This window comes from Pinus tabuliformis, chromosome 3_2 (assembly GCF_031772625.1).
Source record: "Pinus tabuliformis cultivar Carrire ecotype Pingquan chromosome 3_2, CPIR1, whole genome shotgun sequence".
In the NCBI taxonomy this organism is placed as follows: domain Eukaryota; kingdom Viridiplantae; phylum Streptophyta; class Pinopsida; order Pinales; family Pinaceae; genus Pinus; species Pinus tabuliformis.
This window is the reverse complement of record NC_142302.1, coordinates 788,683,277-788,755,365: the sequence shown is the minus strand read 5'-3', so window position 1 is coordinate 788,755,365 and position 72,089 is coordinate 788,683,277. Positions and strand designations below refer to the sequence as shown.

Sequence of the window (72,089 nt, the reverse complement as noted above, 5' to 3'; positions counted from 1 at the left end):
CATTTACACTGCACAACACCACTCTATCATTTCCTTATCCTTCTGAGCCGTGCCTAAGCCATCCACTTATCTACCAGTTAGATCATTTGCCTCCCAACTCTTCTATCATCCACGTTGTTTTATCTTTTCGGCCTTCCATTGCCTCTACCCCCCTCTAGACCAACTAGCTTTACACACTCCCTCTCCATCTCATCTCTCTGACCATAAGCCATCACAAGCTCCCCTCCTACCTCTCTATCTACCCATACAGCTCATTCACCCATCCATCACCCAAAAATCCTATTGCAGAACATCTTGTAGAAGTTAGCAGACTTCCTGTAGAAAGTCTGAACTTCCTGTAGAATCCCCTGCGGACATCCTGTAGAAGCTTGCAAATACGGTTGCCAGGCATCTGAACTTTGTGAACTTCTGTGGGATGATGTAAGGGATACCTTAGACCCTCTCAGAGTCCTTCTGACCTTTTCCAAGCCTTCCTCCCCTTGACCTACCTCTACATAGTCAAGACCCAGTAAGAAGCACAGTCATAATAACTCCAACAACTTGAGCAAAAATACAAAAACATGTTCTCTTCAGATGAAAGTAGTTTAGACACATGCATCTCATCTCAATAGAAGTAATGGCATCACTTTTAGAAGTTGCATCCCCACCATTGCATCATAAGGATTAAGCTGGTAGAATTAGGGTTTACTAGGGTTTCCATGTTTTGTTGGCTTTCAGTTCATTCTTGCAAAGTAGGTTAATTTCCTTTGACATAGCTTTCGTTCATCACTTAAAAAGCTTCTTCTGAGAACATATAGAAGTTGGCTTGAGCCCTGGCGGACTTGTGCCAGCTGACCAAGTGACAGCTGCGACAAGAGCTAGTACTTGTGCATACAGCACCGTCGCTTCCAAGTTTGTTACGAACTACCGGGTTGATAAAATTAGAGAAGGAAGCTCCAGGAGTTGTAGCATTATTGCTACAATACTGGAGCCCACCATCTTTTTGGCGCCGTTGCCGGGGAAGCGTCAGAGTATTAGTAATTGTTGCTTTTCTTCTATTTTCCTACTCTTGCCTTCTGCCAAGTAGTTTATTTCATTTCCATTCTGCAAAAGTAGCATAGACATTTCCTGCTTTGATAGATTAACATTTCAATTCCGCAATTTCATTTTTGCAAGCATAGATTAGCATTTCAATTCTGCAAGCGTAGACTAGCATTTCCATTTGTGCAATTTCATTTGAGCAAAGTAGATTAGTTCTTCCCTGCTTTCATTTCAATTCTGCATTTTCATTTCAGCAAGATAGTCAGTTGTAGATCAATCTGTTTCAGTTTTTGCAGGTACCAGAGAAAAAAAACAAAAGCAATCAAAAGTATTTCCATTTCATGCCTCGTAGGAATCAAGATAAAACAAGCAAATTCTTACCCAACCCCCCCACCACATCACTGAGTCACCCTTCTCTCTTCTTTGGTGACAGTGATCCAGAAGAACCTATAGGTGAACCTCCTGAGGTATACGAAGATCCTATAGTAGAAGAAGAATTAGAGACCATTCCATCTGAAGCTATGGCTGACAATAGAGGAGAAGATGAGAGAATAGAAGGTGCCTTCCCCATCCGAGAGACCAATGGAGACATGAAAATGAAGAACATTAGCCCCTCCGCTTTACCTCACTTCCATGGACTGACTACTGAAGATCCTGATACCTTCCTATTTGAGTTTGCTGTCCTCTGTCGAACCTATGACTATACTGAAGATGAGGAGAAGCTGAAACTCTTCCCTTCAACTCTTAAGGATGCAACATTACACTGGTTCATGGGCTTACCTGGGAACAGTATCACCACTTGGGCTCAGATGCAGCAAGCTTTCAATACCAAGTACCGGGACTACTGTAGATCCAAGGAAACCAAGGGAGAAATCTTTCGGATGACCATGGGAAATGATGGGTCCTTAGAGGATTATGAGGAAAGGTTCCAACTTAGCTATAAACGGGCTAGGTGCACACTTGACCCTAAATCCCTCAAGTTGGTCCTGCTCCGAGGAGTCCCTGAAGACCTCTTAGATACCCTTCACATGTTGGCTGGAGGAGATATTTACCAACTGCCTTATGAGGACATAAAGACTGTGTTTAGAAACCACTCTAGGGCAGCCCGGAAACGAGGTAGAGGAAACCTCCTCTCAGCTGGTATTCCTTTCTCCAAACATGAGTTTGCAAATCAATTAGAGGATCTCAAAAGTGAGGTGAGACAGACCATTGCCATGCAACTGGATACATTCAGGATCCAGCAGAAGAAGGAAGAAGCTGAGAGGGCCTTGGCTATCTTCTTCCCTAGGTGTACAAGGAGACACCCTAAGAACGAATGCCCATTGCATTCGGTTGAAGTATGTTTCGTTTGTGAGGAGGACCATCCCACAAATCAATGTCCAACCTTACTTGGGCTTAAAGCCATGTATCAAGGGACAGAAGCCCCCACCGAACCTCTCTATTTCCTCAACCAAAGGAGGCCACAAGGACCTAGACCTTACCAGCAGGGGATGCAAGGGGCACCCCAAGCTTATTACAGCCCCAACCAATCTACTCCTATGCCTTCCTGGGCCCCCCCTGCTCATCCTTCCTGGTCTGTGCCTCCTCCATGGTCTTATCCACCTCAGTACCATACTCAACCCACTACTCATTCATATCACTCACATGCCCAGCCACAACCTCAGTGGAATGCACCTCAATTGGGGTGGAGGCCCCAGTACAACACTCCTCCCGCCATTTTGCCTCCACCACCAGTTCAACCTCAACCATTACCTCCTGCTCCTCCAAGGCAACCTCAAATGCCTGCTCAACTGAACCCGAACCCCAACAATAGACAGGCCCAACAGGTATACACTGGGGAAACATCATGCCCTACCTATGCTGTGGAGATCCAGGAGATCAATCTGTGATCTGGAAAGACTCTTCCGGATCGCCAACCTCCTCCCCCAGAGGACGAGGAAGACAAACAGGAAAGTGAACCAAAGGCTATCCCACCCTTTCCTGAGAGACTCACAGCCACCACACAACCCAACCCAGAGGAGGATGAGCTTCCGGGAGAGCTCAAGCAGTTGTGTGTGAAAATACCACTTCTCCAAGCCATCAAGGATGTGACAATATACAACAAACTGGTTAAGGAAAAGTGTTTCAAACACCCAGGCAGGCGAAAGAGGGATGCTTCAACCATCAATGTCTTAGGACAGCTGTCTGACCTTATGTTAGGACAAGTCATCTGCCCAAAGTACCTAGATCCTGGGAGTCCTGTAGTAGATGTCCACATCAATGGCACCATCATACCTCACACCTTGATTGATCTGGGGGTTGCCATTAATGTAATGACCAGGGATACCATGCTCAAACTCAACCTTCAGGGTTCCTTGAGGAAGACCTCGACAGTCCTACAACTAGCAGATCCCTCCACCGTGACTCCCGAAGGGATTGTGGAGGATGTCTTGGTCTCCGTTGACTCTTGGGAATATCCTGCAGATTTCTTGGTGCTGCAACCAAAGGCAAAGCTCATTGGATATCCTCTTATCTTGGGAAGGCCTTGGTTAGCCACTGCAGATGCTTACATAAGTTGCCGTGCAGGAAACATGACCATCAAAAATGGTCCTATGTCCAAGCAGCTAGTCCTATACCCTCCTGCCCAACCCTCATTAGAGCATGACTTACCACTTTGGTTAGAAGAAGGAGAAGAAGATGAGGTGTACTCAACACCTTTGTGTACCCTAGACACCACTAGGGGAGACCCCCCAACCGAGGATGATTTGATTGAGACCTTGATCCAGAATCCACCTCCCAGTGCACTGACCTTAGAGGAATTGGTGGAGGATGCCCAAGCCAGCACCTTAGTGGACCTTTGTGCAACCAACCCTGTCACTCCCAGAGTCAAGAATGTGGAGTTCGGCCCTGAGAGAACGTTAAATATCAGCTCCTCCCTATCTCCTTCCCAGGAAAAGGAGCCATGTAGTCTGTTGGCCAGTCATCTAGATGCTTTTGCTTGGAGCTATAAGGAGATGAAAGGAGTCCATCCTTCAGTCTGTACCCATCACATTTACATCAAGGAGGATTGTAAACTGGTTAGGCAACCCCAGAGGATAATGAATCCAACCCTCAAGGACATTGTCAAGGAAGAATTGCAAAAACTGTTGGATGCCAGATTCATTTACCCCATCTCGGATAGCGAATGGGTGTCCCCTCTGGTGTTGGTTCCCAAGAAAAATGGGAAGTGGAGAATCTGTGTGGACTACCGAGAACTGAAAAAAGCTACCAAGAAAGACCACTTCCCTCTACCTTTCATAGATCAAGTGTTGGATGGATTGGCAGGAAAGAAGTTTTTCTCTTTCCTAGATGGGTTTAGCAGGTACAACCAAATCCAAATAAGCCTGGAAGACCAAGATAAGACCACCTTCACTTGTCCTTGGGGTACCTTTGCCTACCGAGTTCTTCCCTTTGGGCTATGCAATGCTCTTGCTACCTTCCAGAGAGCCGTCTTGAGCATCTTTTCTGAGCTGGTCCATGATGCGGTGGAAATCTATATGGATGACTTCACTCCTTATGGGTCCAACTTCAAGGAAGCATTGTCCAATCTGGGAAAATTCCTAACCAAATGCATTGAGATGAACCTGTCCCTTAGTCCTGAAAAATGTGAATTCTTGATGACTGAAGGGACCGTGCTAGGCCATACCATTTCTTGCCAAGGGTTACAGGTGGATCCGAACAAAATTTCTCTCATCAAGAAGGTTCCACCTCCCCAAAAGGTAAGGGATGTTCGGAGTTTCTTAGGATTAGCAGGGTATTACAGGAGATTCATTAAAGACTTCAGCAAGCTAGCCTCACCATTGTTTGGTTTGTTGGCAAAAGATGTGGAGTTTAAATGGACTGACGATTGTCAGAGGGCTTTGAATGAATTAAAGGACAAGTTGGTGTCTGCCCCAATCTTGAGAGGTCCCAACTGGGCCCTACCTTTCCACATCCACACTGATGCCTCGAACAAAGCCATAGGGGCAGCCTTAGGACAAGTGGAACAAAAACTTCTGTATGCCATTTACTTTGTCAGCAAAAACTTGTCCAAAGCAGAACTGAATTACACTGTAACCGAGAAAGAATTCTTGGCTGTGGTCCATGCACTGAACAAGTTCCGACATTATATCACTGGCTATCAAACATTTGTACATACTGATCATGCTGCAATTAGATATTTAATGAATAAACCAGATGTGAATGCTCGTATTATTAGATGGTTACTTTTGTTGCAGCAGTTTGATTTGACCATTGTTGACAAACTAAGTAAAGAAAATGTTGTTGCTGACTTTTTATCTAGATTGGATCTATCTGCAGATGAGGATGGAACAGTGGATGACCAGATGCCCGATGAACATCTGTTTGCTATCTCAGTACTCTCTCCATGGTTTGCTGATATAGCAAACTACCTTGTTTCAGCACAGTTCCCTCCGCACCTATCTTCAAGAGAGAAGAGCAGAATCATCAGAAAAAGTGCCTCCTTCACTTGGATCGGGGGCAACCTGTTCAAGCTTGGCCCTGATCAGATCTTAAGGCATTGTGTAAGGGAGGAGGAAGTCTTTGATATCCTCCTCACCTGTCATGATGGGCCTTGTGGAGGACATTTTGCAGCAAAGAGGACTGCCTTCAAAATCCTGCAGGCAGGCTACTATTGGCCCACTCTTCATCAAAATGTCAGAAGGTATATCAGCCAATGTGACCGATGCCAAAGAATGGGGAAACCGACTCAAAGGGATGAGATGCCTCTCCAACCTCAAGTGACTCTTGAGCCATTTGAGAAGTGGGGTATGGACTTTGTGGGTCCAATCAACCCTCCTTCGAGGCAAAGGTCTTACATCATTGTGTGCACTGACTACCTGACAAAGTGGGCAGAAACTAAGGCAATCAAAGCAGCAACAGAAGAAAAGGTGGCCGAGTTCTTAAGAGAAAACATCTTCTACAAGTTTGGCTACCCCAGAGAGCTAGTCACCGATCAAGGAAGCCAGTTCACATCCAACTTAATTGAAGACCTACTAGCTCATCACAAAATCAAGCATAGGACTTCCACCCCCTATCATCCACAGGAAAATGGGCAAGTGGAAGTCACCAACAGAGCATTGGAAGGGATTTTGACTAGGGTGGTGAGCAGCAGTAGGAAAGATTGGGCAGATCGCCTAGTTGAGGCCACATGGGCTTACAACACCACCTGGAAGACCACAACCGGCTTCACACCTTATGAGCTGGTCTATGGGAAGAAAGCTTTGCTGTCCATTGAATTTGAATACAACACTTTGAGGATGGCAGCTCAGCTGGACCTAGATCTCAACCATGCACAACAAGAAAGGTTATTGCAGCTGAATGGACTGGACGAGCACCGAATGCAAGCCCTCCTTCACTCAGAAGTGGTTCAACTTCAGAGAAAGGTGTGGCATGACCAACACCTCAATGACAAGCAATTCCAGCCAGGAGATTGGGCACTGTTGTATGACTCCAGGCACAAATATTTCAAGGGGATGCTGAGAACCAGATGGCTGGGACCATATGCAGTGGAAAAATGTCATGACAATGGATCTGTTCTTATTCGGACCATTGATGAGGAGTCCATCCCCATGCTTGTCAATGGGCATCGACTGAAGATCTATAGGAAACCTCTCTCAAGACAGGAGTTCATCAAAACTGTGGAGAAATCAGTGTTGGTCATAGAGAAGGGTTCTACCTTTGCTTTAGGCATACCCTGAAAGATCTAAAAAAAAATAAAAAAATAAAGATCCTTGGGTGAAAACCTTTCTGAGGCTCCCAAGGCAGGTGGTAGGGGTGAAAACCTCATTGAGGCGCCCCTATTATCTTTCAAAAAAAAAAGAAGGGAATTTGGAAAAGATCCTTGAGTGAAAACCTCTCTGAGGCGCTTAAGGCAGATAGCAAGGGTGAAAACCTCATTGAGGCGCCCTTGCTATCTTTCAAAAAAAAAAAAAAAAAAAAAAAAGAAAAAAAGAAAAAACAATAAGCAAAAAAGACAGGGACAACAAGTTTGTAATGTGGAAATGCATGCAGGTTGCAGGTGTTCTATGAAGGAGAGGAGGTCTCTCAACTCAAAGTCAAAGGTCCTTATCATGCTGCCAGGAGACCTCACCAACACCTCCTCCAAGAATACTCATCTTCTCCAAGGTATGGGCACGATTTCATCACAGCTTAAGTCTTCTACAGGAAGGTGCAGACTTTCTACAGGAAGATGCAGACTTTCTACAGGAAGTTTTGTATTTCTATAGGAAACTTCCTGTAGAAGTTTTGGACGGCCCATAACTGATTGTATGAGGAGATCTAACAACCAAGGTCTGTTATGGATGCATGCAAGCTACCATCTTCTCCCTCACACACTGCTGTCACCTCCTTCTACCACCCCTGTCGACATGCAATGAAGATACCTGCACAATCAAAGCAGATCATTGAGTTATCAAGAGAAAGCAATTTTTGAAATGAAAAAATTGCTGAGATGCCATGCCATACCCATCCCAGCTATCTAAGAGCCCTGTGAGCGTGATCGTGCGGCCACTGTCTTCATCGTGCAACATGCACCCGAGGAGGAAAAACTGCTACAGGACATCCTGCAGGAGTCCCGTAGCAGTTAAGCCAACTAGAGTGTACACCATTCCATCGCCTGCAACATGCAAGGATAACGCGGGCACATGCAGCCGAATCATAAGATTCATCGTCAGCGGCCTGTGAAGAGGAACCTCCGGACCTGTGCAATCAAGCAGCAACAAACAAATCTACTCATCGTCGTCCAAAAGCCTGAAGAATCGTGTCGCGGCCGCACAGGTAAGTGCCTCGCCCTTTCTTCCGTCGAATTGCATGAATTTTACTTTGAAATGTTTGCGAAGTGTGAAGTGAATGGGTTGAGTGGTCGTATGGCCATTCGACTGGCCACGTCGACTAGTCAGTGGTCTAGTTGGATGTTTAAACGGTGGTCGTGGCAAAAGGAACGGGCAGTGCACACGTGAGAGCCATCCAGTCGGGGAGAAACGAGTTTTAACAGAAATGATAGCGGTGGATCTACGGGGAATGATGCGGCAGTAAGGGAACTTGTAGAAGAATGATGGAGTGACATCGTCCAACGGTCTGGCAGGGACAGCTCACCCCCGCGCCACGGATTCCGTCGGATTCAAATCTGATTGGCTAGATTGCCACCCCACGCATTTATCATTCGCCGTTTGAAAGTCGAGTGAGCATCCGGATTCCTCTGAAGCTCGACACTCCAAGTCTTCGGCCGTTCAAATGCCTGTTAAGTAGCACAGAGAGTGCAGACCCACTGCAGTATCCTCCAGAATTCGTGTGCTGATTCTACAGGAAAGCTGCTTCTACAGGAAATTGGGTTCCTCACGTCAAAAGGTGGCGGATTAAAAAGGTAAGCCTGAACCTTCCATGCAATTGGTTTCGAGGGTGGCAGAGTCGACGTTCTACAGTCTGGTCGTAAAAATTGCAAGTATTGTCTGCCGTTGCATGAATTGTCGTCCTACAGGATGTGAGTTATAATTAAGCCATGTTAAGGTCGTCGGGATATAAGTTTTCGTGAATTGTATGCGTGGCAGAGGCGTAATTCTACGCTCTGTCCCAGTAGGCCAATTTTCTTCCGCACCCGCCACCTCCAGCTAACGCAACAGTTTTTCACCATGCCGGGTGGGTTCATCAGAAGGGAACCAACTGACTCAACAAAGCTAAGAGAAAATCCTGAGGTGGTGGAGCTGTTCACGCAAGCGCAATGGATGTCATTCTGTGACAAATTGCAGGGCTATGACGATGAGGTGGCCAAGGAGTTTTTGCAAGCTCTGAAGCCGAAATCCAAAACATTGGCCACCGTCAACTTCAGGGGTTTGAGTCTCAGACTCACCCCACAATTCATCAGCCGAGTTACTGAGCTCCCAATGGGATTACCATGGGATAAAGAAGAAAGGAAATTGGGCCAACAGGCTAAGAAAGAATTCTTTCCACCAGAGGAGGAATTCTTAGAAGATAAAAACGGGGTTCGTAGAACCAGCTTACTGCCACTGTGGAGTGAAGTTAGCCTGTAGATTATGAAGTACATCACCTGTGAAGGTCGGTTTAGCATTGTATATGGGTACCATTTTCGGTTACTCACGGAATTAAGGCATCAGATGGACCTACTTGTAAAAAACAAACTAAGTATCCCATACTTTTTACTACAGTCTATGATTGAATGTGCCACCAAGTTGAAAGAAGGCACACCAGACCAGGTAGCCCACCATGGACTCATTAAACTCCTCGTGGAGGATGCGCTCCACACATACAAGGTTCCTCTCTCATGGGAAGCCTTCAGAAATTTGACCAAGGATGGTGATATAAAGATGTTGACCGAAGAGCTCGGTTCATCTAGCAGTGAGGAGAAGGAGTCAGTGCCCGCAGGGAAGAAAGAAAAAGGCCAGAAGACCACGACCACGGAGCAGAAGAAAGAGCAAAAGAAGAAACAAGAGAAAAAGGGTGCCAAAGAGAAGGATGACACACCCATGTTGACAGCCAGAGAGAAAAGATTACAAAGCAGAGTGGACAAGGCTGAGAAGGTCCACATCAGCAAAGGTGCCTCGACAGCAGCCGCAACCAAGTCAAAAAGTAAAACACATTCAGCAAAACAAACTAAAGCGGTGCCACCTGTTTCTACAGGAAAACCGAAACCGGCTTCTACAGGAAGCCAGAAATCAACTGAAAAAGGGTCTTCTACAGGAAGCCCTGAGAAAGCGAAACCCAAGGTGAAGAAAGCTGACATTCTTGAAAGGGAGGCAACAGCTGTGCTAGCCACCCTTAGTACACCTCCTAAGCCAAAGGAGAAGAGAAAGAGGGAGACCCCTCTATATTTTAAAGCTAGAAGAAGTGTGAGAATAAAGATGGGCAAGCCACAACCTCCGTCCAGCAGCCCAATCATTATCGAAGATGCCCCTACTTCGCCCAAGGAGAGGTCCCCCTCAAAGACATCAGTCACCTATGAGAGGGGGAGCTCGAAGAAAACTACCTGGAAGGATAGGTTGGACCAATTGGCCTCGAAAGCCCGGCTACAGGATGCTGAAGATGCTCTACAGGAAACTTTAGCCCGGCTTAAGGAAATAGAGAGAATGGAAGGGGAAGCACCCTCATCACCACCGAGGGAGGGCGAAGTAGAGCCACCAAAAGAAGTAGAGAAAGAGCATATTCCAGAGCCTAGCCCTCAGCCAAGTCTGAGTTCATATTACAAATTTTTAGAGGCTGGCAAAATTATACCTCAGAAATTCACTGTGCCACTGTTCTTTGCATTGGAGGAAGAGAGAGTACGTACACACACGTGGATGAAAATAGCCAAGTCAAAGGGTGTGGCGGACATAGGTCCCTTGCAGGAGCAGCTCAAGGAGGCCAGAAGTGAATTGGCCATGGCTAAACACGTGGCAAATTGCCAACGAGTGTTCCTACAGGAAGAAAACGAAAAGCTGAGATTGCAGCTACAGGAGCTGAGGACAGGAACAGGTACATCCTCCGGGGACACCACAGTAGAACAGCAAGGCAAAAAGGAACTGCACACCAGTCTTGGGGAGCCCACCTTGCATCTACAGGAAGCAGAACAGCAAGCACAAATTGAGGTGCAAGCTCTCAGACAACAGCTGCAGCAGAAAGAGGCACAATTGGCCTGCATGGCCAGTTGGGCCATGGATGCTATCCAATGCAGACAGCCGGCCAAATCCTATGGCCTGTACCTGAAAGACCAATGGTTGCAATTTCAAATCAATACCTTGGCGCAAAGGGGTATCTCTCAGCTCCAAGACCCACAACAATTCACTGAATTATGCAGTACCAGCTCATCAGAGGATAAGGCCAAATTAGCGGAGTTCTACCTCCATAATTTGGCCCTGCCTAATGTAATTTCATTTGATCCCAATACGGCCTTGGGAGATATGCAATTAATGGCATTTGCCTCATGGTTGAACCATGAGAACAAAAGAGCAGTAGAAGCCAAAGCGGTCATGAACTGAGAGCTGAATGAGCCATTGCTAATTAGACCAGAACCAGGGGATCCAGTTGCACTAATCTCGGCACACCAACACTTGTCCACTGACCCTCAAGCTTCACTGAGATATATGGACCAGCAGGCCCAAGCCATAGCTCATTTTGAGGACATGGAGAGACTGTTAGGAGACAACGCTGTCCAAGCTTGCACCCGCAGATGGAATACATTGGCCCACAGTCTGAAAATCCGAGAGTATCATACCCCAACTCGGATGAGGGAAGCTCTAGTACGGGTGGCCCTCTATAAGAAATCCATGCAAAACCTCCAGGCCAGCTGGATTGGCCTTAAGCTAAGCCCACCACTGCTGCTAGGATTGATGGAAGGTAGCACAGAGAAAGAGGATAATGAACAGTGGGAAGAGGTGAACAGAAGGGATGGGTTCCATATCAGCAAGGAGGACACTACTACAGAGGCTTGGGATGTAAGGGTGGCAGTAAAGGTAATGAAGGATGAGGAGCTGGACTAGTTGCTCAAGGATGAGCAAATATTTTAGCTGGGGGGTGATGATGAGCCCCAAATTTGGTAACATTTTGGGCTCATTTGGCCTACTTACCCTTGCTCAACCCTTCATTTTTTATCACTTATGCATCATTTCTTAAGTATATTCATGTTATTTGTAGGAAGGAGGGCAGTCACTATTCCTAGGTGGCTAATACATGTTTATTTCAGGTTTTTTTGACATTAAATGGAGCAAAACCACGTAGATGAAGGAAAGGAGACATCCAAGGTGGCATTGCGGTTTTGTAGGAAGGTTGTCCACAGCCTTGAATGGCCTTCCTCGTGATCTCCACCCCAACTCCGAGCTCCAACAGCTATCACCACCGAGCTAGAAGGCAGCCAATGGATTCTAAGGGAACAGCAGTTTACTTTTAGTTGGACAGCCAAGCCCCACTAATTTAGGAGGCCAGCTTGGCCCTCATAATGTATAAATATTGAGGCTGTAGCCTTCGATGGGAACTTTTGAAACTTTGTTGTTTATCCTAGACTACGAGCTGATAGCTCTGTTTTGCTTTTTGTAAGCCATTTTTGGCATGTTATCAGACTTTTGACTATTATCTCTTAATGAATAAGCAGGCAGATTTGAGGCAGCTCTGAGTTCTTAAAGGAGCTTAAGCTCTCAGGGTTGGGCCCAACCTGAGAGCCTAAGGCTTCCTTCCTTTGTATTGTTACTTGTCTTTCCTTTCAGCATTTCATTTCTTTGCCTTTACATGCACTTGGAAACACAGTTTGCTGATTCGAATTTCTTGATGTGATTAAGTAGGTTAGTTTTATGGATAAAGTGCTTTCAGTAGTTTAAATTAGAGTAAGGGGATTAGAATTCATCAGAGTTCCAAGAAAAGGTTGATTGCACACTCACTTCCACCTCTGTTTAGAGATTGGGAGTGCAGACCGTGCCAACCACCAAAAAACACAGTTTTACATGTTCATGCAAGCTTTAACGTAATATTTCCGTTTGTAGAAGTGTCCATGCATTTAGATCTTGAGCAATAACTCTTTGTTTCAGCACCTTGCACGATTTTCCCTTAAAAACGACATTGCTGTTCTATGGTTTTATAAAAACAGTTAGAATAGGTTGATGAATTCTCGGTTTTGTGCAAGACACGGGTGATTTGTTTCATTTACACTGCGCAACACCACTCTATCATTTCCTTATCCTTCTGAGCCGTGCCTAAGCCATCTACTTATCTCCCAGTTAGATCATTTGCCTCCCAACTCTTCTATCATCCACGTTGTTTTATCTTTTCGGCCTTCCATTGCCTCTACCCCCCTCTAGACCAACCAGCTTTACACACTCCCTCTCCATCTCATCTCTCTGTCCATAAGCCATCACAAGCTCCCCTCCTACCTCTCTATCCACCCATACAGCTCATTCACCCATCCATCACCCAAAAATCCTATTGCAGAACATCCTGTAGAAGTTAGCGGACTTCTTGTAGAAAGTCTGAACTTCTTGTAGAATCCCCTGCAGACATCCTGTAGAAGCTTGCAAATACGGTTGCCAGGCATCTGAACTTTGTGAAATTCTGTGGGATGATGTAAGGGATCCCTTAGACCCTCTCAGAGTCCTCCTGACCTTTTCCAAGCCTTCCTCCCCTTGACCTACCTCTGCACAGTCAAGACCCAGTAAGAAGCACAGTCATAATAACTCCAACAACTTGAGAAAAAATACAAAAACATGTTCTCTTCAGATGAAAGTAGTTTAGACACATGCATCTCATCTCAATAGAAGTAATGGCATCACTTTTAGAAGTTGCATCCCCACCATTGTATCATAAGGATTAAGCTAGTAGAATTAGGGTTTACTAGGGTTTCCATGTTTTGTTGGCTTTCAGTTCATTCTTGCAAAGTAGGTTAATTTCCTTTGAGATAGCTTTCGTTCATCACTTAAAAATCTTCTTCTAAGAACATATAGAAGTTGGCTTGAGCCCTAGCGGACTTGTGCCAGCTGACCAAGTGACAGTTGCGACAAGAGCTAGTACTTGTGCATACAGCACCGTCGCTTCCAAGTTTGTTACGAACTACCGGGTTGATAAAATTAGAGAAGGAAGCTCCAGGAGTTGTAGCATTATTGCTACAATACTGGAGCCCACCATTCACGTGAACATACCTATGATGCAACTAATATGAAAAGAAACTCTTTTCATTTTCCTTTTAACAATGAAAGGCCTAACTAAGTAGGGGAAGAAGAAATCAATCAACAATACAACAAAGAAGTGATGCAACAATCAATTTCCTCAACTTCACTATTCCAATCAAAATCAAATCCCTATATGTGATGCATGATGCTTAATATTTTTCTTTTCAATTCACTTAATTTCAAATGAAAACTAATATATCCACCTAATCACTGATTTTTTATTATTTATTTTTTATATTTTAGATTTTATTTTATATTTTATATTTTATTTATTTATTTATATCTATTTATTTTCTTCAGAATGATTACTAAAACACCAATTCCTTCAAGCAATCCAATGATTAAGCAATCAATTTTCTAACGACCTAATGACAAGAACAAGGCAAAATCCAAACAAATCATTATCAAAGGAACTAAAAACAAAAGGAAAACCAAGTGAAGGCTACTGAGGGACCAAAAGTATCTACGACTATGGACAAAAGTATCTTCCATAGAATTAGTGGCTTGGTCTAGAACAACAATAATAAAAGACTATAAAGTTCTCCTTAAAGGAATTGGAGAATGGAAAGATGTTTACTTGTGATCCGTTGCAAGCTCGTACCTCCTCTTGGATTGTAAGCTCCAACAGTAGCTCTAATCGTTATAATTAGAACCCGAACAAACAATCAACACAAGCCAAATATCTACAACATCTATGTAGCATTATCCAATCACTCTATTCAATGGATCAATGTAACATTAAAATATACGAATATCCAACCAAACGGATCTTTGTATTAATATGAAAGGAGAGAGTTTCCAACCAAAAGTGGAAGCTGATCTTGTAGAGATCTCCCCAAGTTGACTTGTCCTTCTTTGCCACAATGTACACCTCAAGGTCACCCTCATGCATGGGAATGATAACTCTCTTATAATCAAAGCAACATCCTAAGGGTATGATTAGTCTCCAAAATCCAACCTCTATCTTGTGGATGGCAGTAAATATATGGGAGAGGATGGTAGTTTAGGAATTATTATCCATTTATAAATCTAGGCTTGGGATCCACTCTTGATGGGAGCATGAGCTCAAGGGATAAGAGATGAAAAATCCAAGGTAGGGGAGATAGGATTCAAAGTTCTTATCCAAGCTAAATGGTTGTAACAACTCCTAGAATCTTCTGGAAGAGGAAGCTTCGAGATTATTTTTATTTTCCCAAATTTTCTTGATCAAGGCACCCCCGAGCAAGGGAAAACCTGCTCTGATCAGAGTAGGTGCAAAAATGAGTAACCTTGCACTCAAAGAAGGTATCTAAAGGGAAAGGGTGCACTGGGCCTTAAAAGCACTGAAATGAAGTAGTAAATATCAGAAACTCTATGAATTGAGAGAGTCTTGCTTAGGTCTTTGTGTAGGGATGATGATAAGGTGTTCATGGATGTTGATGGATCCATTTTGTAGGCCTATTGACCAGATGTGAGACAACAACCTATAACAAACATATAATGAGGAATTGTCCTGAACGATGTGTATGGTGGGGTATTAGTAACTATATATATATACACCATATTGAATGTGAGTAGTATAAATCACATATATGGAACACTTATTAATCCTATGTAAGTCGTGACCAAGATTTGTCTTGTATACCATATATATACAAATATACCATGACCACTATACAATGCATAGTGACATTAATCCTAAATATTGTATGTCTATAATGCTTAATATGCAATGCACATAAAGGGATAGATTATGGTATAAAGCCATGTTATGAGATGGTTGGTCACACCTTGATAAGGGAATCATTAATATTTGTACGTGTCCACGAAATTAAACATATATACCTAAGCATACAGTGGGTGTATTAACCATAGGAGCACTGAGACTATGTATTTCATTATGGGCTTACAAGTGGCATCAATATACGCTGGGATAAACTATGTCAACACTTTGATATTTTTAGCCCAATAACAGTGGGTTACTATGCCACATGGAGTCCACGTGGGCACTATGTGGAAGTAAATGAGGAAACATTAAATTTTAAATGAATAAGATTTTTACAAGAGCCTAACGCAAGATTCCAAGATCCGATTTGAGTAAAATAAGTATCATTGGAACTACCTCATTGAAATAAATATAATGAATACATACATAGAGTTTTTTAAAGAAATTGAAAGGATAATTGACAAAAAAAATAATCCATTTCTCTAACTATACTAGAGAAATTGGATTAGTGAGTGGACACTTCACTGAGGTAAGTGGGGTGTTTAGAGATGGTATCAAAGGATCCAGGTTCAACACTTGGATTGGATGGGTTCTATCATGGGAAAGTAACAACAAGTTATTGCAAAAGGGTCTCATCTTGATTTTTAGAAAATTAATAAACCAATTATTAATTTATTAGGAGTTAAAATATGGTCTAAAATTATTTGATTGCATGAATAATTGATGTTATCACTGTGTGATTTGATTATGCAACATTAAATAACAATTGATATTGTTTACTAATGCATGGCAGTTTATTGATGTAGTTAATTTGCTGATTGACTGAAATTAGTTGTTAGTATGAAAATTCTTAGTATGTGTACCAAAAATGCTTCACTTAAGTCACTGGTGACAAGTGACCCTAACAACAGAATGTGGCCACTTATTATGCTTTAGATCTGCAAGAAAACATGATAAAACCTTGCAAGAAAATATATGATGCAAGCCCAAAACATATAACAGCAGTAAAGAAAAGTGCAATAACCTAATAGAATGACTTCAAATGAATAATATTTTATTAAAACACTTGATGAGGAATATTTACAACATGGGTCTATAGACCCCCCTCTGTGGGATGGGTCCTTTTGATGTCCTTGTGCTTCAATGATCTTGTTCTTCTCTCTCAAATGTGCAGAAAACCCAAAAGCAAGATGGAACTCAAGTGGGAGCTCAAATGTAGTGAGACGATAATGGTGATGATGATAATGATCATGGTGAAGAATGAATGGAAAAACCTCTTATTTATAACAAAGTATTGAGCTAAATTAGGAATTAGAAAATAATAAAATATTATTGACCAAATCAAAATCTAACCATTAGGAATACTTTATTATATTTTTTGGAGAGGGAAAGATATTCAAAATGGTCAAATATCTTTATTTAGAAAGTGGTTGAGGTAATTAACAAATAAAATGTTTTATTAATCACTTTGTGAGGATTAAGAAAAGAGTGAATTTGAAATAATTATTAAATAATGGTTTAACAATTGTTCCAAAAATGAGAATAAGGAATAATAAATAACTAATGATTTATTTAATTATTCCAAGATGATTTAGTCAAATATGCTAAGAAATAATTATCAAATAATGATTTAATAATTAATTCTAGAGAAAATTAAATAAATAATGGTTTATTCAATTATTCTCATGGGGTTTTTTAATTTTAAACATAAATACTTTAATAAAAATGGTTTACTAAATTATTTCCTTTTTTTTTCCCGTAGAAAAAGTCGTAATTTCTATTATATCAAGAGAAATTACATTCTGTAGATGCTGAGCATATGCATACCGAGGCTAGTTGCCTCTCCGTACCTCTTTAAGAGACTGTTAATTGTTCCAAGAAAGCTGAAACAAACTTGCATGAAAAAAACATTCTTCTCCCCAAACTGTTTGTCCACGCAGGGAGTTTGGAGAGGTATATGCCAAAAATGATCATATATATAGAGAGATAAAACATTCAGGATTCCTTTGCAGTGGAGCTGTGGCTCACTGCCCAAAATATAACAGCAGAAAAGTAAATAACTATGTATGTCCGCCATGGTCGGTTACTGATCCTATACAATAGTTTATATAAGGAAAATACATGAACAAAAAACCAGTATTTTAAGTATGTTGGGACCCCTTTCATGTATGAGCATCCCTTTGTGCCTGGTAGTCATCAAAGGGCCTGTGATAGTGTTGAAAGAAGGTTCCATCCAATTCCTCTTGAATTAACCAGTCCGCTTCTTGCCTCTGTGCTGCTTGCTTGGAAAGGTGGTCCGCCCGAGAGTTGCGCTCCCTGTATATATGGCGACAGTCAAAAAAATCAAATGCATCTGTTAGTCTGAGTGCCTCTTCTAGAATGTGTCTCAAAGAGAAAGAAGAGCATGTGGATTTTCTGGTGAGCCAATTGCAAACTATCTTTGAATCCCCAAACAGTTGAAGTTTTGTGCAGCCTTTCTCAAGTGCAAAGGAAATGAGGTGTTTTGCAGAGGAGAGTTCAGCAAAATTGTTTGTGCCTCTGCCCAGGGGAATTTGTATCATGAAACAGTGATTTTCTCTCAGATATAGGAGAGCTCCCCCCCCATAGCTTTCCTCTTGGGCAGAGCCGTCAAAGTATGCCCAAGGGAGGGATTTATCAATGAGTTCAGGGGTAATGATCCTAGGGGGGGGTGGAGGAGGGTCTTCAGGTATGAGGGCAAGGTCAGCATACAGGTGGGCAATAATGACAGGCCAGTGGGGAGGTTTCTGATCAAAAATTATACGGTTTCTCGCAGTCCAGACAGACCAGCACATGAGGAGAGGGATATTCTTGCTCTTTCCAGTGTGCTGTTCCTGCCAACTTGTCCAGGCCTCGAAGATTGTTAAGCCATGCCATTGATGGAGGGAGGGGGAGAGTGAAAGGAGAGCAAACCATTGTTCTTTCACTACCGGACAGGTGAGGAAGAGATGTTCTGTATCTTCTTCATTCCTTCTACAAAAGTGGCACCAGAATGGTCCATAGAAGGATCTCTTCTTCAAGTTTTCCCCCGTTGGAATTTTATTGAACAGTATAGCCCACATGAGGAGTCTCGTTCTTGGTGCTGCCTTGAGGTGCCAAATTGCTTTCCACCACTGCTGTATATTGTCTGGCTGAAGGGTGTGCATTAACTGTAGGTATCCCTCCTTTGAGGAGTATATACCATTTTTGGCTAAAGCCCAGACAATCTCGTCTTCCCCTGCTGTAATTCTGATATGAGCTTGTGTGAGTGCCTCTGTGAATGCCTCCCATTCTTGTCCCCAGGGGATTGGAATATGGAGGTCTTGTGAAGTCTTCCAGGCCTGGTGGAGAAGGCTGGAGTTTTCTTGATCTGCTATATGAGTAACATGAGTAGCTCCATGATCCCTTAGATGTGCAAGGAGCTGTTCTGACAATCTGTGCATGTTTCCACATCCAATCCAGGGGTCAATTCCTATACGGACAGAGTCGCCCTGTTTTATCCTCCATGTCAGACCCTCCCGAATGAGGGGAAGAGAATTAATAACTGCTTTCCATATGATGGAGTGTCTGCCATTACCCCTTTGATCCCTGCGAATCCAGCTGTAGATACTTTCAGGAGCAATGTATTTTTCCATGACCACTTTCCTCCAGAGACTATTTGATGTAAGGAGCTGCCATCCTAGTTTTGCTGCTAGTGCCTTAGCAAATAGGTCTAATCTCTTTATTCCCCAGCCTCCCCATTTCTTCGGTCTTGCAATGGTGTCCCATTTTACCCAGGCAAAGAGATTTCCCTGTTTAGATCCCTTCCATAAGAATCTGCAGCATATTCTTTGTAACCTGGATAGAATCCCTCTTGGTATCCAAGCCAGGGACATCCAATACACCGGCGTTGCTTCCAGCACAGCTTTGATAAGAGTAAGTCTTCCAGCCCTTGTGAGGTATCTATTATACCAGATATTGATCCTTTTTTCCACTTTAGATATTAGCCAGATCCAATCGGCTATTCTGTACCCTCCTTGTTTCACCCTGAAACCCAAATACTTTAGCCCTTCCTCCATAGGCTGTATGTGGAAGGGGAAACGGTTTTTGGTGTAGATGACTTCATGTGGGGTGCATCCGAACTCTGTTAAAGTAGATTTCTGAACATTTATTACCATCCCCGTAGCTTTCTGAAAAAGATCAAAAACCTGTTGGAGTGCCGATGAATCCGCCATGCTTCCGTTCAAGAAGATCAATACATCATCCACAAAAAGTAGATGTGTGAGGGAGCAGTTATCCGAGATTTTGATCCCTTTGATTCGGCCTCGACTGTGTTCTGATGCAATTAATCTGCTAAGGCCTTCCATAATGAGCAGAAAAAGGAGGGGGGATAGGGGACAGCCCTGTCTGAGGCCTCTTTCAGCAGTAAAAAAGGGGGTGGGGGTGCCATTGAGGAGGACACTGAAAGGTACATCGGAGATGCAACTCATGATTCTCTTAATAAAGAGGAAGGGGAAACCCAGATGAGTAAGGAGCATTCTAATGTATAGTAAATTAACCCTGTCAAAAGCTTTTGAGAGGTCCACCTTTAGAATCATGCCTTTTAGATTTTTGCTGTGCATAGAATGTAGAAGTTCTTGGGCTGTGCCTATAGCTTCATGGATCTGGCGATTGTGGAGAAAAGCAAACTGTTCAGAGGAGATATTGGCTGAGAGAAAGGGCTTGATTCTATTGGCTAGAATCTTAGCCAATATCTTATAGAGGCAGTTGCATAGTGAAATAGGCCTAAATTCATCAAATGACTCAGGCTTATCTGCCTTGGGAATGAGGGCTATGAAAGTGGCCTTAATGCTCGGGGGAATGGATCCATTTAGGCAGCAGTGATTGATAGCTTTGAGAATGTCATGCCCTAGCAGCTCGAAGAATGCAAGATAGAATTCAATGGTCCATCCATCAGGGCCTGGGCTCTTGTCCTTTTGGAATCCCTTCATGGTGGCTTCCAATTCTTCCAGAGAGATGTCTTTTGTGAGTTCCTCAGCATCATCCTCCTCCACAAATCTGGGAAATTGCTCTGCCACCCTCATGATTTCTAATAGACTTGCTTGTCCTGGGGCCTTGTATATGTTCCTGAAGTGTGCAGTAGCTAGGTGAGCTAGTTCTCCAGGTCTTCTTACCAAATATCCTTGTTCATCCTGTAGTTCCCAAATAGTGTTGATCGTCTTTCGCCCATTTGCAAATCTGTGGTAAAACTTGGTGTTCTCATCCCCCTCCTTGAGCCAAATGGCTCTGCTTCTCAGTCTCCAGGAGTCCTCTCTGTCTCTAAGAATTTGTGACCTTTGTTTGATTAAGTCATCGTACCTGGATTTCTGATCTGAGGTTATGTAGGTGCCATCAGAGTGGGATTCCAGAGCCTCGATAGCTTGTTCCGCCTGTGAAATAGTTTGATCATCCTTTTTTCTCTTCTCTTTTGCCCATTCTCTTGAGATCGCTTTGATCTCTGCTAGGTTCCTGACAAAACCAGTGGCTGGGTCTGAATCCTCAGGTATCGGATGGGATTTCCAAAAATCCGATATCAACTTGATGTAGGAGGGGTCCCTGAGCCAAGTTGCATTAAACTTAAAAGGAGCTTTCTGGGTCTGTTGTCTCGCTTCCAATTCCAGGTATATAGGCCTATGATCAGAGATTCCACCACTTCTTACCCATTGTCGAGATCTAGGGTGGTGGTTACAGAGCCCTTCTTTCATGATAAACCGATCCAGTCTTCTTGCTAGGCTTTGATCCCCAGCTCTGTTGTTCTTCCATGTGTACTGGATCTTTGCAGTGGGAAGATTGACCCAGTGGTGATCTTCAAGGAGTTGCCCAAAGAAATCAGAGAGGGGATCTATTTGGGCAAGATGGCCCCAGGATTCAGAGAAGCCAATAGAGAAGTTTAAGTCTCCACCCAGAATAATGTGCTCTGCCCGGAGTAGAGGGGAGCCAAAAAGTCTATTCCAGAAGAGCTCTCTGTTTTGACATGGACCGTAGACATTGATGATTTGTAGATTTTCCTCCAGGTCTTTAGAATATATTTCTGCTCCCAAAAAACCCCCTCCACCCCAGATGTTCTTAAGCAGGATGGTGTTGTTCTTGAGACCTATAGCAATGCCCCCTGACCGGCCAGAAACATCAATAGCTGAGAAGGTCCACCCAGGCAGCCAAGAGTTTAGGGTGGAGGTAGCAGAGTCTGCATTACATAAGGTTTCTTGTAGGAAAAAGATGTCAACAGGATTAGAGAGAAGTAGTCGCTTCAGGGCCGATTTTTTTTCCGGGCTGGCCAACCCTCTGCAGTTGAAGGACATAATTTTCATGGAGGGGGAGGGGGAAGGGTGTCCTGTGCTCTAAGGGCCCTGTCTAAAGTCTGTTGTTTGCCAAGGAGGACCTCCTCCTCCGTTAGCTTTTGAGAGATCGACTTTGTGGATGGTCGACCGCGCCCCTGCTTGGGCTGGATGATATGGGGGTCCATAGTCATCCCAATGGAGTCCGGGACATTCAGCTTCGTGGTCGAACGGGTGGGATACCTCGGGGTAGAGTTGACCGAGGGGGAGGGCGAGGGAAAAGTAGGGTGGGGGAAAGAGGGGATCGAGGAGGGGAAGGGATGCCAGCTGGCCTAGGGATGGAGCAGGAGACATAAAGAGATTGGGGAGGGGGACGAGGGGAGCAAGAGACCTTGGCCAGGTCGAGGGCCGAAGGGGAAGAGGGAGGGGGGAGGCAGATAGGGGGGGCATTCCGGATGCCGAGATACTCAAAGATGCATAGTGAGAAATAGAGGTAGATGACAAAGAGGACGTACCCGAGGAGAAAACAGCTCCTTTTGCAGCTTTGGAGCGCGTCAATGGGGGAGATGGCGGCCGCGCCCTGTTTGTAGCTTGCTTCTTGTGGCGAGGTGCAGGAGGAGCCTCCACCGTGTCCGATGGGTTTACTTGATCCCGCCGAGGTGCCACGGTCGCCTGTGGGTTTGATGCATCTTCAGTGGCTGGCTGTTCCAGGCCTGTAGCATTTTGCTGGGTCTTCTGCAGAAGGGGGTAGTCCTTAAAGAGATGACCCACCTGGTGGCATCTTCTGCATCTGTATGGGATGCCCTCATAATCCAGCTTCTGTTTTCTTGCAGTGGATTTCCAATGAATGGCGATGTTCTCCGGTACTCCCCCTCTGGTGTCCATGTGCACCAGGGTCCGAGCATAAGCCAGCGAACCCGTCGTGATGTAAGATTTATCGGACTCCATGTAAGTCCCCAGCGCATTCCCAATTCTCTTAAATATTTCTTCCGACCAGTACTGCAGGGGCAGTCCCGGAAGCCTGACCCAAATCGGACCGATTCCTAGCAGCTCTGTTTCCGGGTCGAAAAGGGGTGTCCATCTCTTGAGAAGGACCGGAGATTTCTAAAAATTCCAGAACGAAGAGAGAACCCAGCTCGTGTGATCCGCTCGTGCAAATTTTAGGGCAAACCACCCTCGCACGAAAGTCTGCACCGATGGAATGTCCACGAGATATTTCCCCCAAATCTCAGTCGCCCATTCCTTTAACTTTGCCGCAGTGGCGTGTCTGCCTCTGATCCGTCCCACTAGAACACAATCTGCCAGATCCATGGCTTCTCCCCACCTAATATCCTCTTCCAGACGCAGGAAAGCGTCCTCCGCCGACGATTTGAAACAGCGCTGCTTCTTGGCAGGGCGGGAGGACATACGTCCCAGGTTGACCGTCGCCTGTGAGCCCTGAGGGGGGGGGGATGGGGGAGGGGGGAGAGGGGTTGATCCGAGGGTGGGGAAGGCTTCAGGGAGGGGAGGGACCTCGTGGTAGCTGCCGGAGGGGACGGGGGGGGCCGAGGAAGGGATTGATACCGATAGGGGGGGGTTTTCGACCGAGATGGGAGGGTTTGCTGGGATGTGAGTAGGGAACTCCGCGGAGGATGCCGGGGGCAGGGAAAGGGGGGGAAGAACCGGCGAGTGGTTTACTCCGTTCGGTGAGGGTTGAAAACAGTCAGCCAAGAAACCCAGAGAGGCCGGTGAAGGGATCGCAAAGGAGTTCCAAGAGGAGGGTTCACCAGGATAAAAGGAGGTGGGGAGAGGCGGGTCAGATGGGGGCGAAAAATGCTCAAAGCTAGCTGATAGATTCGCACTGTGCAGACCTCCAGATGAAAACGTGGAGCGCCAAATGGAGCTTTCCGCCAGCGGGGACTCCGAATAATCCACCTCCTCAGAGTCCATGGTGACAGCTGCTAGATACCCTTCTCGGAGAGCTGGAAACCGCCCGGAGAGGAGCTCCTCGAAACCTGTTAACCGCTATGCGTCGGCACCAACGGCGGGAGGGGCCGATCAATGTGAGCAGGTTCCGATGCCGCAGGTCGCTCTTACCGTTACAGTGATAACGACTTCCACCCAGAGCTGTCGGCCGATCTAAGGGGGAGGCGCCGTTCCGATGCAGGGTAAACAGGTGAAAGCCAAGCTGTGGTAAAAGAAAAAGACAGAAGTAAATGGGAGCATAAACGGAGGAGCGGGGGTAAAATGAAGGAAGAGGGTCACGGGACGAAAGAGCCAAGTGCCAGCTCGAAACTCGAGGGAGAAAACGGGACGGTGGTACGGGGGGAATAAGGGGTTCACAGAGCCGTAGAGCGGCCTGCAAACCCCAGTCAATGGGGAATCATGGCTAGGGTAGCAGGGTAGCTAGGGTTGCAGAGCCATATTCTCAGTTTACTAAATTATTTCCTATGGTGAAAGTGTTTTTATTATGGTAAAATTAATCCTACATGGTGTATTTCAATCCACCTAGTTAGAAATGGCTAGGTGACAATTTTTTAGGTGATAACATTAGTGTGATGATATGGATTGTTTGTTTCAGCTAACTGGCCATAACAACTCTACAAAAGTAGGATTATGGGCATGATTTCTTGTTATTTATTTACATGTTCTTGTGTCTAACAACTGTGTGTGAATGATAACACATTACTGTTACACAGGAAAATGAACTCCTCATCATCTCAGAGGAGAAGGGCAAGATGACTGAAATATTGACCAAGTTCATAGGCCTATTTTCCAAGCTAACGCTCTCCAAGAACTAGCAAGGTGCTTTATAAAGCTTCCTAGCCATGCATCAGGTGCGTTAGTCCCTAGGGTAACTCTCTGCGTTGCCTCAAGGGGTGTGTTAGTCAACTTTAGTGAGTTTCTGGAGGTCAAAGGAGCATTTGACCGAATAATATCCCTTTATTCACTCATATGTCAGCTCATAAAGCAAGGAAACTTCTAGATTCGACCTGTTTGAGGAATTTCTATTCCTAACAGTGTCTACAAACAGGGAAAGAGCGATAAATCATGGAAACATATCTTTTTTTGCCCCAAAAGAACTCATGACATATTTGTCAAGGCTTATCCTCTCATGCTATATATTTGAGGATAGGGCCATTGTGAAAGGGGTCGAAAGTATTGAAAGGATTGCCTATTGACTGTCAAAGATTGTATTAGACATTGGCTCTTCAAGAGGTTAAGAAGAAAGAGAGGGAGAGAGGAGCTGGAGGAGTAAGGGAGCTTTATGAAACTGATGGTTGTAATCACTCTTTCATATCATTAATATAGACCTACAGTTGTGTTGTCCACTCCATGGCATTGGTATTGTGATTTATTTACATGTTTATGAAACACTAATGGTTATGATTAGCTTAGATATATGTAGTTAGATATCCCTATGTATTATTGTATTGATTATTGAAGTTATATGCTATGATATTACGCCTCATCTTGTTTATGTGAAGGTATTGATCTAGGAGATAGCTAAGGGGTCTTCCACTCCGCTACTTTGTGTTCTCCAGCAACACCACACCAAGATCTGAGGTAACAATCCTTCTTCTTACTTTGATTATCATTTCACTAATACAGATATGTGCATGTATCTCTGGGCCAGTTGCAGCTAATTTGACTATCTGCCAAGGATCCCAGGAAGATCCTTGAGGGTATCACCACCACAATCACCCATGCATTAATCCCTATAGTAGAATTGGCAACTCCATTGGGGACTACACTTAGTTCCCAGTTTTCTCCCAGAAAGTTCCCAGATCTCTCTTTCTTCCAAGCCTTCCTATACTTCTTGATCCCCTTTCTGACCACTCAGGACTATACAACACCCTTCTCACAGTGCTCAACCTTAGATCTGATCCCCATAGCCTTATTTTAGAGCCTATTCCTCACTAACGCACCCTACCAGTGAAAATAATGCTTTATAAAGCACCGTGGCCTTGCAAACAGAGCGTTAGTGCAACCACTAACTCTTTGTGTCCTCTGTTACAGTGCGTTAGCCAGCCAAGTCTTGATAAGAAGCCAATTCTGTGAACTCATGGGTTGGGAAAGTTGCTTGTAGGATGATTAGGGATCTACAGCTATGCATGTTTGATTGATATTTGTTTCCTGAATAATTTTTTCTTTTTAGGAAAATAGCTTTACTGCTTAAGTTTTTCATAAAAAAGAAAATACAATTTTTTTTTAATTTTTTAATTTTTTTTATTTTTAATTTTTAATTTTTTTAATTTTTTAATTTTAATTTTAATTAATTTATTTTATTTTTTATATATATATATCTATATATATATCTATATATATATATATATATATATATATATATATATATATATATATATTATATATATATATATATATATATATATATATATATATATATATAGATATATATATATATATATATTTATTTATTTATTTTTTTTCAGTTTTTCTGCTTAGTTGGTTAGATATGCATTTATTTGGTTTTAAAAGTTGTTAGAGAGCATTGTATTTCTGTCAGTTGTGCTTGTGTTTCACTGTACTGGTGTTATGAAACCAGCTCAAGAAAAATATAGAAAAGATAGATCAACGCCTTAGAATTCAACCTCTTCGAGGGGGCAACCTCCTTTACATTACATAAATGAACAATTCTTCGATGATTCAAATGACAAAACCTCCTTTCTATATATAGGAGTCTAAGGAGTCACAATATAACCCAGCCGACCTAACAATAATACTATAAAGCCACAAAAATAACAATAGAGGGATTCTATGGGGCATAGTAATAACAATATGGGGACAATAGGGGCACAACAATATTAATAAGGGGTACAACTACAATAGGAATGGAGTAATCACTAGTATTATAGGGACCCAACATGCCCCTCTCCTTCAAAAAAGTGTTGTCCTCAACGCTTGAGTAGTTTTGGATGCTTCTGTATAAAATTCCCATCCTCCCATGTGGAATCTTCAGCGGATAAGTTCTTCCACTTGATAAGATACTCTGAAATTGATCGATTTCGTAGCTGTCGAGTTCTTGTTTCTATGACTGCTTCCGGTTCCAATATAATTTTTCCTTCCTCGTCAAGTTCTGGCAATATTGTTTGAACTGGGAACTTGTCTCCTATAACTTTCTTTAAACATGAAACATGGAAAACTGGGTGCAATCGAGAAGTTGTAGGAAGCTTCAATTTGTATGCCATAGTACCAATCTTTTGCAACACCTTGTACGGACCATAATACTTTGGTGATAATTTATTATCCTTCTTAGCTTGCTTGAGGGACATTTGCTTATATGGTTGTAGCCGTAGGAATACCCAATCACCTACATCAAAACTTCTTTCACTGTGATGTTGATATGCCTGTTGTTTCATTCTATTATGTGCCAACACGAGGTTATCCTTTAAGAGTTGGAGGACTTGATGTTGATGTTCGATGTGATGTTCCACTACTTGAACCTTAGAATTTTCTCTTAAATATGATGTGATGGATGGTGGATGATACCCATAAAGTGCCATAAATGGGGTCATTTTTGTTGCTGTATGGAAGGAAGTGTTATACCACCATTCAGCCAGAGGAAACCATTTAACCCATTGTGTCTATTTATCAGATACAAAGCAACAGAGATATCCTTCCAAAAATTTGTTTACTATCTTATTTTGCCCATCAGATTGAGGATGATAAGATGAGTTATGAGCTAACTGAGTACCAAGACAAGAAAATAATTTTGTCCAAAAATTTCCAGTGAAAATGGGATCTCTGTCACTTACAATAATCTTTGGGTTCCCATGTAGCTTTTGAATTGTTTCCATAAATGCAGTAGAAATTGTACTGGCTTTAAATGGATGTGATAATGCACAAAAGTGTGCATACTTGGTAAGTATGTCAACTACCACCATGATGACACTCTTTCCCTCAGACTTGGGTAAACCTGTGATAAAATCCAATGAAACCTCCCCCCAACGTTGGCTTGGAATGGATAAAGGTTGTAATAGACCCAGTGTCTTAATTGTTTCAACTTTATTTTGTTGGAAAACCAAACATTTCACCACAAAATTTTGAATATTTGATTTAAGGCCATCCCAAAAAAATTCCTTCTTAACCCTGTGGTAAGTTTTTAAAAATCCTGAGTGCCCTCCTAAGGGAGAAGTGTGCAATTCCATAAGAATCTTTTGTTTTAGCTGGGAATTCTTACAGAGGTATAAGCAATCTTTGTACCATAACGAATCATTTTGCCAGCTAAATGTATCAGACGTACTAGAATCTTGTTGTAACTTTTGAATAAGTGCCCACACTTCTTCGTCATTCTTCCATTCCTTCCTTGCTTTGTTTATCCAATCTGGTTGGATAATAGAAATGGCACACAACCTGCTTCCACATCCTCATCCTTTCTTGAGAGTGCATCTGCCACCACATTTTGCTTCCCTTTTTTATAGATGATTTCAAAGTCATAACCCAACATCTTTGTGACCCACTTTTGTTGCTCTTCATAGGATAATATTTGTTCTAAAAATTATTTAAGGCTATCATGATCCATTTTTACCTTGAAGTGCCTTTCCATTAGGTAGGGTCGCCATTTCTTAAGTGCATGGAGTATTGCCAACATTTCCTTCTCATAAATAGCTTTGTGTAAAAACTTTCCCTTGATTGGACGACTTTCAAAAGCAATCAGTCTTTCATCTTGCATTAAAACAGCACCAATTCCATTTCTTGAAGCATCACATTCCACAATAAAGGTTTTTGTGAAGTCCAGTGTAGCTAAGACCAGTGCTTGGCACATTGCCTCTTTAAGATGTTCGAAGGCCTTTATTGCTTTTGGAGTCCATGAAAATGCATTTTTATTCAATAATGTTGTTAGAGGTGCTGCTATTCTCCCATAATTCTTAACAAACTTGCGATAATACCTTGTCAACCCAAGAAATCCTCGCAGATGCTTTATGGACGTGGGGATTTTCCATCCTTAATGGCTTTAATTTTGCTAGGGTCTACCTTAACTCCTTCATGAGATACAATATGACCCAGATATTCCACCTCTTGTACTCCAAAGAAACATTTGGATCTTTTTGCATATAATTGTTTCTCCTCCAATAGTTGTAACACCCTGTCAACTTGTTCAACATGATCCTTCCAAGACTTGCTGTAGATTAGTATATCATTAAAAAATAATAACACAAATTTTCTAAGGAATGGTTTGAAAATTGAATTCATCAAACCTTGAAATGTTGAGGTGCATTGGTAAGGCCAAAAGGCATGACCAAAAATTCATAATGACCCTCATGAGTTCTAAATGTTGTTTTTGGAATGTCTTCAGTATTCATTATGATTTGATGATATCCTTAACGAAGATCCAACTTGGTGAAGTAAATTGATCCATGCAATTCATCCAGTAATTCATCAATGACAGGAATGGGAAACTTATCTTTAATAGTGAGCTTGTTGAGCTCCCTATAATCCAGACACTTGCGCCATGATCCATCCTTCTTATGCACCAATACTACTGGAGCAGAGAAAGAACTTTGACTCGGTTGAATTATACCAGCCTCTAGCATTTCTGCAACCATACGTTCAATTTAATTCTTTTGGGCAGAGGGATATCTGTACGGCCTGATGTTTGGAGGAACACTCCTTGGAATCAGATGAATAGCATGATCATGATCACGAATAGGTGGGAGAACTTTGGGAGTCTCAAATACCTTGGAATGATTGTCCAAGACTTTTTAGAGATCTGGAGAAATAGATGATTCCAATGTGGAAACATCTAGTGAATATAATTGTGTAATTACACCTCTTTGTTCCTTTTTAGAAGCTTTGTCATACCATTAGAGCTGATTATCTTTCTCAATTTCCCTGCAATACCCATTAATTCAACTTCCTTTCCTTCCACAGAAAATTTCATGAAAAGTTCTTGAAAATTAAAAGCTATTGTACCCAAGGATTGTAGCCATTGGACTCCTCGTACAACATCAGCACCTCCCATTGGAATGGAAAGCATTGGGCTAGTCAATACATATTCTCCCATGGATAGCTTGATATTATGGCACTTTCTAGAGCAATTTATTGTTCCTCCATTTGCAACCATCACTTGACACTCTGGTGCTGGATATAAGAAGAAATTCAATTCTTTTTCTACCTTACAATGAATAAAATTGTGGGTACTTCCTGAATCAATCAACACTATTACCTTTTTCTTCCTGATTTGTCCTTCTATCTTGATGGTTTGAGGAGTTGTAATTCCCGCCAATGCATTACAAGATATGGTCGGATTCTTTTCTTCTTTATATAGGCTTTGTTCCTGGAGTATATCCTCTTCTTTTGACCTTTCTTGCTCCTTTTCTTCTTCCTCTACACAATCTATGTAGAATAATTTCTTCTCAGCACACTTATGACCAAAGCCCTTTTGCTATTTTTTCTTCAAATTGCTGTGGTGTCAACCTTATAGGTTGTGGAAGACTAAGGGTAAAAACACTTCCATCTTTATAGTTGTGAGTGGTATGCTTGCTAGTTGCCATAATTTTGCTTTCGATTTTTCTTGCTAACCTGAATGCCTTCTCTGATTAATCAGGCTCCCAAAGGCAAACATCACGTTGAATGTTATCCTTTAAAGTACCTAGGAACACATAAATCCTATGCTCCTCTGGAATATTTTTTACCCTTATGTTCAATTTTTGGAACTCCTCAATGTGCTCCATTATTGAACCCTTTTGTTTGAGACTTATCAATTGGCTAAAAAAAGTGTTGCTTTTTATATCCTCATAATGTGCTGTCAATTCTTCCATGAAAATTGCCTAAGTGATAATTTGTTTACGAGAGTAAAGCCATTGATACCATACAGATTGATTTGGTTCCAAATATAAAGTTGCAATACGTACCTTTTGTGTGTTTTGCACATTATTGAGATCGAAAAATTGCTCCATCTGTAATATCCATGTTGCAGGATCCTTGCCATCAAACTTCCTCATATCAATTTTTGGAATATGGTGGGTCTTCAATCCCATATTAGAGTCTATGAAATCATAATTAACATTTCTTTTGTTCACATCATGAGTTTCCTTTACTACCTTTTCACCATTAGTAAGTATTTCTTGTAGAAAATTTGTCAAATCTGTCTTCAAATCTGCCATGTCTCTCTTCAAATATGTCTTCAAATCTATCTTCAAATCGTCCATCTTAGATTCCACGCCCTTTATCTTAACTTCTATTAGCTTTTGTGAGAGTGACATTTGTTGTACCTGGTCTTGTAATTTTGATATATCATGTAGCATTTCTTCCTCTTCTTCATGAGTCAGGCTAGAGCTTTCAGGTTGATTACTAGGTGTTTGCATTTTCTTTCCTCGGGGCATTAGTTACCAATAATAATTCTCTACTAAGCCCTTTGAATTCCTTCAAAATAAATTTTCAAACCAAGCTTAAGAAAATTTTTTAAAAAATCTACACACCTTTTTTCACTTGGTAGGAGCTCGATATTGCCTCTGATGTATCTCTATACTTTCGAATCATCCAGTTCTGAAATTATGATATGTAGTAGCCCTCTGTGTCCTCTTTCCAATGCCACCAGTGTGATCCAAATTGGATTCTCCAAGGAAGAGTTATGCAAAATCTCCCACAGTGACCTGATTATATACTAGTTTGGAATGTAATTCAAGAGTCTACAAAAGACCAACTTCCTCAGATCATATCTCCGCAAATATAGCGCGAAAAGCTCTGAAATTCAGACCCGAAATTCAGCGTGATGTCTTCTCAAATGGGTTTTTTTTAGCTTCTGAAACATTGCATAAAAAATGTTATAGTGAAAATGCCACGTTGACCTGTTTGGAGTAGCGAAACCCTAGAATCCAAAGCTACGATACCAAATGTTATGAAACCAGCTCAAGAAAAATATAGAAAAGATAGATCAACGCCTTAGAATTCAGTTTCTTCGAGGGGGAAGCCTCCTTTACATTACATAAATGAACAATTCTTCGATGATTCAAATGACAAAACCTCCTTTCTATATATAGGAGTCCAAGGAGTCACAATATAACCTAGCCAACCTAACAATAATAATATAAAGCCACAAAAATAACAACAGAGGGATTCTATGGGGCATAGTAATAACAATATGGGGACAATAGGGTCACAACAATATTAATAAGGGGTACAACTACAATATTAATGGAGTAATCACTAGTATTACAGGGACCCAACAACTGGATGCGTGGTATATTGATGTATAAATGACTCCTCCCTTATAGAAGCAACCCATTCATCGAAGTGAAATTTAAAGCATTTTTTATGCATGGTTTGAGTCAGAGTCCCACATAACTTCATACTTCAACACCCCCATCGAAGAAATTAACAAAGTAAATTTAAAATTTACATCGTAAAAAATCAATCAACAACTCTTTTTTGAGTAAACACATATTAGTTTAGGATAGGATCTTGGGTTAGGCAGTTGTGAGTTAACTACCTAAGATCATACACTGAATTTAGTGTCATTAACGAGGGAAATCCTTCTGCACTCATACTATCTGGGACCACTCCAGTCAAAGAAGAGCTAAATGCGAGACAACATTGGACTGTAAATGAAGGTAGCTCACCTTCGCTTACATATCCTTTTGGTACTCTATGTATCGGGGATCCCCCCCGGTTGTGTCTATGATTTGAGGTAACCATAGTGGCCATACTTTTTAGGGATGAACACAAGGTGACTGGGGTGGGTTTCCCTGGTACCTAAACAAATGAACCTACTCTGTCTTCAGTTTTTGGGAGGGTGCTCGTCTTCACGAGAGTACTTGGCCCCTTAATCTGAGGTTTGGGCGAAGCTCAAGAGTAATCGTAACTATACATCTGGCCAACTATCTCTTTTATCTATTGTGATGCTGGGTTTCATCTCTAGCAAATGGTGATTTATTTTTAGGTGCTAGTTTATTATCACTGAGACTTTAATAAATATCGCAGTAAAATATTTTGATAAAACTTATTGGTCACTGTGGCTACATATGGACCTCGTCGTCAATCTAGATGGCTACAAGGGCTTCCCCCAGTAACTGTGGATGATCCATCGAGCCCCAGTGAGCCAGATTACCCATCGTTGGGTAATCAATCTCTAAGATCTAACAATGAATTAGTCTGAACATCTCATGACTCAATTTTACCGAAATATTTCTTTACTGAAGGTTTCTTTCCTCCTTATAATCCTCTGATCAAGAATATGGTAGGACCACTATTGATTTTGGTTTCACTTGTACCTCCCATGTATTTCGTTGAACCTATACCCACCATCCCATCAACGACTAACGGGTCGTGGGATTTTGTGGACACTTTTGGTCCACCTCCACTTCCCCAGTCGACAATCAGTACCACATCGCTGATGGCAAACCTAGCTATCCCAACTATGCCTGGTCTGAGCACCATAGTTACACCCAACATGAGTGGAACCCAGTACATATCGGTTTCTGCCCCTTTTTTGTCATCTCCTGGACCATCAACAAGCACTCCATATAGTGCTCCTTATAGCGCTCCATATAGTGCGGTTAGCATGGGTCCCTTCAGCAACCCTTTTGGTTGGAATCCATTGTTTAGTTCCAACCCCCAGGTTCAAATGCCTGGGGGCACTGTTCCCAATATGCATATACGATCGGGAACATTACTGTTCCCCCTCCATTTACAGGACAAAATGGATAGTCATTGATTGACATGAATCCTCCATATGTCAGTCAAGGGCCTATGACTAATTATGTGGCTAGCGGGATCCCTCAACAAGGTCTCGCTCAATCCATATGGGCACCCCACTCTCAACCTCAAATGAGTCAAGGGGGCACTCCTTATCCTAGGGGCACTTATATCCCCCAACCTAACAACCCCTATGGACAGCCACAATATACAACTGTTCCCCAAGGAAATTATTATTCCACGCATCCTGTGTATAATGTTGGGAACAATATGATGGGAGGACTGCAAGGACCCTCAACTCATTTGTCATCGCCTTGGTCCGAATCGGGGGAATCAAATACTTTACCTTTCTTGGCAATGCTTGACATCCTCGATTTGAACAAACTCACCAATGACCCTATCTTTCACAACTTGCTTTAGCCTCCAATCCCGCACAAAATTCCCATCAACATCCCAAAGTTTGAAGGGAAACAAGGTGAGGTTCCAAGTATGCACATCACCACCTATCATTTATGGTGAATTTCTAACTCCATGGTGGATGATAGTATCAGGCTTCAGCTCTTTCCCTGCACCCTTACTAGAAATTCAGCGAAGTGGTACATTAAGTTACCATGCGTGTCAGTCAATACCTTTGGCACTTTAGTGATGGAATGTTTAAAACACTTTTAGATACCCATTCGCTATGAAATTGGGATGGAACTCCTTACTTATTTACGCCAAGGCATCGCCACCCACATCTCCGATCACATCCATGAATGGAGACGTAGGTGGATTCTAGTCAAAGCGCCCATCCTAGATTATCTATTAGCGGATTGGTTCTGCAAATCTCTTCTCCTTCAAATCACTAAGGATGTTGCCTTAGGTGGTGTGGTCACGGAATACCAATCCATTCGTCATGCCCAAAACTTAGATTTAATTTATTCCTAGTTTGGCACACTATAAGACGTCATTCCCAATGCCCTAGAACTTCTAATTCTCCCACTACTCAAGAACTCGGTGCACACACTGATGGTATTATCGATGCTACCTCTGAGGGTGCTGTAAAACAACTTAGTGGTCACATTTCCCATTTGTCAGTTTACCTTGCTACTCAATCGACTGATCTTCCTACCGCCGCGATAACTCTATGCAGTCTACACAAAAACCCGATGGTAAGAATAAGAAGAACAAGAAAAATACCACTCCTTCTGAAGAGTAGTCAACCAAGTAGTCCAACCCAAAGCAGAAAGCTACTACACCACTTGATAGTGGAAAGGACAAAGCTGTCAAGTTCCCTTGCAAGATCTATGCGGAAGACCATATGACACATCGTTGTCCACGCCTCCATGAATGCACAGATCTCCTTGCTCAAAAGGACACTGGTTGGACCCCCGCGGTCCTAAACAACCCTTTCCCTACTCAACAACAGCAACATCTTATTGCGAACCAACCTCAACCCCTGCAAGGGGGAAATGATGGTTCACATCATCCTTCAATTGGTGAAGGACCATCCACGTTTACACCTTTGAAATGGTCAATCTTCAAACCAGAGCCAAAAATTATGGAGCTCCAGCCGCTAATGTTGAGGAAGCTTCCTCAAGTTTAAATCCACCACCGCCCAACGATCTTCATATCGAATGATCTGTTTCCGATCTTGTGATTCCACCCCCCAAAAGGGGCACTTCGTCGCACAACACATAATACAACTGCACATGCTACCTAAAACTACAATATTGTAGAAGATTTGGCGCAAGCACCATCAGCTATGTCGACGCTTGAAGTATTGCAAACTTGTCCAACACAAAGGAAAGCTCTGCTTTCGGCAATTGGTGGGGTCGACCCTCAGGATTCCATGCTTGCAATTTTTGACATGGAAAAATGTAAACCTCCCCTTTCACACCAGCTTGCATTTCAGGTGCAAATATTTTCAAAAGGACGAGGGGTACATAGAACTATCATTGACGAAGGTGCTTCAACTTGCGTCATGTCGGCTTCATGTTGGCTCGCCTTAGGTTCTCCAACCCTTTCATCGCCGTCGAATTCCCTTAAATCTTTTAAAGACCACAATTTCATCCCAAAAGGTTACCTTTCCAGCTACTCCATCACTTTTAGTGGGAAAACGGTAACGGTGGACATCGAAGTCATGGATAGATAACTCGACTATACTGTTGGGCCACAATTGGACTTATGCCATGAATGCCATTGTGTCTACTATCTTTCATATCATCCTATTTCCATTGGAAGGAAGGATAGTCAAACTGGACCAACTGCCCTTTTTCACCCTAGATTACTCCCCGTTACCTAGTGTCTTTATACCTTTATTGGGTGGTATACCTAAATCTTATGTCAGTATCGATACCGGTATATTGAAGGGTTCTTCCCTGATGGGTTTTTTCCCTCTCTCGCCACCCACGGTTCCATAGATGGTCTCTATGGTATCATCTATACCTCATGAACTGACCAATCCTTGGATCCTCTCGGCCCCTTCAAACATTGACTCTTACAGAGAACAAATGTTGCTGTCACCAACCGAATTGGCCTACCAAGCCATTCAATCTCCATTTGAATCTTGGTCACTTTGGTCATGACCAACAGTATCGCATCCTCTCCCATAACTGCTCCCTCTAATGATCTCCTCAATCAAGTCCTACCTTTGGAAGAAGATATTTGAGAGATCATGTGTTTAGAGGAGCGACCTTGGGAGGATTCTCACCATCACATTTTGATATCTGATTTAGACGTGATACCTATACAAATCATGTCCTTTGAAACACCTGAGATCGTTCCCTCACTTTATACGACCATCCAAACTTTGGATTCGGAAGGGAACATGGGAAATATTTTAAATACATTACTCATCGATATTTCAATCAAGACAGACATCGTGGAAAACATCCAGATTGGATCCAATTGCACTCCTCATGAAATTGCAAGCTTCACCTACCTTTTCAAGGAATTTTGCGATGTATTTGCTTTGTCTTATGAGGAAATTCCTGGCATGGATCCATCTATTATTGAGCCTGAGATCAAGGTTTATGACAATGCCAAGTCTGTCTGCCAAAGGCTTTGACCAATCCACCCCTGCAAAACTGTAGCCATCAAGACTGAGGTGTAAACATTGTTACGTGCTGGTTTCGTTTACCCCGTTCCCCTAATGGATTGGGTTTCCAATATGGTTCCTATAGATAAGAAATAGGGTACCATCCGCATCTATTTCGACTACCGGGGTTTGAACACTGTGTGTCCAAAAGATAATTATCCAACACCCTTTATTGACCAAATAATCTACGATTGTGCAGGTTGCAAATCCTTCTCATTTATGGATGGTTTCTTAGGCTATAACTAGATCGCCATAAAACTCGCGGACTAGAAAAAAACTGCCTTCATTTTTCCTTGGGGAATATTTTCATATCAAAAACTCCCATTCGATTTAAAGAATGTTGGAGCAACATTTCAACGGGCCATGGACTACACATTCCATGATATCAGACATATTGTTCAGGCTTACTTGGACGACCTTCCATCCCATTCCAAGAAGCGAACTCAACACCTAGTTCATTTACGAGCAATTTTTCTTAGGTGTAGGTTCTATAACATACGTCTGAATCTGCACAAATTCATTTTCTTTGTCGAGTCTGGACACCTACCTCATTTCATTGTCTCCAAATACAGGATTAGGGTTGATCCCAATAAGGTAAAGGCAATTAGCCAATTTATCGAACCACGTTCCATTTTGCAGCTCCAACATTTGCAAGGGAAAGAAAACTTCTTACGACGATTCATCATAAATTATGCCAAGATGACGAAAGGATTTATGCACCTACTAAATAAGGGAGTACCATACTTGTGGGATGATCAATTCCAACGATCATTTGATGCCTTGAAACAAACACTTATATCAGCCCCACTGCTTAGTGCTCCCAACTATGGGCGTGACTTTCTCCTCTATTTGGCAGCCTCGCCATCCTCTATTGGAATGGTGTTGGTCCAAACTCATGATGATCTGAGTGAGAATGTGATCTATTATCTATCGAAAGGCCTAGTTGGGCTCGAACTCAGATATTCACATGTGGAAAAGATGTCCTTGGTAGTTGTCTTTGCTATCAATCATTTCCGACACTATATAATGCTGCGACAGAATACTGTTATCACTTTGGAGAATCCCATGAGACACATTTTTTCTTGTCAAGTCATTGGAGGAAAATATTCCAAATGGATAGTTATCCTCAAGAAATTTTATTTGGTTTTCGCCACTACCAAGGCGAAAAAATCCTTAGTATTCACAGAACTATTTTCGGATATTCCCATTGTCGATCCAAATGAGATAGTTCACGATCCTCTCCCAGATGAATTTGTCTATTTGATTGACTTTATTGAACCTTGGTATGGTGACATTCTTGTTTACCTCCAAGCGCAACGTTTCCGCCCTCAACTATCATCAGGTGATCTTCGTCACATCTGCCACCAAGCTCGACACTATTTCGTACTGAATGACACTTTATATCGTCATGGCACCTTTATAGTTCTTCGATGTTGCCTCACTCATGAAGAGGCAAAACACGTTTTAAATGAATTCCATGCTGGGGCATGTGGCAATCATCTTTCCGGCATATCTACTGCCCAAAATGTTTTATGTGCATGATACTACTGGCCAACCTTGTTCGAAGATCATATCAAGGCAATCCAACAGTGTCACCCTTGTCAAGTATTTAAAAATAAAATGCGCACTCCTCCGACCCCCTACACCTAGTTATCTCTGTCAACCCCTTTTCCAAATGGGGTATTGACTTCGTCACATGCAACCCCACTTCCTCTGATGGACACAACTACATTATTGTCGTTGTGGACTACTTTACGAAATGGGTCGAAGCCATTCCCACTTTCTGGGCCGATGGAGAAATCGTGACATTATTCCTATTTAATCAGGTTATTTGTCATTTCAGTGTACCCCGCATGATCGTTACAAACCATGGGTCTCATTTTCAGAATCACATGATGTCTGACTTAACATCATTGCTCAATTTTCGCCAGGACCAATCGTCCTCCTACTACCCCCAGGCTAATGGCCAAGTAGAAGTCGTTAATGGCATCTTAAAAACCATGATCCGTAGGTTAGTAGGTAATCACAAAACCCACTAGCACTGCATGTTATATCTTGTATTGTGGGCATATCGAACTTCAGTCAAAACCGCTACAGGCTTTACACCATTCCAACTTGCTTATGGCCTGGAAGCGGTACTACCTATCCAGTGTCAGATTCCCTCCCTAAAACTTGATGTTGAATTATTGCCCGACATCACTACTGAAGAAGAGCACTTGCTATATCTCAACAACTGGACGAAACCTGTTGAGATGCCAAATTGGCATTCGAATCCCACAAGTGTCGGGTTAATGCCCAGTATGAAAAATGTCAAGCCTCGTTCTTACCAAGAAGGAGATCTTGTTTTTCTCTATGATAAAAAACATGACCTCTTGGGGGCAGGAATGCTTCAACCCTTATGGATTGATCCATATGTCATCACCAAGGCCCTCTCAAAAGGGTCCTATGAACTTCAGGACTGTGAAGGAGTCCCGCTCACGAAGCCCCAAAATGGGCTCTATCTGAAAAAGTATTATGCCTATGATTTCACGATGCATGTGCTTTGTAATTCTATGTATTTATAAGTTTTGATTCTTTTTGATGTGACTGGATTTTTTGGCATTTTTTGAGTATTTTTCTCATACATGTTTCTCGTTGTGCAGATGTCTTCATTACCCTTACCATACGTAGGATATGTAGATGGTTCTAGTTGTCACACATGGCACATTGCATCAACTGCTTGGGTCATTTACACACCTGAGTTGGAACTACTTTCTTCAGAAGGAGTCTTTCTTGGTACTGTCACCAACAATATTGCTAAGTATATGTTTGTAGTTTCACTTCACTGAAGCGTCATCTCAAGACATCTCAAATCTGGTTGTCAGGTTAGACTCTCAGCTTGTCATTATGTAATTGAAAAACCATTATCACATTCACAATCCAATCTTGTTACATCATTATTTAAGGGTATGACTCTTGGAACGTCAATTTGAGTTTATTACATACAAACACATTCCTCGAGAATTTAATGCAGTTGTTGATTCATTGGCAAACTATGTATTATATTGGCATCTATCTCATTTATTATAGATACATGTATGAAAGTAAAGATTTACACAGTTAAAAATTTACAAAAAACATTAAAAAACATTTACATCATAAAAATGCCAAAATATATGTATATATATATATATATATATATATATATATATATATATATATATATATATATATATATATATATATATATATATATATATCAAATCCAGTCTTTTACATCAGAAAATTCCCAAAACTTGGGTGTTTTAAGTACAAAATGGCTACTAAGCCTCGCTATAAACACCCACTGGCTATACCATGCGCCTGCTAAAAGAGCCTACTGCTCATGAAAACTTAGAACAACTCTAGCTATCCTCCGAAGAGGAACTAGAAACCACTCAGGCACACCAACAGTGTGTCACTGCATATGAGTGGGAATCTCCCTCATGGGAAGTGGAGGAATGCCCATGCTCAGGCCTTCGAGGTTCCTCAGAACCTCACGGAGACTCTGTGCATCATCTCCATCTTCGACAGCTACTACTCCCATGCTAGCTCTAGGTAGCTGGTCCCCTCACCTCGCTTGGCGGGGCATGCCTGCAGGTCGTACTGGTGCCACATCTATGTCAAGAAAATGCTTCATGTCAGTACTTGTTCACCCATAACAACAAAAACATTACATAAATATTCAAAAGCTAAAAAATACTTTAAGGTACTCTAAAAAAACCTTCTTACCTTGAGGCCCCCAATGTGTATCAGGTGGCAGTATGAAGTCTAAATCTTTGGTAAAGTCCATGCCTTCATAGGCATAGTCATCATTCATCAAGATGTGACCAATGAGCCACTTGAAGAAGTCTCATTCGAAGAAATTTCGGATCGGTCCCCCTCTAGTACGAGGATCAAGAGATGCCCATCGCCCTTGCCTAGGCTCCCTCCAATCAACAGACCCACTCTCATCTGTAGTCTCACTACGAGAACCCGCTCAAGTATAAAGGACACGATGAGAGTACCATACCCAAAATTCATTTGGTGTGAGTCTTGCATGCTATCAACTCACCTTCTGCTGACGAAGAACTACCTCACACCAGTTAAATATTTGAGGCTGGACATAATCAATAGTGAGAAATAGTTGGGCCTTCATGGCAACATGAGGACTCTTGGACCCCGCTAAGCGTACGATCATCCACAATATGGCCCTCATGGACCTAGACCTGATCCGCTCGATGGGGACCCTGTTGCTCACTAAACCACTCTCAGGTATGCAGTAATTTTGGATCAACTCTAGGGTGGACCGTGGATCTATCCTACCCCCAATCAAGTTTTCTCATGCACCTCTACACGACAAACCAGTTAGAAAATAGATATCATCTCTATCAATTGAGAGATCATGACCCCTGATCCGGAACACCCCTTGGTGTTCATCCCAATGTTGGATTATCCAACTTAGAAGTTCTTCCTGACCCTTCATCAGGTCAAGCCTTGCATACTTCATTAAGCCACATCTACGCAACATATACATTGTTTATCATTCCACATCTCTAGTTCCTGGCGATCATGAGCTCTTTCTCTCCATAAACTCATGATGATGAATCAAAACCTACACAAATCAACCTAAAAATCAGTAAAAATGATGAATAAATTCTTTCTAAATCACTTGCTGGGGTTTGGAAGTTTGCTCATATGCACTAATGCCCCCCCTTAGGTCATACATGGGCACTAACGCCCACCTCTAGGTCATGAATGGCATTTAACACCCCTCTAATCCTATAGAGGAGCATTAATTGCATTATATGAGCTAGGGCCTCCCCAAAATAAAACATTCTACCCCTAATGCAGCTGAAAAATGTTAAATAATGTAGGATAAGGGTTTTTCCATCTACTTGGAACAAATGGCATGTCAAATGGTCGCTTGGATTGCTCACAATCGCTCGGGGAAGATCTACTCCTCTTTCGCTCCAGAACACTCTGACAACACTCAAATGATGCAAATGGTGAAAATGGAGGCTAAAAAAACCTCCTTATAGTCACTCTGGAGGCATGCCTCATCTTAATTAAGTCATTGAAATAGAATTAATTCATTTCCTATTCTATTTATCATGCGCTATGTCGATATATTGTCAATATTACTCATGCTTTTTTGAAGGGATTTTTAGGGCTGAATCACAGAAATGACCATGTTCGATTCACTATGAGTGCTTTCTTTTATGGGATATTTTATCACTCATAAAATTCAAAAATCCTCGATTTCTTGTCATCAAGCTCATAAAACTCCTACAACGACGGTATGATCGCTTTCTTGTTTGGGACTCTTTCTCACTCTTAAATTGAAAAATCCTCAAGTTTTTCCCTTCTTCAGGCTCGTTAAATCTACGAAGAAGGCATGAGCAGTTCTTTTATGTTTTTCCTCGCTCATTAAACTGAAAAAGATACCTCAAGTTTTCTTCATTTGCTCATTAAACTTTGATGAAGATCTATTGAGTTTGTCATCACGTGACTCATTAAAATTTCATGACGATTATCGAGTTTACTATGTCCCCTCGTACTCGTAACAAAGTGAGGCAGACTTCTATTGAGCATAGCTTTATCGCTTTATCTGGACTTAGTATACTAAATTACAGAAAAGGAACCTTTTCGAGTATACTATTAAACCTTTTTCACACCCGATTAACAACTATGACAGAGGTACCACCCTGGATTTGCTCTTTACGATCGTTTTAGACACTCAAAATATGAAAAGACCACCGAGTTTACCTATATGTACTCATTAAATTAATCAGATGGGGAAATTGGACAATACAATTGCTTTATGTTAGTATTTTGGGAAGATTTTTTTGGTAGTAGTCGTTCCCTTGAACATGGCACTCCCTCAGCACAACCTTCTTTGTGACAACCTCTCAAAAATGAGCCTTACCATCCTATGGGTTTAGCCTATATACCCCAATGTTCTTACATCTCTGTATCCTAACACTCTTTGGTGTTCATGAGTCTAGTGCTACATGGTTAAAACCTTTGTGTCGTGCCTTCTATTATTCAAGGGATACCCTTTATCTTCTGTTTCCTCCATCAACCCATCAAACATATTCTTCCTTCATGCCCTCCCTCGATTTGACCTAATGCTCAAACTATTCTTCGAAAAACAATCGTTCTTGTCTCGTTTCATGTCGACTGATGTAGGAAACATTATTGGATACCTTTGGATAGGTCTCTTCCTATTGACTTGAACACTCTATCTAGGAAGCAGACCCAGAAACACTTCAGTGCCTTGGAATTTGCAGACATTAGTGGCGGGTTACCTTGTGTTTTTTCAGGGGTTTTCTTTATTGACTCCTGGTTAAATGATTCTACGAGTGTTCGATGACAAAAACATTATTCACACTTGATAGATTGTACTGTGCATCTTGGATACCATCATCATTATCAGTGGCCATCCTCGCATCTGTTAACTGTCTCCATTATTGCCTGGTAATCAAACGATTTCGTACATGTTTAACCTTAATGCCTTTATTCACATGTATCGAAATATGTTTTTAAGGTGAAATGAAGATCAAGACCTTGGGTAGAGGCTTACATCAATCAACCTTGTTTACTCTCCCAAGCTGTGTATATTATTTTTTGGAGACAACTCATCATATTGATATTATCATGACACAATTTCCACATTGTGCTTATTGTTGGACACGATCGTCATATCTTTTTGTTGAGAAATCGCTCTGATATAGCTACTGAGTGTGGGAATGCCCAACTCAGGACATGATTTAGATTATTTTATATATGTGTGTTGTATCATGTTTCTCGTAGTCCTGAAGCTCCGATCCTCTCTCTCTCTTTTCGAAGAAAACGATGGTTATAAAGTATTTCAGCCATCGTCTTTGCATCTGATCTCACACTTTAGGGGTCATCTATTACACATGAAAATGACCTCCTTATTAGCTTAGAGGAGAAGGGTAATATGAATCAAATGTTGACCAAGTTCACAAGCCTATTTTCCAAGCTAACACTCTCCAGGAATTAGCAAGGTGCTTTATAAAGCTTCTTAGCCATGCATCAGGTGTGTTCGTCCCTAGGGTAACTCTCTATGTTGCCTCGGGGGGTGTGTTAGTCAAATTTAGTGAGTTTCTGGAGGTCAAAGGAGCATGTTGACCAAATAATATCCTTATATTCACTCATATGTCAACTCATAAAGTAGGGAAACATCCAGATTCGACCTGTTCGAGGAATTTATATTCCTAATGGAGTCTACAAATAGGGACAGAGAGATAAAGCATGGAAACATATCTGCTCATGCCCAAAATAACTCATGAAATATTTGGCAAGGTTTATCCTCTCATGCTATATATTTGAGGCTAGGGCCATTGTGAAAGAGGTTGAAAGTATTGAACGAATTACCTGTTGACTGTCAAAGCTTGTATTAGACATTGGCTCTTCAAGAGCTTAAGAAGAGAGAGAGAGATGATCTGGAGGTGTAAGGGAAGATTGATGCAACTAATGGTTGTAATAACTCTTTCCTATCATTAATATAAACTTGCAGTTGTGTTTTCCACTCCATGGCATTGATATTGTGATTTATTTACATGTTTATGCAACGCTAATGATTATGAGTAGCTTAGATGTATGCAATTAAATATCCCTATGTATTATTGTATTGATTATTGAAGTTATATGATGTGATATTACGCATCATCTTGTTTATGTGTAGGTATTGATATAGGAGCCAACTAATGGGTCTTCCACTCTGCTACTTTGCATTCTCCAGCAACACGACACCAAGATCTGAGGTAACAATCCTTCTTCTTACTTTGATTATCATTTCACTAATACGGATATGTTCATGTATCTCTAGGCTACCTGTAGCTAATATGACTATCTGCCAAGGATCCCAGGAAGATCCTTGAGGGTATCACCACCACAATCACCCATGCATTAATCCCTATATAAATTACAAGCAACAAAATATAGTGAAAGACACAAGAATGAGGATCGAAATGGTGCAATATAGCTTGGATTGGTCATAGCATGGAATGAAGAGGCTAAGACAAATGGAGAAGAAAGATTAGTTAGCCAAGGGGAAGGGAAAAACTCTCCTGAATGGATGGATACCTTGAGGAGCCTAATGGTTGAGGTTTGAAACTTCAAGGTAGATAATGAAAGGTTGGTAAGAGCTTAAGAGAGGCAAGATGAGGTAAATGTAATCATTTTGCAAAGTCTCTTAGACTTACAAAGACAAAGGAAACATGAGCTGGGAACTAGTCATAGAGACAAGGGAAGACTTTAGGAGTCAGAAGAGAAGACAAATGGGGTAGACAGTAGCAAGACCAGGAAGATGCATAGGTGGGAGTGTGAAGACCCCGTAAAGGGAAATACACTATTGAGTACCCCAAATGGAATAACTAGCACTTATATGCATCATTCTGGTAGATATTCCAACTTTACCACCAAGAGGCATCATCATCAATCTCATCATTATCATCATCATTGGAGAAGAAGAGAAAATTATTATATGCTCAAGAAATTTAAGAAAGATTAGCCACTCACATTTGATGGAGACATGAAAAAATTTGAAGATGTGGAAGCTTGGTTGCTTGGCATGAAGAAAGTTTTCAGACTCCATGATTATTCTAAGAACATGAAGGTCAAGATTTCCACATATAGTTTGAAAGGAAAAGAAGAAATATGATGGTAAGATTTGAAGAATGTCAGAGGTATCATTAAAGAGGAGTTGACTTGGTGTGAATTTGAAAGTCTCTCTAGAATCCATTATTTATCAGAGTGATACTATGACAATAATGCAAAATAATTTTATGAGCTCAAGATGGGACAAATGATGGATGATGAATATGTCACCAAGTTCCTGAAATTGTTAAGGTACGTGCCAATCTTAAAGATGAGAAGGCCATAATCCAAATATTTATTGTTGGGCTCCCTATGACATTCAAAGATCGAATTAAATTTCCAGAACCTTAGACATTGAATGATGCCATTGAGAAATTAAATCAATGTTGTGAGCAGGAAAAGCGCATGGAAAAAATTAAAGATGATTGAAAACCAAAGAGAAACGCTGTAAATAAAAAGAAATGCATAAATAAAATCATAGAAAAGAAGGAAAGTAAGAACCCATCCAACACAAATCAATTTCAATAGAAAATTAGGCCAACTACTAAAGGTAGTGCTTATCAACCAACAATAGAGTAGCGCAAAGTTGAGACAAAATATTAATTACAACACTAGACCTATGGTGAGAACCACTAGAAAAGAGACTTTCCACACCAGAAAAATGTAGGGACAAAGATTTATAACATCCAAGAAGCTTGAGCTATAGGGTATTTGGCTCAGAGTTTGCCCCAAATTTATGTAGCCATGGATAATCGCCAGGTAGACCACTACACATCCATCATTGAGATGGAAGGTAATTGTGTAATCAATTTGTTTCCATTTTAATTGATCCTGGTTCTAACTACAATTATATTAGTCAGAAGTTCATGGAAAAATGCAAATTTGCCAAAGAATTGCATGTAGTACCATGGTTAGTTCAATTGGAAACATGAAAAAAAAGAAAAATTAATCATTAGGTGAAATCATGTGCATTTTAACTCAATGGAATGCCCACAAAGACACATTTAAATTTGACTCCATTGGGTGTGCACATCATATTATTGGGCATGGACTGGATGCACATGCATAAAACCAAAGTGGAATATTTTGAAAAAGAAAATTAATTCTTAGGTGATGCTGGAGAAATAATTTTTTTACGAGGAAAGTGAAAGATAATTTCAGTAAGGTTGATCACAATAATGCAGGCGAAACACAATTACTGGAAGGGTTGTAAGTTATTTTCTATGCAAATTTCCAATGATAAGGAAGCTAGTGAGAGTGCTAGGCAAGAAGAAATCGAGGTGATGAAGAAGTATCCATTATTGCAAAAATATGAGGATTTATTTCTTGCTAACATTCTAGGTTTACCTCCTCATAGGGAAGTCAATTTCTATATCGAATTGGTGCCTAGAGAAACATCAACATCCAAAATGCCGTATAGGATGAGTACTCCTGAGTTGGTTGAGTTAAAATTGTAACTTAAAGATATGCTTGACAAAGATCATATTTAGATAAGTGTGTCACTATGGGGAGCTCTAGTATTGTTTGTGAAGAAAAAGGATGGGACACTCAAACTCTGTATTGATTGCAGGAAATTAAATAAAGTGACAATCAAGAACCGATATCTGTTGCCACAAATTGATGATTTATTAGATTAGCTTAGAGGAGAAAAAATATTATCCAAGATTGATTTGAGGTTAGATTATCATCAAGTGTGCATAAAAGAAGAATACATCCATAAAATTGCCTTCTTGACAAGATATGTGCACTACGAGTTTGTGGTGGTACCCTTTGGGCTCACTAATGCGCTTTCCTATTTCATGTGTCTAATGAACAATGTGCTGCATCCTTATTTAGACACATTTGTCTTTTTTTTTATGATGACATGTTGGTGTACTCAAGAACTGAAGAAAAAAAAGAAAAACACCTGGCTGCATTGTTACATTTACTAAGGGCGAACACAAACTTTATGAAAAGATACAAGTGTGATTTTTTCCAGTCATGGATACATTAATTGGGGCACACTATCTCCAAGGAGGGGATATCGATTGATACAGAAAATATCAAGGCCATGATGGTGTGGCCAATAATGAAGAATTTCAATGAGTTCATATCATTCATGGGATTGGTAGGCTATTACATGAGGTTCGTCAAAAAATTCTCCAAGATAGGGCACCCCATTACATTCTTGCAAAGGAAAGGAAAAAAAATGAGTGGAAAAATGAATGTGCAACAAGCTTCGAGCAAATGAAGTAGTTTCTCACTAATGCACCGATGTTGAGGATTATAGATCTAAACAAATATTTTGTGGTATGTACATATTCCTACAAGGAAGGGCTTAGTGGATTCTTAATGCAGGAAGGATAGGTAGTTTTCTACAATCACAAAAATTGAATGAGCATGAGGTTAATTATGTGACTCATGATATAGAGTTAGATGCCATTATTCATGCATTGAAGACGTGGAGGCATTATATCTTCGGCATAATATTTACACTCAATACAAATCCTGGTGGACTTAAATATTTATTTGATCAACCTAATTTGAATGCAAGACATGCTAGGTGACTAAGTATACTTAGTGAGTTTGACTTTGATATCAAGTACATCAAAGGAAAAAAAAATAGGGTTGGTGATGCACTCAATAGACAAATTCAATTGAACCACATGGAAACCACAAGTTCTTATGGATTAGACCTAGTAGAAAGGGTAAAAAAATGTAGGACAACATGATGAGAAATATCAACAAGTGAAGGAAAAGCTACGAAAAGAAGGTGAGGATGAGGAATATATCTCACTAAAAATGGCTTAGTTAGATTCAAGAACATAATCTATATACCAAATAATTGTTATTTGAAGAGGCTTATAATGAGAGAGTTCCATGTGAAACCATATTCTGACCATCTAGGATATCAAAATACTCTCACAACCATCAAAAAGTTTTATTATTGGCCTAATTTGAAGAACAAGGTGGCTGATTTTGTTTCAAAATGCATAGAATGCCAATAGGTGAAGGTTGAATGTAAACATATAGCATGATTATTATAGCCCATTCCCATTCTGGAATGGAAGTGGGAAGTGATCTCCATGGACTTCATCACTGGTTTGCCAAGAACCTCCAGGCAACATGATGCAATTATGGTGGTGATTGACAAGTTGAGTAAGGTGGCTCATTTTGTGGTAGTTAAATCTTCAAATTAAACTAGTGAGGTGGCTCAAATTTTCATAAAGGATATTGTGAGATTGCATGGATCCCCAATAAAATCATCTTAGATAGATATTCCAAGTTCACCTCAATATTTTCGATTGAACTATTTGTAGGCTTGGGGATTGAATTGGCCTTCAGTACAACTTATCATTCATAGATGTATGGGAAAACATAGAGGAAAAATAGAATCCTTGAATACATGTTGAGGATGTATGTGATGCACTATCCCAAGAAGTGGGAAGAGTATCTTCCACTTGTAGAGTTTTCATACAATAATGGGTACCAAGAATCCATAAAGATGAGCCCATTTGAGGAACTTTATGGAAGGAGTTGTAATACTCCTATCAACTGGAATGATCCAGTGAACAAAGTCCTTATTGGGTCTGATATGTTGAAAGAGATGGAGTAATGAATATGGATCATAAGGCAAAATTTAAAAATGGCATAAGATAGGAATAAAAGCTATGTGGATCAGTATATGGTGTATCAAGAGTTCCAAGTTGGGGAACATGTTTATTTGAGTATTAAACCCAAGAAAAATTCCTTAAATATTGGGTCATGTGCCAAGTTGGCACCACAATTTTGTGGAAATTTTGATATCCTTGAAAGGACTGGACCAGTGGCCTATAGGCTAGCCTTACCTCCATTAGTAAAATTCCATGATGTTTTCAATGTTTCTTTGCTTAAATGATATATACAAGATTCTAATCATGTGATTGATTTTTCTATGATATAGGTGGAACCATAGGGAGAGTTCCAACTAGAGCCATTATGCATCCTAGATTAGAGGAGCATCACACTCTATAATTGAGTAATACAACAAGTAAAAGTGTAGTGGAGGCACTTTGGGCTTGAGGAAGCCACTTGGGAAATGGCTGATTCAATGAGGGCAGCATATCCATTTTTGTTTGCTGGTTGAAGAAGATGTATATAAATTGTAAATAATGTCTATCTATCTATCTATCTATATATATATATATATATAAAGCTCCATAAACAATATGTTTTTGTTTTAAATATGTTTTTTGTGTTACATATGGACAAAGAATACTGAGGGCAATGTTCCCCCAAAGGGGAGGGGTTTGTGGCAACCCCAATTATTTTTCTCTCATGTAATGTATTTTAAATATATTTTTTTTATATATAAAAATGGGCTGAGGAATGGGACACTTATTCTAGAGGTTAGGGAGGCTACTTGTTAGGATATTTTTAAAGGTTCCTTACAACATAAAAATATGAGCTCTTATATTGTAGCTGATGGCTGTGAAAAATGGAAAAATGTGATTTTTCTTATCAACTATGATTTTACAATAGTGGATAAGAAAACATGGACAAAAATTAGAAAAAAAGGAGAAAGGAGGAGTTTCTAGTTGGTATGTTGTGCTGCCCATTCACTGCAACTAATTAAAACATCATTTAAAAACTTGAGAACATACAGGAAAGTGACGTAATTTCCATTTTGGCTAAAATATTCTATTGGCAAGGTCATTTTATGAAGGATTCCTAAGGAAACAAAAATTCGAATTTTTTTGGGACAATGTAGGAGGAAGCAAGAGAATACATGGTTTAATTTTTCCAAGGGAGAGCCCAGAGGACAAGGGGGAGGTCCAATTATTGAAAGGAAGTAGAGCATAAGTGTTGGGCATGGAATCCCCCCACGGCATGTTTTGGGGCTCAAAGCCCAAGTTTTGACCCAATATTGTTCAGCGAATTGCGGCCGCGGAGCGCGAAATGTATGATAGAGTCACTGGGTTGTCCACCCTAGTCTTGTAAATGTAATGTTGGCCTACCCATGGTCTGCGGACCATGGGATTGTACAAATAGAGCGAGGTTCTAAGTGTAAAAGAGAGCAAGACGGAGGAAAGAGGAAAGGATAGAGTCTTAGTGACTAAGAGTGTCTTGGGTCGTAGGATAGGAAAAGGCTTTGCAGCTGAGTGCGCAGAGGCCTAGTAGTTCGCAACTGAGTGCGTGGGCCCCTGCAGTTGAGTGCATAGGGCAGAGTCAGGTCTGTAACTGAAGAAGAGATTAATAAAGAAAATTTTTGTTACCAATTCGTGTATCTGTTCTTGGATTAATGCATGGTTGATGTAAATTGCAAATATACAATTTGTTTATTGCACGCACATGTATGAATGATTTATATTGCTAAATGTAACTTGACGCATAAAAATAAGCTACGTTAATCAACTAACAATAGAATACTAGTAAGGACATGGATAACAACAACACTCGGCCCCCGAGTAGGGCTGCGTGAAGGCAACAGTTTTGGTTGCGAGGTACGGTACAGTGCGCATAGCGATGTGTGCGCTGACTCTAACCGCGGACCACTTGAACTCATCAGACATCTCCAGGGTGTGGAAACTTGGTTCTAGCACCCTCCCATACTACTTCAGGTGAGACCTCAGTCCGCGCTCTGTATACTATTGTCGAAAGGGCCAGTAGTACCAGGATTTGTTTGGCTAAATCACCTCCGAACTTGGGTTAGGCCCCAATAAGCCAATAATAAGAGGGGAGATACTTGAACTGTTGTAGATAGGCTAAATATCAAACTATTAAAGGAAAACACATTAAGATGTAGCAATTATGGGACAAATAAAAACATAGGTAGCTATAAAAGAGGGAGAAACAGAATGGTTAGAAAATGATTAACAACAAATGAATGAGTATTTGGTTGGCAAGGGAGTAGGAAGAAATACCTAGGTGTGGAATTAATCGTCTCTCAATTCCCCATTGGCCAAGAGGGTGGATATGATTTTTGTAGAAAATCCTTGAGAGCTGGGATATAGGAGTTGTTCCTAGAAAACTCCTGGAGGATTTATGGATGTTCCATTTCCAAAGCTTGATTTGATTGTGGGTTCTAGAGTTCCCAAGTTAGGTGAAACCACATTGTTTAATTTTTAATGGTGGAGACAATAAGTCTCTATATTCCTTGTGCACTTTGTTGTTTGCAACTCAGTTGGTGGGTGGAGGTGGAAGAATCTTTAGAGTCCCCGGTTCAACTGGTAGTTGTGTTTAAATCTTTGAGCAAAAGGGCCCCTCATCCTCTGGAATCTGGATCAGGGGTGACAATGGAAAGTGAGAGCTTGGATGCAATGTTCTATGATTGGGTGGAGAGTCATTGCTTTAGGCTTAGTTTCCCAAAAGTTCTTAAGATAATTGTTTCTTAGGTATTTCGAATAATAGTGAATATATGAATACAATTCTTGTTTGAGATAGTGTTTTTAATGAATGGTGAATGGCTTGTGATTTTATTGTCTCTGTGATTAACTAATGAGTGTTATTAATGTTCTAAAAGTGTTGGAGCAATGTATGTTCTAAAAGTGTTGGAGCAATGTATAATGGTTTCAGTTATGTTTCAACAAAAACTAGTACGGAGAATGCTTCATATTTGTTCTTTATTTTGCAGGAAGTTCATACTTGCACTATTTATGTTTTTGTGTAGTAGTGCTGAAGATTTATTTCCTCTGGGCCTATTGTTAGAAATTGTAACTAGGTTCGATCTTCATAATTATGACATGACATTGCATATTTTGTATAAAGAAATAAAAATAATTTTATTTTATTTAAAGCAATGGTTTCATGCTTAGTCTAGGTCAAATCATGTTCTTTGTGCTTGTAGGTATTTCAAGGACAAAGAAGAAATTATTTCATGTATTATAGTCCCATTTGGACTGATTGTAACAAAGAAAAATATTTATTTGTCAAGAAAAAGCCGTGTATTCCTCCAAGGCCAAGTTGGCCCCAGTCAAGGAAAAGTCGGCCTAAATGGAGGGCTATTCAACCCCTCAAGAAGGCTATAAATACAAGGAGCTCAACCTCATTTGTCTCACTCACTCATCACAAGTTCGATCTACAATAGTGAAGGAGACAACAAGCTAGAAGGACGAAGAAAAGAAGGAAGAATCAAAGTTTCTTGGGTAATTTTTTTCTCTATGTCCACACATGTGAAGTTAGGGTTTCTCTATAGTTGCAGTTGCAGGAGACCGAAATTACAGGGATGAAATTCTGAGAAGAAGTTGCAGGGCCAAAATTCTTGAGAAAAGTTGTAGAAGGTTGAAGTTTGGAAGCTTCCTTAAAGAATTTCTTGCTGGGGGATGACTTGGTGCTTGTGAGTATTTTTGGCTTTGGTCTTTGGGTCTTGGAAGTATCATTGTAAGAATATTCTATAAGAAGAGAAGCATTTCTTTTTGGGTTTTCCCCTTGGAGGGTTGTTGCCTTGGCTTGGAGCCTATATTTTGTGTACTTTGTTTTGTTGTGATCTTCATTATTTTGGTAATTGATTGATGAAAAAATAATATTAAGCTATAAAATGTCAACTAACATCACAAGTAATTATCAAGTAAGGAAAGTCAACAATAATCTACAAAACCCTTTATTTTCCAATATGGTTTCATAGCTAAGATGCGAGAAGGAGACTGAAGATCACATTCTAGTTGGCACTATGGCAAGGGTTATGAAGAAGGGTTTCAAGATTATTATAAATCTCGCTACATCCATCAAGGGATACATCTTGAAGATTGTTTCCAAGCTAGAAGCAATGGATGGAAGTCTATTTTCCGCTTTGTCTGGAACTTTCAAGGATGAAAATGCATGGGTTATCGACAATGGTTCCTCCAAACATATGACGAGAGAATGCGTCCAAATCCAAGATTTGTCAAAAGGAACCTCCTCACATTCAATTGAACTTTGATACAAGAAGAGATATCTAGTGAAAGGGATTGGATCTACTTCATTTGAGATCGAATTTGGTGGAAGCATTCACCTCAACAACATTCTATATATTCTAGGTTTCAAGAAAATCTTACTTTCTATTTCTTGTCTAGAGGATAAGGGTGATAAAATTGATTTTGTTGATGGAAAGGTTTTGGTTTGGGGTAAGGGATCTAGTATTGATAATTCTAGGGTGATTGGGATTTGTGAGGGGACATTATATAGACTCTTTACACCTCTATCTCAAGCCCTAGTTCACTTGGATGTGAACCCTTCCGAACTATGGCATAGAAGGTATGGACACCTTCATTATAATATTTTTCCATCTCTAAATCAAATGGTCAATGGAATCCCTGAATTGAAGGAAGAACATGAAGGGACTTGTAAGGGTTGTGCTCTAGGCAAGAACATGAAGAAGCCATTTGCAAGAAGTGATACTAGATCTAAGGAAGTTTTGGATCTCATACACTCTGATGTGTGTGGTCCTATGGAAATGAAGTATCTTGGTGGGAATCAATATTATGTGACCTTCATTGATGATTTTTCAAGGAAGACTTCATTATACCTTCTCAAGAAAAAATATCCGGTCTTCGAGAAGTTTCAAGAATTCAAGAATGAAGTGGATATTCTGACAGAAGGAAATATCAATATTCTGAGATATGATAATGGTGGATAATATACCTCAAAATAATGATAACATTTTTCAAGGAAGCAAAGATTAATAGGGAGCTCATTGTTCCTTACAATCCTAAAAAAATGGTGTGGACAAAAGGAAGAAAAAAACAATTGAAGAATGTGTCAGGGCAATGCTGCATGATCAATATCTCCTTCAATTCCTATGGGGAGAAACATGTGCGATAACTGTTTACTTGTAGAATCAAAGTCCTCAAAAGATTCTTAAGAACGTGATTCAAGAAGAATCATTTACAGGAAAGAAGTCAAATGTGGATCATCTCCGAATATTTTGGTGTCTTATTTATATAAATATACCAAAGGACAAAAGGAAGAAGTTGGATCCTACCAGTATGAAGGCAATCTTTGTTACGTATAATGCCTCATGAAAAGCTTATATAATCTATATAAAGGAGGATCGTTGGATTGAATTAAGAAGGGATGTCATCTTTGATGAAAGTATAACTTACAAGAAATCAAAGGATGTTGTAGTCGACTCTAATGAAGAAGAGATAGCTATCTTTGAGGATATCTCGAAGGACAATGATGATCAAGATTTGACACAATAATATGTTGAAGGTTCTAGTGAGCCTATGCAACAAATGATTGTTATTGAAAATTGAAAGAGGCTTGTTTGGTTGAGAACTCCTCTACAATAAGCAAAAGGAAACACAACAAAGGGGAACTTTAGAGAAAGTAAAATACCGAAAAGGTATTTTGGATATGAAACATATATGACAAACCTCATTGAAGATATACATTCCTCCTATGAAGATGCAACTAAACGTCAAGGTTGGAGTAATGCAATGCATGAAGAATTCCAGTCAATTATGAAGAATGATGTCTAGGAAATTGTGTAATATACCTAGGTTAAAAGTCATGTAATAAAGTTAATAATGGAAAAATAAGACCAAGGTTATGAGATGTATATTCCAAGCTGAATGTTGGGCAAAATATCCTAGTGATTGTTGATTTTAGTTTATTTTGGCCAAGGAAATTGGAAAAGGATTTGAAAAGGAAAAGAGACATTAATTGGTATTTTATTTATGAAAATAAAGGAGAATAAGAGAAAAGGAAGGTGAAAGGTCATAGGTTGCGTGTGAGGAGGAAATTGAAGGAAAATAGAGGTAAAATGAAGAAATTAGAGACATCAATAATAAAAGGACATCAGAGCATTAGTTTGGGTCCTTTTGTCAGTTTAGTTTTGGAATTGGTTTCATAGGGGAGAAGAGCACCAATAGGAGAAGGAAAGCAAGCAAGCAAAGGAAGGTCAAGGAAAGAAAAGGAAAGAAAGGATCAAGCAAGGAATGGTTGGATCAAGTAGATTTAGTGGGAATAATTGTAGGTTACATTTTTCATGTATGATTTCCTAGCTAGTTTTGGCATGCATGGTATATGCATGTGTGTATATGGTTCATTAGCTATCATTGGCATGGTTTTTTTTCAGGTTTCAACAATGGTTTTAGCCTCGCCTTACCATTTTCGGATAGCCATGGTGTGATGGGATTCATTCTTGTTTGATATTTGGATTGCTGGATGGTTTTGGATTCAGGTGAGGTGGTCTTAGGAAAATCCCAGGGGTTGGGGTGGAGATGGTTTTCTCCAAGAAGCCCTCAACACGTGGGTGGAGACAGGAAAATTCCTCAAGGGATGGTGAAGGATTTCTGAGGAATCCAAGCTCGGTTTGGTTTTGTGATATAAGGACCAGTTTAGGCAAGATCAAAATAGTGTGAGGGTGGAAGCAATTTAACCTCTATATTCCCTTGGTTGTTTATGAATTGTTTTATCCCATGAGATCCCACATTCATGCTTGGAATATGGCACGGGGGTGATTAAATGAAAGAGAGATTTGGTTCAACTAAATCTATGGTTAGGTGGTATGTAGAAGTCCCTGACTTGGTTGGATTTTAGATATGATTGATAAGAGCTATTTACCCTTGTAATTAATCAGTAATTATACTTTTTATTATGTGGATTTAATGGTTGTTCTATCATTGTTATTTATCTGGTTGTATGCTTGTTATAAGCATGGTTTTATGACAGATTCAAGTTATGGTTCTTATCATGTTCTTACTTGTAAATGAATGGTTAATGAATGCATGACCTAGTAGATGTTATTGCAGATATTGTGAGAGGGAATTATACCTTCTGGATGTTCCTCATATAAGTTTCATATCTCTATGTTCAAATATGCATTCATGACATGTAGATCTTATGTTCTTAATGTGTTTGACAGAATGAATGTCATGGTTAGAGGATAGGTGAAGTCCTTGATTAATATTTATGTTAGAGGATTTTCTCTCTATGTTATTTATCATTTATGGGAGTTTCATTAAGTTCATGGTAGAGGTATGTATCCTAGCCCTGAAAAAGTGGCCCAGATATCAGGGTCACTGACACATAATTGAGTGAAAAAGATTGTAGTCGCTAGGAAGTAGGATTGTGGGAGTGACTAGAGGGTTCTAGTCACATGGATGCCTTGTTATGGGAGTGACTGAGGCTATAGGTCAGTGAAAAATAAAGTTAAGTCAAGGGTTGGGCACCTGGAGTGGTTGGTTAGCTCTTGGTGGTTCTGTATCACCTGAGGGAAGTTATTAAGGTCTTTTCTTGTCAGCTCCATTTCCTTAAGGTTATATAGGAGGTTGAGTCATGTAATAGTATCCCTCAACTCATGTTTGCCTCGGGCATGCTGGTTAAAGTGGGTAGATATGGGCAGAGGAGTTTACAAATCGTTCCTGGACCAAGTGACAAGTCAATAGTCACTTCAAAATGGATATATAAGATAAACCATGTTGTGGATGGGAGAATTGATAAATATAAAGCAAGGTGTGTAGCAAGATGCTTCTCATAGAAAGAAGGTATTGATTACAGAGAAACCTTTTCTCCTATAAATAGATATAAAATAATTATATTTCTTGTTTCTTTGGCTGCTACTATGGGATGGAACATTCATCAAATTGATGTGAAGACTTCCTTTTAGAATTGGACTATTGATGAATAGGATTACATTAAGAAGCCTCAAATATTTGAAATAAATCAGAGGGAGACTCATGTCTGCAAACTAAAGAAAGATCTATATGGATTAAATCAAGTACCTAGAAATTGGTATGCAAGAATGGATGCATACCTATTAAGACTTAGTTTTAACAAAAGTTCTGCAGATCCTTGTTGAAAATGTAGCAAGGAATGTCTTCTTTGAATTGTGCCTTAGTCAAATATTCCAATTCAAATTCAACCTCATAGTTACTTGAGTTAGCTTTCAGTTAACATGTGTGATGTGGCCTATCACTAAGTTATTTTTAGTTAACTCGAGTTAGATGGATTTCAGTGAGTTGTGGGCTAGTTGATGACTAAAATTAGCTATCTAGTGGAGTTAACTATAGTTTTTGTTAGTTTACTGATCTCTACTTCTAGAATAGAGATAAATAAAAGTTTATTTGAGTAGTTGACTTTTTGTTAACTCAACTTAATCTCAATTAAGTGCAAAAACTACTAAATTTAGCCCTAGTAGGTCATGCAATTCGAATTGCATATTGAGATTGGATAAAGGAACAATTGTATTTATTATGGTACATAGGTTTTTGTGTGCATATCTTTAGAAGAAAGAAGGGAAATTATCTTAGGAATTACGCAAAGAAATGAGAGAAATTATTATTTTATAGGAGGAGAATTGTGGTAGGAAATAGGAGCTCCTAGTAGGCCTTATTTGCCTAAGTGTTGGGAAATTATTGTGTAGATTTGATCAATATTTCAGGGAGATTAAGGCTTGAATCAATTCCTTTGTAATAGATCATATTGCTTAGTTAATTTAAGACAAGAAATATGGGTTTTTCCCAGTTGGGTTCCCCAGATAAATTAATTTGTTCTGTGTGTGAATGTGTTTCTATTCATTTTTTTCCTTCTGCATAATTTTGGTAGATAAATCTTGTGTCTTTTGTTATCAATTTGATATCATTTGTAGTTGCAAGGTTTCAAGGATTTTCTACATGGTATAAGAGCTAAAAACATGATAGAGACCGAGTTCCTTGATCAAATTCAAAGTGCATTAGAGAGAAGATCAGTTAGTGCAGGAATTCTACAAGTGCAAGAATCATGTCATCCTATGGTTTGAGGACAGAGCATGCCCTAGAAGGGAATTCAATTTTTTGTGCATGGAAGGTTATAATGGAGGATGTGTTGGATTATAATGGGGTTTTGGAATACATAAAGATTGATATTCCTAAACCTCCTGCATCAACTGCATACTAAATGACTCAATGGAGGAAGGACACTACAAAAACTAGGAGGATGATCCTAGGAGTCAGAGACCATATTGTTCCAAATTTGCATGGGAAGGAAACTCCATTCTAAATGTGGAAGGCCCTTATTGATATGTTTGAAAGCAATAGTGATGTAAAAAAAAATTCTTGGAAGAAAAAATTGAGGAACATTCGAATGGGAAAGGATGAGCCCATTGTTACATATCTATCCAGGTTTGCTCAAGTGAGGGATGAACTTGGAGGTGTTGGAGAGACAATTCCATCAATAGAGCTTGTGAGCCTTGCTCTTCTTGGGATTCACAAATATTAGCATAGTTTCTAGGATGTAGTGAATGGAAGAGATAATATCCCTAATTGGGAGAGACTGTTGTCATACCTTGAGTAGGAAGATATAGGAAGGAACAAAAGGGATGGAGTCTCATTTGGGATAGAAGAGGAGGAGAAATTTTCTTTAGCTGGAAAAGAGAAGAAATCCAAGGGAAAGAAGGCCCAAGGAAAAATTGAGTCTAGTGAGAATGGAGGCAAGGAAGAGAAGGATATTAGCAAGATCATGTTGTTTTCATTGTCATGAGTTTGGACATTATAATAAAAAATGTCCAAACAAGAAATATAACAAGCATGAATCAACAACAGGAGGAGGAGAAGCACTCTGTTCACATTTCGAATTGTATTTCTCTTTGATATCTTGCATCACAATCTCAGTTCAAGGTAGTGCGTGGTACATTGACTTAGGGTATTCATTCCACATGACATGGGGTAAATAATTCTTCAATAGTTTGGAGGAGAAATACATGCAATTCCATATTGAGCTTGAAGATGATGGCTGATACATGACCAAAGGAGTTGGTATAATGAGCTTTAAGAGGGAGTCTGGTTCCCTTCTCCATCTCAATAATGTGATGTATCTTCTAGGATTGAAGAAAACGTTATCTCAGTAGTAGTCCTTGAAGGAAAAGGGTATGGCATAGTATTCAACAAAGGGGAGGCCTACCTCAAGCATTCTGCTTCAGGAAAAGTCAAACCGATTGGTGTTAGGATCGAGAACCTCTACAAATTGGAGGTTGATGCATGTGCATCCTTGAGCAAAAAGGTAGAGTGTTCTTAGAGTACATATGTGGTGGTTGAGCGAGAGAAGGATAGAGCTCTCAAGATGGAGCCTCAACTAATATCTTAATTTTAATCTAAGCTAGTTGGTAGTTGGGTTGACCAGCAGGATGATGATGAGGATCATAGCCTAGGGTGAGTGGAGGCATCCATTCAATCAAAGATTTCTAGTATATGGAAATTTTGAGCTAAGTGGGAAGATTATTTGGTTAAGGGAGCTCAGAAGAGAGTTGAGTCTCCCAAAATCAAGAAGCATACACCCAGGTACACAGGGTACATGGCACTTATGACTAAAGTGGTGAACTCACAGAGCATGGTGGGAAAGAATGGGTCTTCAAAGTAGGTTCCATAGAAGTAAGAACATAAGTATTCTAGTTCAATGGGAGCACCTGCAACAACAAAGAACTTGGTAGAGTTGAAGACAAATCCAGGTGGATAAGGTTCTTCCAATAATCCCTTACTCACTAAGAGGGAGTGTTGAAAATGTAGCAAGAAATGACTTCTTTGACTTGTGCATTAGTCAAATATGCCAATTCGAATTCAGTCTCATAGTTGCTTGAGTGACCTTTCAGTTAACATGTGTGATGTGGCTTGTCACTAAGTTATTGTTAGTTAATTCGAGTTTTATGGTTTTCAATGAGTTGTGGACTAGTTGATGACTAAAATTCGTTATCAAGTGGACTTAACTCTATTTTCTTCTAGTTAGTTGATCTCTAGTTCTATAATAGAGATATACATGACTTTAGTTGAGTACTTGACTTTGTGTTAACTGAACTTAATCTCAGTTAACTACAACAACTGCTAAATTTAGCCCTAGTAGGCCATACAATTTGAATTACCTATTGATATTGAATGAAGGCGCAATTGTATTTATTATGGTACACAAGTTTTTGTCTGTAGAGATTGAGAAGAAAGCAAAGAAATTATCTTAGGAATTGCAAAAGGAAATAAGAGAATTTCCTATTTTTAGGGGTAGAATTTCACTATGAAATAGGAGCTCCTAGTAGGCCTTATTTGCCTAAGTATTAGGAAATTCCTGTGTAGAGTTGATCAATATTATAGGGAGCTTTATACTTGAAGCAATTTCTTTGTAATAAATCAGATTTCTCAGTTGATTTAATACAAGAAAGACTGGTTTTTCCCAGATGGGTTCCCTGTATAAATGACTGTGTTCTATGTATGATTGTGTTTCTTTTCATTGTTTTACTTCTGTAACAAACCTGGTCAAAATTCCATGTAATAAAGTTAATAAAGGAAAAATAATAACCAAGGTCACAGGAAACGTATTCCAAGCAGAGTGTTGGGAAAAACATCCTAGTGTAGGTGTTCATTTGGTTTATTATGGTTAAGGGAAATTGGCAAAGGCAATGACAAAGGATTTGGAAAGGCATGGTGCATTAATTGGAATTTTATTTATGAAAATAATGGAAATTAGGAGAAAAGGAAGGTGAAAGGTCATAGGTTGCATGTGAGGAGGAAATTGAAGGAAAATAATAGAAAATTGAAGAAATTAGAGGCCCCATTCAATAAAAAGGCTTCTGAGGATGAGTTGGTAAACTTTTGTCAGTTCAGTTTTTGGAGCTCTCTCTATTCTCTCTCTCTCTCTCACTCCTAGACACTTAGAGTTTTCTTGGAGCACTCTAGAATTGGATAAAGGAAAGAAAAGGAAGGACCAAGAAGGAAAAGGAAAGAAAATATCAAGCAAGTAAGAATAACATCTAGTAGCCATAGAGGGATTATTTGTAGGTATCAATTTGCATGTGTGATTTCCTTGCTAGATTTGGCATGCATGGCACATGCATTTGCATATTTGGTTATCTTATTGTCATTGGCATGGGTTTTTCTAGGTGTGAAAGTGTTCTTTAGCCTTGGCTTTCAATTTCTAGATAGCCATGGTGTGATGGGTTCTCTTGTATTTGGTTGAGCTGTATTTTCGAATGGTTTCAAAACTGATTGAGGTGGTCTTTGAAAGAAAGAACACAAGGCCTAGGAATCCCTATACAGAAGAAGGTGGGATTGCAGTAAAGATGAATTTTCTGTGCCTCGGTGGGCCTAAGAATCCTTGAATAATGAATGGTGGGATATACGTAAAGCCTAGAGGTGTGTGCCCTCGATCAGGCCTAGGAATCCTTGACCGATGAATGAAAGAATATACGATAAATCCTGGAGGGTGGAGTCTTGATTAGGACTAAGAATCCTTAATAGTTCTATGGTAGAATATACTGTAAAGCCTAGAGACTAGAAGACAAGAAAATTCCTCATGGTCTAGGTGGATACATATGGTGGCATCCATGCTTGTTTAGGGCCTAGTGATCCAGTGGGGATTGCAGTAAAGCCCAAGGAAACCTAGTTTGGTTTGGTTTTAAGTCCCACATTCATGCTTGGAATATGGCACGGGGGTGCTTGGCTGAAAGAAATATTTGTTTAAGCTAATCTATGGTCGAGTAGATCGTGGAAGTCCCAAACCTAGTTGGATTTTTCATTCATTAATAAGAACTCTTTCTCCTTGGTATTTCATATGTAAATATATTGGTTCATAGTGATTCTTATGGTTGTTATATCCTCGTTATTTCTGTTGTTTATATGCTGGTTATGAGTATGTTTTATGATAGATTTGATGTATGGATCTCATCATGTTTTGATTTGAAAATGAGTGTACAATGAATATGTGACCTAATAGATGATAATGCAACTATTGTGATATAGCAACAATTCTTCTTTATGAATCTCAGATAAGTATGAGACCCCTATGCTCAGATTTGTTGTTATGACCTATAGAGTACATATTGATGACATGTTTGACGAAATTCCTTTCATGGCTAGTAGGGGTCAGATCAAGTATTTGTACCGATTATTACATTAGTAGCCTTATTCCATTTTTATTTATCATTTTTGAAATTTTCATGAAGTTTGTTGAAAATAGCAACAAGAAATGATAAAAATAGAATCCAGAATATTCCAATTTTAATTTGTACTTGAATTAAAATTGTGAATTAAAATTCAAATTAGTCTCACCAGCTGCTTGAAAAATAATTAATTAATTCATTATGGATTAATTAGTTGGAGAAATTAAAGTTAGAAGTCTTTCTGAAGTCATGCAACAGTTATCCCTTAAATTAAGGAGATTATCCCTTAATTAAGGAGATAAGGATGAGTTATAATTGAGTTGTAATTAGTTAGCTCAGTTAACTGAGTTATCCAATTAAATTAGTTCCAAATTGTTTGAGGAACTAATTGTGAGTTTATTCAGTTAATGCATGCATGCATCAAACTAGTGTACTCCAGATAACTGAAGATTCTCTCATAAATAACTCATGTATGTCTATTCAGAGAAAGACCGAATTGAGCTAAATTTCAAGGATAGGTTACTATCAGTTGCATGAGTTTTCCTATAAAGGAAAATCATCCATGCAGAAGGAATAAGTTTCCTTGAGGAGTGTGCAGTTCTAACAGGCTGTAGGATCAGTGTTACACTTGGTAACAGTAGGATCACCCAGGAGAAACAACACAAGGAATTAGGAGGCTTGGAGGGAAAAGGAGAAGGTTTATGAGAAGCTTTGATTGCTTGTGAGCATCTATGAGGATTGTACTGAGAGCTGGATAGCTGTGAGAGCTAAGGCTTTGTATAATTCTGATGTATTTCCACCTTGTATGATAATACAGATAGTGGGGTTTTTAGCTGAGGCTTTCCCCTGAGTATTTTATATGTTTCATGTGCATTGATTCTTCTTATGGTTATATGTGTTTAGTTCGATCTTGCTCAATCTTTAAGCTTCCACAAAGAAAATTGATAGTAGAAGTAGGTTATAGTATTTTGCTTTAGTATATTGCATTATAGGGTTAATCTACAGTCAGATTTTCTACATAGGCCTCAGATCGAGATTTGTAGAGAATTTGCAGAATTTATACATGATATCAGAGCTAGCTGATCTATAGAGAAATTTCTACAAAGTTCTGGGAAGTGGTCTGAGTCCCGGCCCTAAAAAAGTGGCACAAAATATGGGGTCGCTCGCTTAGAACTAGCTGAAAAAGTCCAATGTTGCTAGCATGTCTTACTATGGGAGTGACTGGAAGGCCTCAGTCACATGCATGGATTTTCATGGGAGCATCTAAGGGTCAATATTAGTGAAATGTGAAGTTGTCTCAGGGGTTGATCACCTGGAAAGGTTGGTTGGATCCTGAAGGTTCTGTGGCATGTGTGCAAGGTCATAATGGTCTTTTTTGTTGGTTACACTTCCTTAATTGTACATGGGGAGTTGAATCACATCATAGTAGCATATCATGTCTACCCCAATGAACCAGTTAACTTGGGTAAATGTGGGAGGAGTGTGTTACAGAAGTGTATCAGACCATGGTTCAACACTTGGACTGGATGGGTGGAATTTGTTTGACATGCATGCATGTAGGTTCTATATGTGATTGCTATGTATGCATGGTAGTGGTCATTTTTACAGTTATGTTTCCATGTAGGATTTTATGATGTTGGTGTTGGAATGATTTAGTTATGAATGCATTTTAGTTGTATACACATTTGTTATGCATGTTCGTGTCTATATGTTGTTATGCTTGCATTGTCATGGCTATAGTTATGCATGTATAGTAGGTCAAACATGCATTGTGAGGTCATTGTATATAGTTTGTTTCATCATGACACTGTTGGTTGTTATGATGCTAATGTGTTGGTTGAGATAAAGCAGGAGATGAAAATCATCAAAGAGAGGTTGCAACACTGGATCTCGGGGTAAGAGCAGATCGTCATATAGGTTTGTATGGTGGGTATGCAGGTATGTTGGTTAATGGTTGTTATAATCATTAGGGTAATGCACATGTCTTCTAGTCTATGGTTGTAGTTTTTTTTTGCTTAAGAAAGAGTCCAACCTTCTAATTCATTATAGTGTAAAAACCATTACATAATGTACAACAGTTCATCAGGAACTTAAGAAAAAAGTGGAAAAAATCCAAGACTCCCAATTACCCAGCCCAAGGCCGAAGTCCCACCCCTTATACACCACACTGCTACCTCTTAAAAGTAAAACCAAGCCTCCAAACTACTAAACCATTAACCGCTAACTTTCTAGGCATCAAGGAAACCTCCAAAGCAAAGAGCATCGGAAGCCGTGAAGACTCCTTAACTCAGAAAGCCGTCAATAGTTCATTATCTTGCGTCACCCGACTCGCTTCCTTAATCTCCACCGTTGGATCCTTCTGATCAATCCTATGATTGCAAAGGATTTTGCTATGCGAAGAAGCCCGATTGTTAACTAGAATGTCCCACTGACTTGCTTGCTCCATGCTGACCGTCAATCCGCTATCCTTGATCCGATGTCGAAGGACCGTATCACCTGGTACAACCCTACTGAACTTTACTGTGCGAAAAGAGCGGTAATGCTTTAGGCCCCACTGCCACATGTTATTTGATGAATGGGATCAGTTGCAAATACACAAAACTGCTTTCTGCTTACATCGCTTGCGATCACCAGAAAACCTCCTCCAACCTGGTAAGACGATCGCCGATGGAAAGCAGGGGGTATTACGGCCCAAAATCGATACCTGATATGGATGAATCATCACTTTCTCTCCTCGTCTGTACCTAAACCCGTATCCAAAACTATCACCACCATTCAACCTATCTACTAAAAAACTGGCACTCCCCTTTTGTTCCCTCCTGGGCTCTCTAAGCAAATTCTTTGCTTGTCTACGGGGGTCGAAAAAGTTCTGCCACCCATACCCGAATGAGCCATGCGGAAAAAGGCTACCCATGCAAAACACCATGATTAGGACCTAGCTGCTAAGTCCCTGTCCTCTTCTGCTTGCTCCTGACACAGAGTTTTCACTCTACACTAAAGCCACTCCTGCCAATTCATTGTAACCCTGCTATCAGGAAAATTCACCCCTTGGTTGGCTAGTAGATCCACCAGCTTGTTGGCTGTTCTACGAACATGGTTAAAACTAACAGTACGAAGACCCTGTAGATGCCCTTGAATTCTTTGGAAAACTTGGATAAGCCTCTAGTGTTTTGAAACTTTCTCCAGCCCTATTCCACAGCTGATTCTTTTTACCAAATTAATAATTAACTCTGAGTCCACTTCTATAATCACATTCGATCGATTGTCCTGCTTCAGAAACTCTAAGCATTTCTCCATAGCCATTAGTTCCACCATGTTATTGGTAGCTTTACCCAAATGACCATGGAAGATGGAGATAATACTTCCTCTTTCATCCCTTAAAACCCCACCATAGCCAGCTGTCCCTGGGTTGCCTTTAGAAGCTCCGTCAATATTGTATTTCAAATACCCTGCTGGGGGGTTATTCTAGACATTTTTCTCCATATCTGAAGAAATCACTTGCTTGTCCAGGCTTTGAGGAATAATCCCCTGAATACTCAATTGCCTTAGAATTTTCAAATCTGCCTTTGAAGGAGGATTTTTAGGATAATTTTTCACTGTGGATCCTACTATTTCCTTCAGTTGTTTTAAAATCAATTTAAACAGGAGATGAGAGGGTTTCTTTTCTTCTTTAAATATTATCTTGTTCCTTTTTTTCTAAACATTCCATATAATAAAACTTGGTGTTATGGCCTAGGCCAAGTTAATCCATTCATCATCAGAAAGTTCCTTCTCCAATTATTCAGGGCGTTAATTATACTCCCTTTATCTCTATCTGATTGACGAAAAATGATGGCAAAAGAATCCCATAGCTAGGAGGTAAAGCTGCAGCTATTTAGTAAATGTTCCATTGATTCCTCTTGAGCCTCATAGAGCTGGCATCTAGAAGGCCCCAGAACCCCCCTCCTCCTAATATTATCCCAAGTCAAGATTTTTTTGTGATGAACTAACCACATGAAGAGTTTGATCTTCATCCACCCCTGGCACCTCTATAGATTTGGCCAAGTCTTGTCTGGTATAAGAGAATTCAGCTTAAGTAGAATTCCTTTTGCTTCCTTAAGATTGAAGGTGCCCTCATTATTATTGCCCCATCTTAGCTAATCTTGCCCTCCTGTTACTAAGATTTTCCTTTGCTCCAGCGTTTTCCTTAGTATCTCTGCTTTTCTATTCAAGGGGTTCCCCTCTCTTCCAACAATGTTCTTCTAGATTCTCCACTTTTCTGTATGTTGTGTATGCTCCCAGAAGTCCTTTACCTTAATTAGTCCTTGCATATTTGTCTCGTGCTTAAGGTCTAAAAAGTTCTCATTTAGCAGTATTGGTTCTTGTTGCCACTTGTCCTCCCATAAAAGAGCTAAGTTTCCCTCTCTGATCTCCCAGAAACTATTTTCTTGTATGAGGCTCCTATTCTCCTAGGCTTTGTTCCAGATGTGTGAGCCTTTTATGTTTCCAGACATTCTTATGAGATCACTAGTGTGCCATGAGCTAGCATATTTTTCCTTCCAGATATTTGCCCATTGGGCCTTTGGATTTTGAACCCAACGCCACCAAAGTTTGGCCCCTAGAACATTGTTAAGAATTTCTTGATCATCCAAGCCTAGGCCTCCATAGTTCTTGGGCCTATAGATTTTATCCCAAGAAACTAAGGCCCACTTTTTCCTTGTTTCCTCCTTACCCCACAGGAAATCTCTTTGGATGTTTCTGAACTGCTGTAGGACCCCTTTAGGAGCTGGGAGGGCAGATAGCATGAAAACCAGAATAGCTTGCAGAACTGCCTTAGTGAGAACCAGCCTACCAGCTAGGTTTAAAGATCTGATGGTCCATTTTTTAACTTTATCTTGTAGCTTATTGATTAATGGTTCCTAGATGCTTTTGTGCAATGGTTTAGCAGTAAGAGGGATACCTAAATATTTTGAGGGGAGGGAGTCCCTTTGAAAGCCTAGAATTCTGGAAATATTTCTCTGAATCGCAATATTGGTATTAAAGAAAAAGATTTTTGATTTGGAAAGATTGACTTCCATACCTGTGGCCATGGCAAAGACGTTCAGTAACTGTTTATAGGTTGTAGCTTCTTTGACTGTAGGGATTCCCTGTAGCATGGTATCATCCACAAATTGTTGATGAGTAAGAGCCTGCCCATTCTCAGATAGTTGAAGACCTTTGATTTTACCTGTGACTTTAGCATGCTTGATAGATCTACCAAGTCCTTCCATCATGAGAATGAAAAGAAAGGGAGAGAGTGGGTCTCCCTGTCTGAGGCCTCTGGAAGGACAAAAGATCTCTGAGGGAGAGCCATTCACCAAAATTGAAAAGCTGGAGGAGGTCACTAATGCCATAACCCACCTGACCCAATTATGATCAAATCCAAAAGCAATAAGGACCCTCTTCATATAGGTCTAGTTGACCTTATCATAAGCTTTGGCTATGTCTAATTGCATGATCATTCTAGCCTGCCTTTTGCTATTTAACGAGTGCACCACCTCTTGGGCTTGAATGATATTGTCTAAAATTTGTCTGCCTTCCACATAACCTGCTTGTTCCCCTGAAACTAGGGTAGGAAGCAGAGGTTTGAGTCTATTAGCCACTACTTTGGATATTATCTTGTAGACCACATTACAGAGAGCTATGGGTCTGAACTTATCCAGAGTTTGCGCAATATCCTGCTTAGGGATAAGGGAAATGAAGGAGGTATTGAGCACTTTCAAAATAGTTCTGTTTAGCCTAGAATCCTCCACTACATTCAAAACGTCCTGTTTGACAATATTCCAGCATACTTAAAAAAAAATCCACATTGAAACCATCTGGGCCTGGTGCCTTTCCATTCTTCATTTCTTTGAGGACATCCCCTACCTCCTCTTCAGAAACTGGCCTGTTTAGATTGAAATTGTCCTCTTTGGTTACCAGTTTTGATATGTTTCTAGTTACCTCACTGATAGACTGCTCCCTGTCTGAAATATTTTCCTGTGTGATTCTTCGAAAATGCTAAACAAACTCAGCTTCAATATTCTCATGGGTGGTGAGAAGAATCCCATCATCGTTCTTGATTGAAGATATTCTGTTGTGAGTTCTGTTAGCCATAGTGGATCTGTGAAAAAATTTCATGTTTCGCTCTCCCTCTTTTAGCCATTGTACTCGAGAATTTTGTCTCCAAAAAATTTCCTCTTGTTTGCACAGATTATCCCATTCTTGATGATACTTATCCACTTGGTTACTTTTTTCTCTATCAAATCCATCCATGATCAGAGCTTGGTTGAGAATCTTCATTTTGTTTTCAACAGTTTTTTTTTCCACAAAGATATTGCCGAACTCATTTCTGTTCCAATCCTTTAGTCTGAGTTTGATATGCTTTAATCTTTTGTGGAGAAGAAACATTCTTGTTCCCTGAATCTGTAGATCTTTTGACCACCATTTTTTAATATTGTTGATAAAATCTGGGTGGGAAAGCCAGATATTTTCAAATCTGAAAGGTCTGTTTCTGAAAGTACCTAAACCTTTGATTTCTAGTTGAACTGGCCAGTGATCTGAGCCTCCAAAGGGGAGAACTTTCACTATTACTTCCTTATTTGTCAGCATAAGATCCTCTGAGATAATGAATCTATCTAGCTTTGAGGCTACCTGAAACTCACCTCCTCTTTTGTTATTCCAAGTAAAGAGACCAGTGTTTGTTTCAGTATCTATTAGGTTCATATTGTCTATGAAAGTTTGAAACTCTAAAGAGTCTCTACTAAGAGTTTTGATTCCTCCTTTTTTCTCCAAAAGAGATCTAATCATGTTGAAGTCCCCACCCAGGATCCAAGGTATTCCTGCTTGTCTGTTTCTAAGCTCCACCAGGGAATCTAGAAACCTGTATTTGTCATCTATTCTTTGAGGGCCATATACATTTGTGACCAAATAGGTGTACCTGTCTCCTACCAGTTGAACCACTACTGATAGGTAGTTCCTGGTTGCCTCAGCATCTAGTATGCTAATTTTTTGAGGGTTCCAAAGAGTGAGAATTCCCCCCGCTGTATTCTCTGCTTTGACTTCTAGAAATTCAAATCTGCTGAGCCATTTGCTATGAATTTGTCTTAATTTTTGAATGGAACATTTCGTTTCTTGGATAAATATTATATCCGACATTTCTTGTTTCATCCTATTGCTAAGCATTCTCTACTTTCTCCTACTCCCTAGACCTCTGATATTCCAAGATGTAAACTTCATAATTAAAGATTTGTGAAGGAGTAGCTGGCTAGATCTTTCATCTTACCTGAATCTATCATTAGCTTTCCACACTCCATTAAGAGTTCATTCTGCTTTTTCCTACCTCTTTTCTTACCTGGGTTTCTTGTTGCTAATCTCGGAGTTGTTTTGATCATATTCACCCCTCTGTAGTTCTGCTTGTATATGTTTTTTCCTTTCTCCAACGTTTTTGCCTGCATTTTCCATAAGAACAGTTGTTGTATTCTATTGAGCTCTTCTTGAGGTACAAAATCTACTCCTTCTGTATTTCCCTGAATCAAGAATCCTTCCAGATCCAGGTTTTCTTTGTCCAGAATCTCCTGTAGCTCATTTTCCTCAAGGTCCATTTCACTCTGGGTCATTTCCTGATCCATCTCAAGTTCTATGTCACTCTTCATAGTTTCTTTTTGATAATCAGTTTCCTGTGTTTGTTCACTGTCTTTTTCTTTTTTCTTTTCCTCAGAATTTTCTTCCATAGCTTGATCTTCTCTAGGAATCTCTTCGTTTTCCTCAAGAACTTGGAATTTATTTTGGCTGACTTGTAGCCCTTCTTCTTGATAATGCTTGGGTCCTACTTTGCCGCCTTTTCCTCGCTTTACCACTTTCTGGAAGTTGTCCTTTTCCTTCGTTGTGTTTGTTTTGCTGTTATTTGCCACTTTACCAAGTGGATAGTCTCTGAATAGATGTCCATGTTCATGACATCTACGGCATCTGAATGAAATATGCTCATAGTCTACTATTTGCACCCATTCTTCATCAAAAGCCCCCAAGATCACTTCATCTGGTAGAGCTCCTGATAGATCCATTTCCACACATATCGTAGCAAAGGAAGTGTATTTCCCTCTTCTGGTGGCTTCAGAAGCTTTGAAAAAACGACCTAATTTATTGCCTATGGCTGTTAATGATTCATTTTGCCAGTAATCTAGAGGTAAAGAATAGAGTCTTACCCAAACCGGTGCCGTAGTAAAAGTTTCCCATTATGGGACAAAATTCATCATCCATGGCCTCATGTAGAGTCTAGCTGCTACATAGAAGTAGGGTCCTCCTTCAAATACTCTGTCCTTGTCTTCAATGTTAGTGAACACCACAGTAAAAAATCCCTTTGACCCAAGATGTAGGTCAATGCTCCCTTTAGGTTTCCAGTGATATTTGATCCATGTCTGTAATGCTTTTTCAGTGGGCCATAGTCCCATGAATTTACAAATAATAGCATATGTCCGCATGTGATCCCTATGCACTTGCAGGGTAGGATCATTTAAAATAACTCTGGGTGTGATCTCAACTTTGGGTTTGTAGGGTCCCTTTTGCTTTTTGTCTTTAGTCCCCTGTTTTTTGTATTCTTCCTCCTTGTTCTCTATGCCATTATTTTCCTTAATTTTGGCTCCTGCTGTCTCATCTTCCCTATTTCGTTTCCCTTCCTCCGAAGTTCCTCTAGCATTTTCTAGAGGTTTCTTACCTCTACTAGCAACGGCCTCCTTGTAGGAGGGAGTGGCACTCCCTCCTCTGCAACCCTCCATGCGAAACACCACCTGCAACTCGCTGAAACCCTTGTTGTTCGTCTACCCCTTCTATTTCGCCATCGATCGTAGCCCTTCAATGCAGAAATCTATGGTTGTTTTAGTTACATGTATGATATATGTTAATTAATCAGTGTGGTTATATGCATATGCGTTGGATAGTCATGAATGATAGTAACTTGTTGTTGTATGCATTGTGCTCATTTGCATGATGAATATGGTTATTGCATTAATTTCTTGATGTTATATGTACCGTGCTAATCTAGATTGACTTATGCAGATCGTTATGGTTACGATATTTAGGTATGAGCCAACATATTTGTGATATTGTGTTGTACTAATCTAGATTGACTATACATATGCAATTGCTATGCATGAATGACCATTGTTTGTGAACTTATTATGTGAACATGTTAGCTAGTTACTGTCATGGATATCATGACCTTATTTATGTTTGAGTTTATGTGTTGTGAAGTTATATCGTGCTAATCTAGATTGATTGTACAAACAAGATAACCTCCCTTGAGATATATTAAGGTATGAGTTTGCTTATGTCGTCTATTTGGTGTTTGAATGTTTGATTATGTCATTTAATTGGTGTTTGAGTGTTTGGTGTCTATTATGTCATTTATCTATTGTCTGAATGTTTGATTACTTGCATGATAATAGTATGTGTTTATAAGATTGCATGAAGGAATGATCTTATTTTTAGACGGTTGTACTAACACATATGGGCTGAGACAACTGATATGTGCTTGAGTGTAAGTAGGTCCTAGCTATAGTAGTATGAGTAATGAGTGTTAGTTGATTATGACATGGTTGTTAGTATTGATAAATGTTGATTTCAAATTAATAGACATAATATTTTGATCCTTGGAACATGTGGTTGACATGTGTGAACAGTTGCAGGGAGATTTTTTTGGTATTAGCATGACAATGTAACAATTGATTTGTTTATATAGTTAATAGTTGGGTGATGATAGAATATAATAAGACTCAGTTGCAGAAAGGTAAAAGTAAAATAAGGGAATTGGGTGAGAATTCCTTTGGCTATGTTTGGAAACTGCAATTCCAAACGAATGAATGCTTTGAATACAGGAAGCCTTCTTAACCTAGATTTTTTCTAACATTATGTGGATCTATGTTATATTCCTAAACATGTAATTGAAAAATATATTAAGCTAATTTTCATTTATGGCTAGATTCATCAAGGGAATGGAGTCCCTTGAGAGATTATATGTACGAGTTCAGTTACAGGTCAAAATGATGGGTACAACAAGGTAAGGTAATTGGTGTATTGTTATATCTATTTATACACAGACAATTATCTATTTATGGCAGTATGATGTGGGGATTGCATGGAAAAAGAGACTTCCATGAACTCTTGAAGAAAGTTCAAGTTGAATTTACCTTGGAGGCATTAGGAACCCATGGGGTTGAGTCATTGTGTTTGTTGGGAGTTTTACGCCTTCAATATTTTGTGATTTGTTTGAGATTGATTTATGGGTTTTGATTGCCTCTGGTGC

At 40.1% G+C, this 72,089-nt stretch overlaps 1 protein-coding gene across 1 annotated transcript; it reads right to left on the bottom strand.

Annotated features, from left to right (window-relative positions):
* Positions 1 to 17,546: 17,546 nt before the first annotated feature.
* LOC149182970 (uncharacterized) lies at positions 17,547 to 23,081 on the bottom strand. Its single transcript, XM_089414750.1, has 3 exons — positions 22,869 to 23,081; positions 22,190 to 22,778; positions 17,547 to 21,583 (listed from the first exon to the last, which is right to left on the bottom strand). Exons 1-3 carry the CDS (start codon positions 23,079 to 23,081, stop codon positions 17,547 to 17,549), a joined length of 4,839 nt encoding a protein of 1,612 aa, XP_089270876.1.
* Between the last annotated feature and the right edge of the window lie 49,008 nt (positions 23,082 to 72,089).

Excerpts from the sequence above, each read along its gene's own strand:
- LOC149182970 (XM_089414750.1), bottom strand. The coding sequence starts at position 23,081 with ATGTCCTCCCGCCCTGCCAAGAAGCAGCGCTGTTTCAAATCGTCGGCG. Across the intron at positions 22,779-22,868 it reads ATCTCGTGGACATTCCATCG|AAATCTCCGGTCCTTCTCAA; the intron begins GTGCAGACTTTC and ends TGGAATTTTTAG. Across the intron at positions 21,584-22,189 it reads AGGAGCTGTTTTCTCCTCGG|ACTCTGCTACCTCCACCCTA; the intron begins GTACGTCCTCTT and ends TATGTAATGCAG.